Raw genomic sequence first — 71,464 nt, 5'->3', positions numbered from 1 at the left:
AGAGAATTTTACTGTAACTTATCTTCATGCATTATCTTCCACTCCTCCTAAACTAATCTTCCTACTATTCTTCATTTTTTGCCTCTGTACCTTTGCTCACTCCATTCCTCCTTTCTTGCTTTTTGCTATTTCATTTTTCTCAGCCTAAAACTCTATGCCGCCTCACAGTCTGTCTCTTACATGAAAGTTACACTGAGCATCGTAACTGGAAATAATCTCTTTCTTGACCAAACTCTTTTAGGCTTATCCTGCTTAGGTTTTGCTAACCTTCTTGGATCTGTAGGTTGATATTATTTATCAAATCTGGAACATTCTCTCTCATCTCTTTCCCTGATCAGGAGGTAGCCAGGCAGAGGGTAGGACACAGAGGGCAGAGATCAGGGAAATTCAGAAACATCTCCTTGGCTGACTCTCCTCCCTTTACATCAGCTTAGGTAATTTTTAACTCTTCTGTAGAGGAAAAAATGGACCCTGCAAGTATCTTCCAAATCTGTTGTTTAGGGATACATTTCAGTTTTAAAATTAAAAAGAAAAGAGTTAAATTTATTGCCATTCTTCTAATGTGTAAAGCTTTATGCTTTCAGTGGTGATTCATTAAGAATCTAGTATGAAGAGAGAAACCCAACATAGTAAGAAAAGAATTTGAGGAGAGGCTTGCTAGAGAGGTGGGCACCCATCTAAGAAAGTGCCCCGGAGAAGGGTAAGGAGACAGCAGAGCATAGTTCAAGCCATCCTTCAATTCAGCTTGTCTGGCTGACGTGTCCTCATCTGGGCCATAGATAAGGCTGGGCTCCTCCTTTTTGGAGATCTGCTGCCACAGAGTAGAGGGATCATATCCTCATCCACATTTCAATATATGAATGACTTGAATGAATTGAATGAATAAGCAAAATTGCAGATGGGTATGGAGAATGAGGAGATATTTTTCTAAGGCATCAGCCATATGGAAGGAGCTCCAAGCTCCTGAGTTGTGACAATGATCAGGGAGTCAGGAGCCAGCTGGCTACATTGATCTAACTGACATGTCTCTTCACCCTCCAATCTGCTGTGCCATCTCTAGGGAAGAAGATGGCATTGGACTTTGTGCTTGGTGATGACACTGAGCCAATGGAGCTGATGAGTTACATCAGCTCTCATGGGTTATGCAGGACCCACACAGCCTTTGCTGGTGTGAAAGGCTGCCAGGCAAATGCAAGCATGACATGGTCCCAAGAGCAAGAACAATTCCGTTCTCCCTGTATCTGCTGCCACCCTCTGTCCACCCTCCTCTGTCCACATCCCCACTCAAGACTAACTCAATAAAGTTCCAGGAGCAAAGAGGAATAAGGGCAGAAAGGTAAAGAAAAACAGAAAAGAGGCTGTGTGTGTGCATGTGGGCACGTATCCCTCTTGGGCTCACTCCCTCCAATCCTGACATGCATAGATATGTATTGAGTCCTATTAGAAGATTTATAAAAACTGTGATTGAATAACTGTAAAACATCATTGGCTTCTTTAGTTGGCTATTGCTATTTTTCATCATATGTTCTAAATGTTCATGGAATGCACACTATGCTTACCACTTGATTTATCATCATTTAAGTAAATATTATAGGAGGATTGATTAAAGTTGGAAAGGATAAAAAAACAAAACACTCTCCCACAAATATAGTGCATTCAAATGCAAACAAAAAAAAAATATGCTGCAGCTGAAACTCTGTTAGAAGCAAGAACCCCAAAGTTAACTTTGAATTATGTTACTGCAGAATCAACAACAATAACAAATATATTACATCACTAGGCCCTGATGAAATGGGAACGTGTCACAAATGCCTGATTTACTTCAGGCTCATTTTCCCTGTTAGGCCATGTCTACTGCCTTTCCCAGGTACTCATCTTAAACCTCTACCACATCCAACTGCAACTGAATAATAGTTTTGAAAATGAATCCTTCAGAGGACAGAGCATGGCAAAGGCAGAGAGAAGGGAAGGTTCCAAGCGACACGTTGGCTGTCCTCCAGGCATCTGGGGGTCCTGTGTCTCATTTCAACAGAATGAGGTTATACCAGCTGTTTAGCAGATTCCCATCCTTAGCTATTATGAATCAACAGCTTGGGAATGCTTCTTGTGTCTCTGTCGTCTCCTCAGCCCTCACCCTACACCCCATCCCATTGTAAATCTTCCACGCTTTGCTGCAGGCACAGGCTTTCCCTGGAGTCCAAAAAACAGCCAACACTCAGTGCACAAAGCAAAAGGCATCTTTCAAAGGCATCTACAAACCTCATTTGTTGGTATTACAATCCGTATTTTAATTTTACAGATGAGAAAATTGAGGATCAGAGTTTGTCAAGGGTTCCTAAACCAGCAAGAAGCAGAGCTGTGATTAGAACCCAGATCTATTTGATTCCAAGGCCCCATGATGTTTCCTCTACCTCCTGTTGCATTTAGAGGATAAATTAGATCCAGTGAAGCCATTAGAGGCACATGGAACACAGAGTCCAACTTTGATGAGTTCGGGAGTTGAGTCTGCCTGTCCAGGTCTCAGATCCTATCTGCCAGGATGAAGAGCATGCAGATCCCTTGGTTGGCTGTCAAAGCAGCTTCCTTCCCTCAGAGCTGAGCTTTTTTGCTTTGAATACCCTGAAGACCTAAATCTCTTGAGCCTTGATCTGCTTTCATTGCCTTTCTGGCTACCCAGGTGACATGTCCCATAGCTAGTTTCCAGCTTCAGATAGACTAAAATCTCTTTTCATCATTCTGCCAGTATCACAGTTTCTCTGATGGTGACAGAGACTCTTGATGGTCTCCTGGTGGAGCCAGAGAGTCATCTCTTGTTTATAGATGAATAATGAGTCATTAAATATATTTACATACCAGGACTTCAGCAGGATTTCAATAAAGATAACTAGTGCCTAGTGCCAGGTAAAGCTGGTTCCCAGGGAGGATGGGTTGATTCATCACACACTTAAGAAAAGACCAGCCTCATTTCCTTCCCAGCTTAAGGGGAAATGATTGTTCCACTTCTTGGCAGCAGGTTTCCAAGAGGGAGGGGCCTGGCCACCTCTCTGGCCCAGATGAAGTGTCAGCCACACTAACTAAACTGAAGGCTGGCTTGAACTATGCTCTGCTGTCTCCTTGCCCTTCTCCTGGGCACTTTCTTGGGTAGGTCCTCCCCTGAAGTCCTCATCCTCACCCCAACCCTATGAATCTAGAGCCTCAGCTGTTGGTTTGGCTTTCTTTAGTGCCTTCCTCCAATAGTCTGGAATGGATATGGGACTTCTATCTTAGTGGCCAGTATACTGAGTCTTGGTTTTCTCTGTCCCCAGGGAAGGAGTTTGCTCTCTTGGTCCCCTCTTGTCCAGTGACCCTCTGTACCTTTGGCCCTCCACATTTACTCCTTGTGATTGATCCCATATGCCTGAGCCATGGAAGGGCTTGGTCCACCCCTCTGACAGGATGGAAGGCAAGCTGGGCTAGGGTTCTTCCTCTCTAAATGGCCTTTTACGCTTCCCACAGGTGTCAGAACTCAGACCATCCATCAATGGCCACCTACCAAGATGCAGCTTGTGGACAGCCCACTTTCCCTGGAGTGCACCGTGAAGGGGACATCTAACCCCACCCTATACTGGTACCGGCAAGCTGCAGGGGGTGCCCTCCAGCTACTCTTCTACTCCTTTGGCATTAACCAGATAGAGCCAAAGGCACTCCAGAACTTCGCAGCCTCCAGGACCCAGGACGACCAGTTTGTCCTGACTTCTAAGAAGCTCCTCCTTAATGACTCTGGCTTCTACCTCTGTGCCTGGAGTCTCACACTGGTCTGGGTGGGGCAGACATCTGTGCAAAAACCCCACCCTCTCCTGAGTCCTCACCACCTTCTCTGGGAGCCCTCACTCAGGGACTGGGTGGAGGATATTTGTCACTGGGTTTCTGACTGTCAGCCAATGTGAGAGCAACTGAATGAAGCTAGATTCTCCAAAAGAACTTTACTAAGTTGTTAGGGAGAACAAAATGATTTATGTGTACAGAACCTGTGAATTGTGTACCTCTCGTCAAGTTCCCAACATATGGATGTCTAGTCCTTGGCTATCACACCCCAGCCCTCAAGGTGTGCTATACCTTACCTAACACTCTATTCTCCAAATTCCTGTTTGTCTATGCTGGAGAGTAGGTTTGTGCATATGCGGGTGAGCAAGGTAGGATACACCTGTAGTGGAGGTGGTATGGTGGTGGACTGGTGGACAAATGTGAGGATGCCAACTCAGGTGGCTTAACTGGTTGATTCTCATCACCTGGAGAGTCTCCTTTCCTTGATATTTCTGTGGAGACTAGACATCTTGTGGAGGCTTGGATGAGGCTTTGAGTCAGGGAAGGGCATGGTGTTCAGTAGACTGTTCTCGTGTGGGCTAGAAGTGTGCACTTAGGGATTTTGATTATTGTTTTGGGTTTTAGGTTTTTTTTATTCCTGTTCCACTGTCTCTCATCCCTTTCCTTGCAGCAAAAGAGAGAGCAGAGAAACACATGGTGATCAAAGAGATACAAAAGACCGGGTGAAGAAGAAGGCACGCATGTGTAATGGTAAAACCCTAAAACAGAGAAATTATTTGAATGGGAAAGAAAGAGAGGAAAAGTCTATGGGGATGGCTGGGAAGAGATGCCATGGTTACCTTGGCAACCAAGCTCCCTTCCTCATCCCTCCTGCATTCCCCCCTCCCTCCTCCTCCTTACTCTAAAAGGGTTTTCTTTTCTAAAGGCCCTTCTGCTCCACGAGGGGGCACAAGAAGTCTTAAAATACTCTGTTCCTGGCATCACTTCATCTAGGACAATTCAGACATATTTGTTTTCAGTATCATTTAATCTAGAGAGGAAAATCTGAGACAGAGACACAAAGTGATCAAGACAGTATTTAATAATGCCCACGGATCCTTATCGTACCTTAAGGATCAACTATGTATTAAACAGCTCTTACATGCTGGGCACTCTGAGCCATCACAGAGATTAAAAGGAAAAATGAAATACATTCAAAATGGTGCTGGGCATGGTCACAGCATGGTTTAACGAAGGCACTTGGTTCACTATTTTTTCCATTTGTGAAAATTTTAGTTTACTAAGTCAATCGGCGGTGCTACTACCATAGAAGTAAAAATGCATTTACAACTCAAGTTTGGTTCACATTTAATAGCAAACAATATCTCAAGCTAATGTTTGGATATTAGCTGATTATTGAACATTAGTGGAAATAGATCCCTCCCTGAAACAGTGCTGTCAGATTATTTTTCGTTAATAGACTTTGGTATTTAGAACAGTTTGAGATTAACATAAAAATTGAGTGGATAATAGAGAAAGTTCTCATAAATGTCCCTTTCCTCTCCCCATCTCCCCTATTATTAACATCTTACATTGGTGTGGTACGTTTGTTACTATTAATGAACCAGTATTGGTATATTATTATTAACTAAAGTCTGTGGCTTACATTAAGATGTACTCTGTTGTACATTTCTATGATTTTGGAAAAATATGCCACATATTCAACATATTTGAGTCATGCATAGTGTCATGCAGAGTAGTTTCACTGCCTATAATTCCCCTGTGCTTCACTTCTTCATCCCTCTCCTCTTTGCCTGGAAATGCTGCAAGACCACTGTTCTTTTTACTGTCTCTGTATTTTTAAGGCACTTGGTTTTTGAGTCTAAATTTGCTGATTGTTATGACCTTGGGCTAATTGTCTAATCTCTCTAGGTCTCATTTTCCTCACTTGTCAAACTTCTCTTATTAGATTGTTAAGTGTATTACATGAAATGGTGTTTATGTTATAAACATATAAACCTATTACGGGATCTAATTTTCAACAGATGGATATTATTTTCCTCTCTTTAAGTTTATAAGATATTTTGATTACAACTTACCCAAAAGAAAGACTTATTTTTTAAAAAATTAGATTTTAAACTATGTAGTAAATATTTTAAAATGCTAAATATGCTTGGATGGCAAACCCATGAAATGAGCATCCTATGTTTTGCCCATTCAATTATTGATCATTGGTCTTTTCCTTTGGGGTTTTATGCAGCCTCAGAATCCTTCTTAACAGAGAGGTGTTCCAGTAATCACTATTGTTCAAGTGGAGATGGTAGGAGAGTTAAAACAGACTTTTCATTCTTGTAGAGAATTCAGAAAAGTTCTGGAAAACTTCACGAAGGAGATAGAATTTTAGCAAGATTTAGTTTTTTGGGAGGCTAGTATTTAGGTAAGCAAAATGATATTCTCAGCAGGGCAGTCAGTTTCAGTAGAAATGTGGAGGTCTCAGTGAACGTTGCAAGTTCCAGAAAAGCAGTAAGTAAACAGTCCTGATCGTTGCACAGGGCGATAGAGACAGGAGACATTGATAGGTAAGGAGTGGCTTGAAAGCCATCTAAATTCATCAAAACAAGTTAATATCCTCCATGTTATCTGCCCTATTCGTGAATAAGAATCCTAGTCTCATAACTGTTTCCATAGTGTCTAGGACTCAAAAATCTACAATCATCATAATTTCAGGAGACAAAGGAAACCAGCTCAGAATGGCAGATGCTGCTCAGATATGCTATCTCTTGCCAGGAATTCACCAATCTCACCTGCCCCTTCGGGTAGATGAGGCTGTCTCTTTTCTAGAGAGCTTCCAGGACCCCGTTCTTGGTTCTGACTTTGTAGGTATGCCTACTATTCTCATACATGTCATTCCCCGGCTACTGGAAAGTGCAAGGTCCAGGGCCATGTGCTGGTGGCTAGAGGAACTCCCCTGAGTGTCTCGCCTGGATCTCAGACACTCATGGGATTTATAGGGAGAGACCTTGGGGCCTGTAGATAGCTTGAAGAAGATGGGGGAATGCCCAGGGTTGGGAAGCTGATGACACAAAAATTGGGCTGCTTCATAGCTTGACTGGGATTACGTACTCTGGTTGAGTGTGCTGCAGCCCTTTGAGCTCCTGTAAAGCAGGCGTGACCTGATCTCTATTTTCTTATTTCCTGCTCCCTCCTTTGGGGTGTTCTGTCTCCTTGCTTTTCCATTCTCTCCTGCATTATGTTCCCCGCACCCCCCTTACCCAGATGGGACAGAAAATGTCCATCCCACAGACCTCACTGGCCTTAGCAGCAGGCGATGACACTTAGCGAAACCCCGTCAGTATGGCACACACACGCCAGCTCCCATATCCAGGGACTGTCCGTTTTTCAGTCTGTTGATTATCTGGGGCTCCCTTTCCTGTGACTCATTAGTGCCTCTCATTAGATGAGTGGAGGGAAGTGGGAGGGGGTGGAAGGAGGTGGGAGGAGGGAGTTGCCTGAGTGTTGTGGTGCCAGAAGGGACCCCAATTGAGTCAGAGCAGTTATTGCCGCTGTTTTTCGTTCTTCACTGTCTCCAAGGAGCCCGTGCAGCCTCTGATCTTGGGCATAACCTCCAGCAGGTGTAGAGTTATGTTGGGCGGGTGAGGTGGTCTGCACGTGGAGTTGCAGTGCCCAGATCCCCTCTAGAGAACCCCTTCTCCCCTCTGTAGTGCTATTTCTACCTCCAGGGTGCTCACTGGAGGCCCAGGTAGAAAAAACAGCATGCAAAGGGGTGGGAGCAGGATGTGGTGAGCGTGGTTCTTGAGGTGCTCAGAAGATGGGCATGGGAGGGACTTTCACAGGCACCCCAGATGCAGGACCTGGTAAATGTCAAACCACATCCTGTTGTGAGTCCCTGAGCTGGTGCTAGGGACAGGTGGGTGGCTGTTGTTACTTGTGCTGATGTTACTCAGAGATAAACAGCCCAGCAGCCAGCACTGGGTTCAGACACCCTCATCCCTTCCCCAGCTGTCTCCTAAAAGACCCCAACCTGCATCTCTTCACTTCCTGGCCTTTAATTCAAGGCCACTCTCCTTTAAACACTATTTTCTTCTCCTCATTCATGGCTCTGGACATCTTTCCTGGAGGAGGACCAGGGAACAGGTGTCAGGGCTCCAGGTGCCTCTTGTTAACTGTGAGATTCCAGGGTCACCATCGTCCCCGGTACACCATCACCACCCTCTGAGGCTATGTCACAGATGTGAATGATTTGCTTCTGGGAAGAGCTTAGATTCCCCAAGTTACCTTCCTCCTGGTGATTTGGGGCCTGCAGACTTTGAATCACTGAATCTAAAGAGCAGAGCTTGAAGATTCCTTAGACATCACTTTACCCAACCTCTTTACTTCACAGAGGAGGATATAGAAGCCCAGAGAAGAAGAACGAGTTGTCCAGGGCAGTGCAGCTGCAGACAGAGGAGGACCAGAAGCTAATTCTCTGTGTTTTAGCAGCTCCTGGATCTCAGACCAAGCTTAGGGGAACGTGGGCTTTAGGTTGAGCTGTGATCTTGCTCTGAATTTTACGAACCACTTGTATGAGAATAAACAAGGCAAAAGATCATATCTGAGGTGGTGTGAGGATGGAGGGGTAAATATGATGAGCCACAGAATTAGAATCCTGCAGAAACTAGATAAGTTTGAGACATGAGCTGAAGAAATATGATAAAATTAAACAAGCACTCCCTGCCCCCTTCACCAAAAAAAAGAGAGAAAACCAACTGTCTGAACCCAGGCAGGGGATGGTGGCTCACAGGCTGTGTGTGTGAAAAAGAGCCAGGATCTGAGTCAAAAGTGAGCTCTGTGAGTCAGTGGGGTGATGTGGGGACAGACGGTGAGAAGTTGCCCCAATGGAATCAACACAGAAAATATTGAGAATGAGGAGCTAAAGCTCCCTCCTTCCCCTGTGTAGGCCAAAACCCACCGGTGCTGTGTCCCTTTCTGAACCCCACACTCTGGAAAGGTCGAAGAGTAAAAACAAATGTAAAAGTTTTAGAAGCCAGTGGCTTGGCTGTGGAGAGTAGGAAGTGCACAGCACTGTGCCATATGAGACAAAAATTGAGAGAACTGGAGATGTCTAGCCTGAAAAAAAAATCTTTAGGCTAGTGTTGTGTGAATTAAATAAGATGAAACCGCCTTATGAAGTCGGGGTTGTGATTGAGCCCATTTATAGGAAGGAAAGCTGAGCCTCAGAGGTGGTTGCTTGCCCAAGGTCACAGCTGATAAGTGGAAGATCTAAGGCTTGAACCTAGGTCTCTTTGGCTTTAAAGCCCCTACTCTTTGTTATCATATGTTCTCCTCTATCTACCACATGCTTTTTCCATTCTGCAAACTCAACCTTTTAAAGGTTCTGCTTATTCTGTTTCTCATAGATTTGTGGACTCTTGGCTGGAGGTGGGCATGCTAGCTATTTTAGGAGTGCCATAGGAGTATAATTATGACCAATAAGGGCACTACAATGAGATTTATGGGTACCTATATAGGACAAAATTCTTTATAGAGCTGTCCAGTGACGAATTGGCCTATCCAGACAAGTCGACCATTCTCTGTCCGAGGACAGGTCAAACATAGCTGAGGGGAATTCAAGACTCTGCATATTACGCTTCTTTATCACCCAGAGTGTCTATGATTCCAAGATCCAGTCAAGACCAAGTCCCACCGTGGGAGCGAGGGTGCAGAGGGCTGAATTGTAATTGCCAGAGTGGCCTAGAACTTGGGCAGGAGGGGTCACGCCCAGGATCACCATCAAGTCACTATTTTAAAACCCACTTCCTTATGTCAGCAAGTCTGGTCAGGATGTGGTAGGGGGCTGGGTCCACAGGAAGCCCTGGAATGCGGTCTTCTTGTCAAGACCATCTCTCATACTCACAGAAGACAGCTGAGATAAGTTATACAGGCCGATGAAACTTCTGTGGAAATAGTCACAGTTGTGGGCTCATTTTCAGGGTCTTTTTGCTGACATATAGATCCATTCACTCATCTCTGGGACCGGACCCCATTTTGTCCAACGAGTCCTTCTAGGAGTCCAAGTGCAATAGACATAAAGACAATGGATGAAGATGGAGGAGAAAGACATGTAGTTAGGACTGTAGGAGAGGGGTGTGGTGAGCAGAGAATATGTTGTCTCTTGGAGAGAGGTGATTCAGGGCATGACCACGTACTGTCACAACAAATCCTAAGGACGGCAGAGTGGTAGGGTGTTTTAAGAACCCGGGGACTCCAGATTTACAAATATAGTTCAAGAAAAGAAAGTGACCAAGATGTCAGGGGAGGACATCCAAACCTAGACTGAGGCAGGGAATGCTTTGAGTTCAGGGCCCAGATGGAGTGGGTAACGTCTCACTCCATGGGGTCTCAAGGCCCAGAAATCACCTTTCTGGAAACTGTGGGGGTCTGCTACAAGTAACAAGAATGAACTGTGATTAAAATTGTTGCCCAGGCTTGGTGGCCTTCTCTACTGTGGGTCTTCTTATGTGGGCAAAGGGTCATTTCCGTGGACATGGTAAAAGGGAAATTGGTGATGAAAGTTTAGGAAGAGGTCAGTGGGGTTGCAGGTGACAGATACATCCATAGGTCAGTGGCGATGCTAAGAACTGACCTGGGGTTTTGAATCGTTCCTGTGATTTCCATAAGCATCCCCTAACACCCCTAAATGGAATACATCTAGATATGAGTGTGTTTTTGTTGGACACATATAGCTTCAAGAGAGGTCTCAAGTACCAACCCTCCATTTCCACATCTTTCCCTGAGCAGATCGACCTCATGGAGCTCCTCCCTATGGGACATTTGGGGCTGTGTGTCACATAGACTGTTAGGGGCTGATGTCAGTCAGGCTCTCCCTCTCTGGGTCACTATGGAAGAAGAAAAATCGAGATATGGCTCAGGGCAGAAAATGAAGATGTTAGTATCCATCAGGATCCATTCCTCTTATCCCAACCTCTCTTGTTGAAAAATCCTTTTTTCTTTTTTCTCTCCACTACTCTTCCCTAATCACTTACTTAAGAGAGAAAAAGTCTTTGTCTCTTGGATGGTCCCAACCTCCTCTACCCCACAAGCCCCACTGCCCAACCTTATGTAGCCTGACCATGAGCTGTGCAGTAGGAAGGGTTTAAGGTCTCTAGTGGATATTGGGCTAATAGGAGAATTCTTCTTCTGGGCAAGTGGCAGTGACTTGAACAGTCCTTCCCCACAGGAATCCTGTTCTTCCACCAGTCATGTTCCCATGACTGGTTGGATGCGTCCTTTCCCCTCCTAGTTTCAGAATAAATGTCTAAAGGGCACAGGGTTGAGTCTCCTCTCCTGGAGTGCTACCCATGGGGAGTCCAGCCTTGCCCCGTGGAATGGTGAGAACTCAAGGGCCTATGGACATTCTTCTAGAGAGATTGGCTTCTAAGTTCTCTTCAATCAGCAAGCATGCTTTGCCCCTTGACTGGGTGTCACTAGTGGAGTTTGCCCCCCGGACTACATTCTGCCCACAGATTTCCTTACTGGGATGAAGCTTAGATAAGCCTTGAGATTGGATTAGGTCGATAGGCCCAGGTCAATGGGAATTGCTTCGGTGATTCCCATTCCAAGAATAACTCTGGACCCAGAAACTCCCTCAGGGCCCCTTTAACTGGAGTGACCGTGTGTCCTGGTGTGCCGGGACCATCCTGGTTTACTCCTCTCATCCCAGCATCCCATCTTTCACTCTCAATGGTATCCCCATATGTATAGTAAATGATATGATTGCCCTCCATCTAACCCGCTTTTGCTCAGTTTCACCTGAAGAAGAATGGATGGGATGCCCAGAACTGGTCCAGAAGAATCTACTTAGATTCTAGAGGAAAAGGGAAGGGCAGAAGTGCCTGTGAGTTGAATGTTGGAGGTGGTGGTGTCTGAGAGAGACAAGGAAACGGCTATAAAGATTTGGGAAGAAGGGCCCTCCCTGGGTCAAGCGGGGTGTTGGGTGTGGACCAAATGGAGTTTGTAAGCTTCTCCATCTCTATTATATCTCCTGGAGTGAGAGGGTGAAGTGCACCAAATCGTTTATCCTCCAGAGGATGTTCCTTTGTTCCTCACCTTGACAAACCCCAGGTGCCGACTAGCAGTCTTCCCACATCCTCCCACCTGCTAATGCCTTTGCTTTCAGCATCCCCATGGTTGCAGTCACCAAACCCGCAGACCCCATTTCTCTTCCATGAGGGTAACCCTCCTCTCACCACCTCCACCTTGATCTTTGTCCTACAGCTGCTCAGCTCTCTCCTCACAGCTCTGCTTGCACAGACCCCTGTCCTCCAACATCCTGTTCCAGTCTACACCCTCTAGCCTGCCTAAGCCCTGTTCTCTCTGAGACATTTACTTTTCCCTTCAGCTGCCCATCTCCCCATCCCAGCCTTGTGATGAGATACCATGTCTAAAAAACGAGAGGCACTGCTTCTGTGGGTGCTGGTCTAGGGCCTAAACTCTGTCTCCTTTGTTTTGGGTTTTTTAGCCATTATAAAAACAAATAAACAAAAATACTTTAAAAACTCTACTGCAGTTTGATAAGTCTAGACATAACTACAGCTGATGGGAAGTTACAGACAAGTGATGAGTTTCCTGGGCCACGCCTGCCCTGGGCCATGTCCTTTCCTGGCTGTGTGAGCTGGTCTAGAAAGCTCCCTCATCTCCGGTTCCTGGACACTCTGTGTCCCACTGGATGAATAATGTCTCCTCAAAATTCATGCCCATATAGAATATCAGAATGTGACCGAATTCGTAAATAAGTTCTTTGTAGATGTAAATGTTAAGGATCTCGGGATGAAATCTTTCTGAATTCAGGGTGTGTCCTAACTCCAATGACTCATGTCTTGATAAGAAAAAGGAGAGGAAAATCCTCAGAGACGCAGAGACAGGAGCAGAAGGCTATGTGAAGACAGGCATAAGGTTGGAGCGATGCTGCTCCAAGCCAAGGAATGCCAGGAGCACCAGAAATGGGAAGAAACAAGAAAAGATTCTCCCCTAGAGCTTTTGAAGGGAGGGTGGCCCTACCCACACCTTGATCTTGGACTTCTGGCCTCGAACTGTGAGAGAATACATTTGTATCGTCTAAGCCATCAAGTTTGTGGTTCTTTGTTATGGCAGTGTTAGGAGACAAATACACACAGGAATCAAGGTCTCTTCAGTCTGCTACTGTGGGTCCTCCACTGGAGTTTGGAAGCAGCTGTTCCAGGTTCATTTCGTGACAATCACACCATTCTGGCCACTACTTGGGAAAAGCTTCTTGAATTGCCATCTTCAGGATAACGTGCCACAGTTTCACAGCTTACCAGTCATTTGATCTATGAACTGTGGCTTCTTCAACTATAAAGTAAGGAGAATAATACCTGCTTCTAGGGTCATTGTGGGGACTAAGTGGGACAACATGTGTGCCAGTGCGCAGCCCAAAGTCTGGAACAGAGCAGGCTATCAATAAGGGGCTCCAGCTTCCCCCTGCCTGCTTGGCTTTCAGACTTCCTTCTCACCCCTGACATTAGGTCTCAAGTACCTTGCACATGGTTTCTCTCACTGGTCTATGCCTTCTGTCCTCTAATTGCATCCCTCCCCTCCCCTAGTGCAGTGTTCTACCGCAGTGAATGCAACCTGCGTGTAGAGTTTACCCTAGTGAGATAACTGTCTCCGCCCAAGTGGATGCACTTAACATGCTGCATTTGGGATGGCCTCCTCTCCATCCCTAGTGAAGGTGCCTGTTGGAAGGGCTACTCGGTGTAGCACCTCAGCCCCTACTGGACCCTGCTTCCTTCCCATTTTTCCCCTGGACCTCTGTGGAATCTCTAGGCTTCACATATCAATAGTTTCAACTCGGTGCCTTCTTTAGGATTCTAACCTAGATATGCAGAGCAGAACTAAATCTTATGTCGAAATCCCAAATCAAGATAAGATGGAGATGTTAAGAACAGATACAGATAACATCTAAATGCATAATAAATTAAACTTGAATCTCGAATTGAGAAATGACCAGGCATTCTAACCCACAGGTCTGCCCTGTCCTCTGTCCCGAGCTGAGGTGGGGGCTATGGTTCGCCTGTGCTCATCCTTATGCAGCTTTCCAGAACCCAGCTCCTTGCCCTTTAGACTAACCCTAGACACTGGGGACCCCAAATTCTTGGGTATGGATCACGGGGTCTATCCTCCATCAGGATGAACAGGAGGAAGCAACATTGGTCAGAGAGGAGGGTCAGTCACTCCATATGCTTGAGGGGTGGTGCTTTCTCCAAATCAGAAGGTAGGTCTTTGAAGGGCAGAGCTCCATAGACACTCCTGAGACACAACTAGATCCAGCATGACATTTTTATTAATTTAGTCTATTTCAGATTCAGCATTAAGGAGCTCAATCTGCAGGGAAGCAGAGAGAAGGGACAGACATGTAGGAAGGAGATGAAAGGTAGAGAGAGAATAGCTCCTTAGGAACAGGGATTGGAAGCATGTAAAGGAGACTCTAGGGTGAAGATTAAAAATGATCCAGAATGCACTTTTAGAGCTGGTCTCAGGAATCCTTTTTCTTGACCTGAGGAAGAGAGGACACTGTCAGAGTCCTGGCAGCCGTGGAACAGTAGGAGTGGGTCAGAGGAGCCTGACTCTCGGGATTGATTTGGGTAGGGCTGGTTGATTCTCCCCACCCTCCGAGGCTGCATTCTGTAATGATCCCTGTACTTTCTCCCCAGTCTGGCAGTCCCATTGTACTTTCTTTGACAGAGTAGGCCATATCAGGGCTGAGGTCAGGCTCTGAGATCCCCAGATATCCCTTGTATGATGTTCCACCCTCTCCCTCCAATAACCTGCCCACCCTGACCTTCTCCTTACCCTGGCCATCAGCACGAGGGCACTGACCAGCACAGCATACAGGGTGGCCTTCCCCAGCAGGATCTCATAGAGGATGGTGGCAGACAGGACCCCTTGCTGATAGGACACTGTTGGTGGGAAGGGAGACCAGGTAGGTACCTGTGAGCAGATATCTCTGGCCTTACCATTCCCTTCCCCCAGGGTCCATGGGTTCCCCATTCTCTGGTTCCAGAGCACAGACCACAGGAAATGGAGATAAAAAAGAAGAGGGTCTCTTACCTGAGCTGACGCCACATTCTGAAAGAAAGAAAGGGGAGAAAATGGATGAGTAGGGAATGCCACTACTTAAAGAGACTGAGCCTTAAGTCATAGCCTTTGAAGTCATAGACTCATAGGTCACAAACACATAGAAGTCAGACGATGCAGTCAGCCTCCTCGGACAGCCCTGGAGCTGTCTTCCTCATGTTGCTCCAATGTCAGGGGCCTCTTCTTAGGCAACTAGGACCAGTGAAGGGATGGGAGGACGGTAGTGAGGGGCCCCATGAGCACAGCCATGTTGGGCTGAGGATCTAGGGGAGGAACTAGCCCGAGGTGCCCTGTTCTCCTTCATGTTGGGCTTTAGTCTTCCCACCCCCACCCCTTTTTTGTGTATCTAGTCCTTCTGGTCTTTGACCTGGATCTCTCCCATTCTCTCTGGTCTGACTCACTCCTTGCCTAACCCTCCCAGGCCCCACTTGCCTGCTCTGCCCGAGGCCTCAGCACTGATGTTCTGGGTGATGGGTTTGGCCCTAGTCAGTGTCCAGTTGTCCCCGTCCGTGAGCCCGAAGAACTGGACTTGGCAGCGGAAGTGGTTGCGGGGGTTGTGCCAGAAGGCAGCAGAGACCCTCAGCCGGCTGCTCAGAGAGTAGTTGGAGTTTTTCTGGGTGGGCTGCTCCTTGTAGGGCTGAGGGTCTGTGCTGACCCCAGTCTGGACCTCCTTCCCGTTCACCCACCAGCTCAGCTCCACGTGGTCAGGGTAGAAGTCTGTGGCCAGGCACACGAGCGTGGCCTTCTCGGTCCGGCTGATCTCTGCTTCCGATGGTTCAAACACAGTCACCTTGGGTGGGAACACCTCCTTCAGGTCCTCTGGAAGGGAAGAGAGATTGGGAGCAGGGCTGGTCTGAGAGCTGTCTGGGTTTGGTAGGGGCTCTGCATGTGTGTGTGAGAGAAGGAAGGGCGGGAAAGGGGTCATGACGAAGCAAAATTATGTAGTAGTAGGTCCTGTTCATTTCAGGGTCACCGTCCCATCCTCTGTGATTGTTCTCCCTCTGCCTGCCTGTCCTCTGTATTCACCCTATGGACAGCACTGTCTACTGTCTCTCCATCCCACAGTGGCATTAGGAATGACACTGCCTAACATTCTGAGTAATGTCCCTTCGTTGACATTATTTGATTTCTTCTCCATCAATGAAAACTTATCTGTCTACTTCTCACCATATTATGTACTAGTTATTGAAATGGAGCACTGGATTGAAATCAGAGGAACAAGATCCAAATCTGAGAATGACTTTGGCCACCAAGGTGACTTTAGGACCATCTCTTAATATATCTCCATCATTTTTCCTGTTTGTGAAGGGAGAATCACACTGACTTTCCAGAGTAGGTCTGGAGATTAAATGACATAGGACTCAGAAAACCTACGTCCTCAGCTAAGTTATTTGTGTCTGAATCTGAGGGGCTGGAGGGTAAAGGGAAATTGGGGAAAAAGGGGTCATTTTCCGGCTGGGGCTTCAGTTGACAATATACAGATCACATCTTTTTGCACACCTATGTGAGGGCATCCTATTATATTATGGTGTGCTCGTGAGAATGTGAGGTTTCTGAATTTTTTTGGTTCATGAGTCATCCTAGCCATTCCCCTGCCTCCAGGTACCCCCTGAGTTTCCTCAGCTCAAACAGATTGCAATCTCCCCTTATTTCAAATTCAGGGATTCTTCAACCTTCTTTGCTCTTCTGCTTCCAAATGGTATCATTTTCCCTACAAGCAAGCTTCCTAAACAAGTATCTCTGATCATCAGAGCAACTTCTTGCTGCTAGTTGTCTTGATACTATTTTGTCTAAGCCTCTCCTCTGTGCAGTCTTAGGAGCCTCAGGGAAGGCATTGCCATTAAAGCCCATGCAGCCTTCTCATCCAACTGCTTCATTTCTTCTGGGCCTGCTCTCCATTCACTTTACCCTGTTCTTTGCTTTCCATTGATTTTTGTTGTTGTTGTTTCCGAGCAATTCTGTTAAAATTAAGAAATCGCACTCTTATGAGAATCTGGTTTAGTTTGCAAGATGGAGAAAATGCTCTTCTAACTGATGCTTCACATTCCCGTGGATGTGACCTAACTTCCAGGGCTGGCTTCATGAGTATGTGACCTGTGCAGTCACACGGGACCCCACACTTAGAAGGGCCTGTGCTTGGTTTAATGGCTGCTGTCACCTTTTTGAAATTCTAAGTAACTTTTTAACAAGAGCCCCTGCATTTTCATTTTGAGCTGGTCCTGCCTCCCATCACGTCAGCTTCCCTACCCGAAACTCCTGCCTTGCTAATTTCTACCACATCCTTAGGTCTTTACTGGCTGACCCGACCCCAGATGGTAATATCCTAACTCATATCTGCAGTGCTGGCTCCATCAGTCTTTCTGCTCTCAGCCTGGTTATTACACTCGCTGCCTCCAAGACCCTGCCTCTGGGATCCTACCAGCCCTCCAGGGGGACCACAGAATGCACTCCTCTGACCCCCTCACAGCAAACCCTCAGTCCTTATTGTAAAAATTAAAGATGTCCTTTGAGCCATGTGTGAGGCTCCCCACGATGTTTATTGATGCAATGGGCAGGACAAACAGAAGCCAAACCTTCATTACACCCTGAACCACTGTCTATACGGCCTCACAATGAGGACAGGGTCAGTTCCCCCTCCGTGTTTGCGAGTCCCTTTGGGGTATGGGGGGGCTTGCCTATGTGAGTGTAAGTGTGTGTGCTAGTGAGCTTCTGTTTGCTTAGGCTTTGCTTGTGGGTTGGACTCACCTCAGGCAGAATTGTGAAGCTCATCTTTCCTGTTCCCAGCCTACCTCTCACACATACCCAGCCCTCCATTGTCCACAAGCCAAACCCTGCCCCTCTCTTGGCACTGGGCTTCCCCCTTCGCCTCCCTCCCCAGTGCCCACCTGGGGGATGGGTGGGGAAGGGAAGTATTGAATTACAACAATCCACCATTTGCTAGATACTCTACATGTTGCTTCTCTTGTAACCCTCACAGCAATATTAAGTGGAAGGTACTGTTAATGGTAGGGAGGTCCACACAGAGTCACCTATTCAAGGTCACCCATCATTAGAGAGCCAGGTATTGGGATCCAGGTTTATCTGGTCCTGAAGCCTCAGCCTTTCCCCCGCCCCAAGATGATCACAGGAACCCAGCGTTTCCTGGGGGCACACGTTAGCTGAGCCCGGTTGGCTCCAGTTTAATGAGTCTAACTACAAACAGTGCTTGTTGTTATCAAATAATCCAAGTTAAGACACTGGTATTGTGAGTTACTTCCCTTCCCTGGCCTCCATGTTCTCATCACCAGGTGACATTTAAGGTCCCTTTTCAGCTCTAAGAGCCTCCTGGGAATTTTCCTCACCTCACAGCAAAATATCTGCATTTTAATATGTGTTTGTGACACAGGAACTTCCTGCACCATCTAGGCTGTTTAACCTAGAATACTGAGTGTGAGGGCAGATTTCAGGCTGGGTGGAGGGGGTACATTGGGGGTGAGTGCACCCCAGTGGCTGAGGTCCCCATCCAGCCCACTGCAGGAACGAATGCTGTACACACAGCCCTGGCCCTCAGGGGTCTGAGGTTTAGGAAGAGTGAGGCAGGAGTTTTAAATCCAATTTTAAATCCACACATTGTAAACAGTAAATCAACAAACCCAGGCGTGTTTTGATTCCTTTTCTCACTGACACGTTTATCTGTCCGTCTTTCTGGCGTCTCTAGTCCACTCTAGTTTGTAATCTTTTGTCTCCTCTGCTGAACGCTCCCTCCGTCTACACCTTCCAGGAGCCCGCTGGCTCAGCTGGGCGCCCGCCGCCCGTGCTCCTCGCCGCTTTTTCCTGCTGCTCTCCTTTTCCCCCCATGTAGCAGCTACACCCTCGCCTACACTTCTCCCGGCCCAGGTTTTTCCTCCTCAGGCTTTTTGTCCAATCTGGCAGCTCTCAGTGTCCTACTAAATCCTCTCCTTCTCCATCGCTCACCCAGTCCCCAAATACTTCAGGAAAAAAAGGGACCAAAACCTCCCTCGCCCTCAGCAGGTGTTCCCCGACTGTGAGTACCTCATCCCCTCCGCCCCCACTTGCAGAGCTGGCCCCACAGATGGACACCTCGCGCCGCCCGGCTCCAGCCCACCCCACCCTTCTCCGGGGACCCAGGGGCTGGGGCTGGAAGGCGGAAAGCCGTCCAAATCTTACCTATGACCGTGAGCTTGGTGCCGGGGCCGAAGTACTGCTCGTAGGAGCACAGAGACCCAGCCCCACACGCAAACCCCGTTGCGCCCCAGCCGCCTCCAGCCCCCGGGTCCCAGCCCGGTCCCAGCGCACGGGAGGCGACCAAATGCCGAGACTGGGAACCGCCCTGGGTCCCGCCGCCTTCCCTGCTGACCCCGCCGCCGGGACTGCTGGTCCCGCGGCTGCTCACCCAAAACGGTCAGCCGGCGGCCGGCCCCAAAAGTCAGGACAGCGCTGGAAAACACAGCCCTGGGGCTCCTCCCAAAAACCTGGCCCGCCACCCGCCCGCTCCAGCCCCGCCGCGCCGCCGCGCTCACCCAGCACCAGCAGCCGCGTCCCGGGTCCAAAGTACTGCGTCTGTGAGTTCACAGCCCCCGAGCCCCGCACAAAAACCTGTCGCGCGTCCCTTCTTGGCGTCCTCGCTTACCTAGCACCGACAGCCGGGTACCTGGGCCGAAGTACTGAGGGTTTTGGCTCACAGCCCCCGAGCGCAGCACAAAAAGGGGCCCCGCTACCCCCCTGGCGTCCCGGAGCGCCCCCACTGCTGCTCCCCGCTCCGCGGGCGCCGAGCTTACCTAGCACGGTCAGCCTGGTGCCCCCGCCGAAATACTGAGTATCTGTGCTCACAGCCCCGAGCCCCAGGACAAAAACCCGGAGCTGCCCTCTCCTCCTGCCCTGGACTCAGCCCAGGTCCCCGCCAACCCGGAGCGCTCCATCGCGCACCCAGCACCCAGAACCCGGAGTCCCTGGCCCAGGCGCCGAGCCCCGCCTCTGAGTACTGCCCCAAATGGAGCTGGGCGGCTGCCCACCCCTCTCCATCCCGCCCCACGGACGCCCTCGGACTCCCTGCTGCCCTCCTTACCTAGCACGGTCAGCTTGGAACCGTCCCCAAAGAACAGCTGCCCGGTGTTTGCACAGCCCTGGGGACCCAGGAGCAAACCGCGCCTTCTCCGACTTAGGGGCCCGGGAGGGTCCAGCGCCCGCTTCCCGAGGACCAGGGTTCAGGGGGTCGTCCAGGCTGAGCAGCCCACCCTCCCTCCCACCTGGAGGAGCCAGTCTTACCTAGCACCGTGAGCCGGGTCCCTGGCCCGAAGTGCTGCTCATTGTAGGCACAGTGGGAAGGGGCTGCCAAGAATTCCTCCCACTTCCCCAACTCTCTTGGCATAGACTGAGGACGCACACTCCTTCTCCTTTGTGGCTTCTCTCTTCCCACTTCCAGAATTAGCTGGACATGGTAATCTGGGCATTGTATAATACCACCCCCAATTTGCAGAGAAGAATCAACTTGGCTTGGGGACAATCCAGTGGACTTGAAATCTGTAGGGGTATTGGTGGTGGTGGTTGGACTGGACTTGGGAAGTGTTCCAGGCTAGACCCTGCCTCATACTACTTATAACCTCTCATCTCTCTGGCTTTAGTTTTGTCACCTGAAAAATGGGGTATTATCTTTCCCACAGGGTTGTTGTGAGTGCTTAATGAATAACACATGTGCAAGTACTTTGTCAAAGGGCAGATTTTATGAGAAGCACTGAATGATGATCCCACTTTGATGCCTTGGTCCTTCATATTCCTGGGAAGCTGAGACTGGAGCAGGGAGGTGCAAAGGTGTTCACTGAGTCCAAGTCCTTGCAAGACCACGTCAGGGACCAGCTCCACAGACCTCTCCAGCTACTTTCCCCATCCAGGAGCTGTGTTCCCTGGGCTGGGAGTAGACATTTTCTGAGGCAGGGCTTTTTGTAAAAGCACCTCCTTTACCTGAATCATCGTGCTCCCCCCCCAGTCCCCACAATGTTACATCATGATTCAAAAATGTTTCCTCCTCTTTGGTCCCCCTCCCACAACCACTGGGCCGAGGCAGGAAGCGCAGGTGGCAGAGGTTGGTCTGGTTGAGTGGGGCTGGGAAAAGACAAACTCAGAGTGCCTTTGAAGTGGAGAGGGGCTTGGGGAAGGTCATGGTGCTAGTGGTGGTGGGGGGGTGGGCAGAGAGGCTCCACCCTGGAACATACACCGCTCTGAGGAGATCTCCTATGTCATCAGGTCTCCCCTCTGGGACTCTCTGTACCCACCTGCACAGACTGGCATTTATAGTGAGGTGGGGTGGGAGGAGCGAGGGGTGGAATCCAGAGAGCAGGTGATGGCAACTTACAGCATGAGGACAAACAGCCCAGAAACCTCTATAATTCCGCAGTGCTTCCTGAACCAAGTCTAAGCTCCCTATCCTTCATTTATCCCACAAATGTTTAATGAACATCTGCTATGTGCCAGGCCTCTGCTGGTTTCAAGGATCCCAGTCCATCCTCAGAGTGGCGTGCACCAACCTGCCTTTCAGCCTTGTATTTTATTACTTGCATCTCTGACCATTGCACTCCACTAAACGAAAATACCCAGAAGTCCCTGACTCTGTTGTTTCAGCTTTTGTTCACGCCTCTGACTGTCATGACCACTCTCCCACGTGGCTAATTGAGACCAATTCTTCCTTTGAAGAGATTGCCACCTTCTCAGACTCTTTCCTGATGATCCCAGTCAGAAATTGAGGGCTAGGCTCTGACTGCATTTTAGCAGACAGCTCATGTTGTTTCAGAGCATCACCTTGTATTTCAGCTGTTTCTATTCATGAATTATCCCCCTTATGAAGAGATAAGCTTCTTGGGAACTGTGATGTGGATATCTTTACTTTCTTGAAGGTTAGTTAGTGGCAAAACATTGCAATGATATGTGCTTAATGAGTGAGTACACACATTCGTGTATGTGAATATATATATGCATTCATATATGCTGCAACAGAGAGGGAAGGCTGTGTGCTGCAGTCTTATAAGTGGAAGGGTAGATGGCTATTTCAGGCAGGCCTTATCTGCTCCTGAATTGGGTCACTTGGGTTCACTCATTTATTGATTCATTTATTCAAAGACAATTTATTGCGTTCCTACACCGAACCAAGGTACTATGCCATATCTCAGGGATACTATAATAACGCATCCTTGTCATCAAGGAGCTGACAGTCAAATGGGGGTGTCAGATAAGTAAAGAGGTAGCTTCCATCAAGTGTGATAAATGTCATGAAGGAGGTGTGCCCAGGGCACCATGATAACAAAATATACGGTGCATTTACTCCAACCTCGGAGGAGTAAGGGACAAGGAAGCTCCAGAGAAAGCTTCTTGCAGGGGAAGGTATCAGCACTAAATCTTTAAGGATAAGTACAAGTTAGAGTACAGTGTCGTTCTGGGTAGAGGAGTGCAAAATGGCCTGAAAGCAAGTGGCTCAGGGGGTTCAGGGGTGAGAGAAGCAAGATGCATGTGGAATAAAGAGGCGGAGGACAATCATGGGTCTTATACGCCACCCTAAGGACTTGGGACTACATCACCATGGTGGCAATGAGACAACAAAGGACTTTTGAAGGATTTCTAGAAATAGGATAGGGCTGATGCTTGGTTTTAGGGAAACTTTATTTTCTATCCTTCCACGAGTGATCAGGGGACATTTTCATACTCATTTAATTCATTAGAGAGAAATTTATAAACAGATTTGTAACTTAAACTGGAAGACACATCTGCTACTGAGAACCAATTGCCAAGTCAGTACATTCTCTTCTCAGCTGGGAAACCTCCTTGGTGACAAATGAAGACGAGAGTGTACTCAGTGAGACAGCTGAAAGGAGTGTGGGTGATAGATATGATACCGAGCTTTGTTAGCCAGGGGGACATGACCAGTTAGCAGATGGACACACCTGGTTGGTCTGCTCTTCTCAGAGCACCTCTGTCCAGGTAGGACAGAAAATTCCTGTGGTCAACATCACCATTTTTCTAGGCTGTTCCAGAGTACACCTCTTCACATCCCATCACCAACTTTCATATTTTCTTAAGTTCCCCTGACAAGGAGGAGCAGTGTCAGCCATAGGCTGAGTCTCTCACCCCTCATACCTGAGGGGACTGGACCTTCCTTGAATATCTCTTGTTTCTATTCTGACTGGAGTCACACAGGTAGTTCAGAGATGGGCAGAAGAGATATCTAGACATTCACAAGGCAGAATCAAGCCAGAAGAAGCCATTTTTATTGGTTCAGTCAATATACGCAAACTAGGGTCCCCCTTGGGTCGGGGAGGTTTCGGTCATGAGTGTCCAGGTGTGCAAGCACATAAGGGGGTAGCTATTGGGATGAGTAGAGAGACTAGAATAGCTCTTCAGAGGCACTGGCTAGGAATGGAAAAAGGAGAATCCATGTTGGAGCAATAATAGGCTGAAGCTTCTGGCTCCACCTTTGAGCTGGCTTCAGGAATCCTTTCTCTTGACCTGAAGAAGAGAAGGTTTTGGGAGTTACCAGGAGCCAGGAGTGGTGGCGATTGAAAGAAAGCAGGATGGCCCACTGACAAGATGAATAGGGCTCCTCACAACCTCCATTGGGTTTTCAGGTAACCCTAGCTTCTCCTTCCCAGCATGGCTCTTCCCCTGCAATCCCAGAGGGACAAAGTGTCTTCTGAGGCACGTGGGTAAACCCTCTACTTCTTCTCTGCCCCACTCTGGTCCTGGCAGGGTCTCTATACTCCTGGTCTGAGTTGCTGTGTCACCTCCGCTCTGTATGTCCCATCCTGCCCTCCTGCTTACCCTGGCCATCAGCACGAGGGCACTGACCAGCACAGCATACAGGGTGGCCTTCCCCAGCAGGATCTCATAGAGGATGGTGGCAGACAGGACCCCTTGCTGATAGGACACTGTTGGTGGGAAAGGAGAGCAGGTGGGTACCTGTGAGCAGGTGTCTCTGGCCCTCTACCACCCCTCTTCCCCCAGGGTCCATGGGTTCCCCATTCTTTGGTTCCAGAGCAAAGAACATAGGAATTGGAAAGAAAAAAGAGGGTCTCTTACCTGAGCTGACGCCACATTCTGAAAGAAAGAAAGGGGAAAAAATAGATGAATAGGGAAGGCCACTACTTAAAGAGACTGAGCCTTAAGTCATAGCCTTTGAAGTCATAGACTCATAGGTCATAAACACATAGAAGTCAGATGATGCAGTCAGCCTCCTCGGACAGCCCTGGAGCTGTCTTCCTCATGCTGCTCCATTGTCAGGGGCCTCCTCTTAGGCAACTAGGACCAGTGAGGGGATGGGAGTCTGGTAGCAAGGGGCCCCCTGGGCACAGCCATGTTGGGCTGAGGATCTAGGGGAGGAAGTAACCCGAGGTGCCCTGTTCTCCTTCATGTTGGGCTTTAGTCTTCCCACCCCCACCCCTTTTTTGTGTATCTAGTCCTTCTGGTCTTTGACCTGGATCTCTCCCTTTCTCTCTGGTCTGACTCACTCCTTGCCTAACCCTCCCAGGCCCCACTTACCTGCTCTGCCCGAGGCCTCAGCACTGATGTTCTGGGTGATGGGTTTGGCCCTAGTCAGTGTCCAGTTGTCCCCGTCCGTGAGCCCGAAGAACTGGACTTGGCAGCGGAAGTGGTTGCGGGGGTTGTGCCAGAAGGCAGCAGAGACCCTCAGCCGGCTGCTCAGAGAGTAGTTGGAGTTTTTCTGGGTGGGCTGCTCCTTGTAGGGCTGAGGGTCTGTGCTGACCCCAGTCTGGACCTCCTTCCCGTTCACCCACCAGCTCAGCTCCACGTGGTCAGGGTAGAAGTCTGTGGCCAGGCACACGAGCGTGGCCTTCTCGGTCCGGCTGATCTCTGCTTCCGATGGTTCAAACACAGTCACCTTGGGTGGGAACACCTCCTTCAGGTCCTCTGGAAGGGAAGAGAGATTGGGAGCAGGGCTGGTCTGAGAGCTGTCTGGGTTTGGTAGGGGCTCTGCATGTGTGTGTGAGAGAAAGGAAGGGCGAGAAGGGGGTCATGATGAAGCAAAATTATGTAGTAGTAGGTCCTATTTGCTTGGGAGTCACTGTTCCATTCTCTGTTGTTTTCTCCCTCCACTTTGCCACTTCTTTCTCAGTTACTCTACGGATACACACTGCCTACTATCTCCTCCACCTCCCTAAGGTGGCATTTTGTCCTGATGTTTTTGGCTTTCTTTGCGAAGTCTCAAATTCAGGGCCTTGTTCAATTATCTATCAGAAGAAGATGACTGCCTATATTTCTTTCTTGTTCAAAGCCCTCTTTGGTGCATGATGTAATCTTTTAGACTTAGAAGCGGTTATAGTAGAGTTGAATGAACCTGAACTTTGAGGCAGAAGATTCTCACTAGCAACATGATCTTAGGAAGTAAATTGACTTTTTCTAATTATCATTTCCCTTGTTTTTTGCAAGGTGTATATGTTTGTCTGTTTGGGTGATAGCACATATTAGAATTAGCCTTTCTTGCCTAGAAGAGACACTTTTCCCATTGCATCTGACTATATTTTTTTCTATCTACAATACCCAGCTAAACATTTTTTTTTTTTTACATGTAACCTGCTTTGAGGAGGCAAGGAGCCCCTGCTATTATCTTATCTGATGTTCCATATTCACTCCTACTCTGAGGCACACGGGGTATGTGGTAGCTTGCCCAGAATGGCTGTAATCCCATGAAAAATACTGCTCATGGGCTGAGCCCTTTCTTCTTTTCAGTGCCCGGCAAGCCTCCTGTCAGCTTTGGAGTCCTGGTTCACAGTCATGCTTTGCATTTCTAAAAGCAGTAAAACTTGGTTGCTGGGTATGAAAAATCCCAAGTCTGAGGGCCATTTTATCTGGGGGTTCATCTTGTAAAGTCCTGGGCCATTTTACAAGCCTGATAGATGGGAGAGAATTTTTGGAATTGTTGGAAGGCATGACCTCATCTGAAGACATGGAGGGATGGAAGAAACCACATCCATCTCTGAAGTACCCTCCTGCTTGCCCGAATGTACTTGCCCTCTATTTGGTTCTGTTTTGACCAGGGGAGTGAGTTTTTGGAGGAGAAACATGGCAAACTCTGATGTCTCCACTTTATCCAAATTTGGGGGAATATCTCTGATGGGAAAATTGAGACACAGGTTTGGAAAAAGGCAAACTCTGTGACACAGTGATGATAAACAATAGGAATGAAAAGGATGGTCACTAAAGGTGACTCCTTTCCAAAGGATTCTCACATAAGTTGGTCCCTTACAATTTAAGGACCCGACGAGGCTGGCATTATCATCTGCATTTTCTGCATCTCAGAGACCCTGAGACAGTTTAAGCCACATTCCAATTGCACGAGTCCCTCTTCCCATGAACCCAGGCATTGTGAATCCCAGTGATTCCTACTTTCCAATTTCCATTACATTCCCTGGCATGTGCCCCCATCTGCAGGACAGAGCCTGCTCAACCAATCTGGTAGGACCTATGTGTCCCGTTCCTCCAGCCTCGTCTATATCTCCAGCCCAGACCCTCCCATGGCTCCCACCTGTCTGCATCCCCCCAAGCACAGTAATGGTGTTTCATGATGGCCCTGTACCCTACTATCCCAGCATAGATCCTGAGGTTTGAGAAAATGGGGCCTTCTATCTATTTCTCTTCTTTATACCTCGTCTGTTGCTAAGACGGTGTGTTTCCAGTTGTAATGGTTTATTCAGACTTATCTCCTCTGACTCCCACCAAGCACAGTGCCCCCCAGAGACCTCCCTGCAGCACCCGCGATGCCATGACATGGACTTCTGTCCTCAGGGCTCCAGAGCACCCCTCAAATCACCCCAGTCTCACCAACCTGGTCCCCTGCTGCCTCCCGAGCCCTTAAACCACCTCAGGAGGACACACGTGGGTCTTGGAGACTAGTCGAGACAGAGAGAGGGAGGACGCTGAAGGCAGGGGCAGAGTTCCGAGCTGGAGGTAGACGTCGGGAAGGATGCTAACAGAGAAGACAGAGGTCTTCACCAAAACAGGGTCAACAACGCAGGAATGGAGTCAGGATGGGAAGGGAAAAAGGGAGAAGATCAGATAAGAAAGGGAAGTGAAATGACACACCTGCTGAAAAAAGTAGAGCTGAGAGAAGGGGTCCTGGAGAACAATGAAGAGAAGATCAAGCAAACACAAAGCCTGAGGACCAACCGTGGAGCCTGGCAGCTGAGGAGCTGCCACAAAGGGAGCAGAGCGAGCTGGAGAAGCTCCGGGAGGGTGAGAGAGGCCGCCGGAGCTCCAGGAGGGAAGGGTGGCTCTGCCCCCGGCCTTACACCCCACTCCCCTCCCCAGGACTGATCCTTGTGGTCATCACAGGCACCCCCCGTCAGGAGTGGGGCCCCGATACCTGTCACGGTGAGCCTGGTGCCAGGCCCAAAGATGAGCGGCGAATTATAGGAACACAGCTGAAGACGGCTGTGGTAAAACCCGCAGGAGGCCTCCAGCCAGAGTGCAAGTCTTAGCTCCCTGGGAGCAGGGGTGGCCGCCCCTCGCTACCGGGAGTCAGGGCTCTAGACCAAAGGGATCCTTAAGGAGAAAAGCTTAAGCGTTCTACCGGGAAAAAGGGAGTGCACGAGGCTTAGGAGGGCAGATCACACATGTAAGAAGGAAGTGTGGACTGAGGAAAGAGTGAGGAGGTAGATTATGGCCTGAAGACTTAGAGAAATCAACCCAAAGTGATGGCAGACACAGCTCCTTAGAAGCCCCACAGGAATGAGAGAGTTAACTCAACCCCCTTCCACCAGGGCTAGGAAGGGAGAAAAGACTCTGCATCCAAGGGACAATGGCCCTACCACCCCGGTCCTGCACCTTACCTAGGACAGAGAGTCGAGTCCCCTCTCCAAAGTGCAGTGGCTCGTTGCTCCACAGTACAACATGAGTGTGGCAAACCCCAGAATCACTGGTGTGGGGCCCTTCCTTCCAGGAGCTTCCACCCAGAACTCTTGGGAGCTCCAGCACCCACTCCGCTCACGCACACTGTCTGAGCCTTTTTCCTGCTGTGTTCTCCAGCCCTGCCCTCTCTAAGGAGTCCTTCTGGAACTCCAGCCTTACAAGACACTATCCCTGGGGAAGGCTTTTACTTACCCAAGACAGAGAGCTTGGTTCCATTGCCGAAAAACAGTTTTTCATTAGTTACACAACACTAAAACCCAATAGGAAAACTGCCCTGGTTCCTCCCATTCCTTCCTTCTGAGTCCACCTGCCAGCTCTCCTCTCCTGTTCCTTAGTAGAATTTTAACCCAGAGAGGCAGAGGAGGGACAACCTTGCAACAGTGCTGCGGTCAGAGGGCCGATTTGGCCCCGTGGGACACTCTCTCCCTTCTCCTGTGTCCGTCTCTTTTCTGCGTAAGGAAGGAAGTGGCAGGACTACGACAGCTCCAAGGCCCCAGGCTCTCCCGTCTGTCATGACCATGATGAGGCATCCTCCAAGGAGACAGGAGACAGACAAGGTGACCCATTCCTAGCTGAGACTACTTGCCTTCTGGTAGGGGAACCCAGGCGCAGCACAGCTAGTCCGTGAAATATTGGAGATGGAAGCTGTCCCCTCCTGTCTGCATCAAGACAGGAAATCAGGTCTTTCTGATAAAAACATGCTTCAAGCTAAACACCCAAGACGGAGGTTCCATCTGAATCCCTGCCTCTCCTCGTTGGTTCCCAGCCCTCCAGCCCCAACTGGCTTACCTACAACAGTGAGTCGGCTCCCCTCCCCAAAATCGAGGATATTTCAAAAGCACAGCCTCCCAGATCCACTTCAGAACCTCCCCTTGCTTGCTGAGCACAGCTGGGATTCAGGGAGAGGATGGGCGTTCATGGATCTCTTCCCTCACAAGGCTGCCAGCCCTGCTTCAGAAACTCCCCTCACCCTTCCAGAACTTGCTCGGGGCCCCCGACACAGTGTGGCCTCCTATAAAATCCAGAGCAAGGAAAAATATGAAGCCCTTGCAGAAAGCTTCTGTCAGCGAGGGGAGATGGGCCAATGTCAGGGCTCATTAATGACCTTCCGGGCATTCTCTCGGCTCCCTGTCTCAGGTAACTACTCAGAGGGGCAGCACCACCTCCTGTCCCTTCTCTGCCCCAACCACTCAGCTCAGCTCTGATTTTACAGAGGACCTCGGGTGGCTGAATGAATCTGCCCTGACAGGGACCCTCCTCTGAACTGGTTCCTAGAGGTGGAGACGACGGCTCCTCAACCAGGACCCAGGAGCTGGGTCATCCCTCCCCACCCACGTTTCCCGGGATAGAGTCCTCCCTCATCAAACCACCCCCTGGAGACCCCAGCCTTACCGACGACCGTCAGCTTGGTCCCTGGGCCGAAGTGATAGTCATAGTTAGCACATCAGAACATGCCCCTCCAAAATGGACACTTCGGACCTGCTTTCCCCTACGAGGGGCCTGGAAAGACCTGGAATATGTCTTACCTACAACCGTGAGCCTGGTGCCTTCTCCGAAGAAGACTTCAGTGTTCACACAGTGACATGGGGCAAGGAGGAAAACAAATTTGAGGCGTGGAGAGAGGAGGGGCCCTGGCTGGTGTCTGGAGGACTCTGGAGTAAGAAATCCCCTCCTCTGCTTTATAGAAATTGTGCAGAAAAACATTTTTGACCTTTGACTCTTAGGGGCATAGAGTGTGACCAGAGTCCATCCAGAGGGCTCTATGCCCGCTTCTCAATTCTCTCTGAGGGTCCATCAAAGGGATGTGGGCCTGGAGAGGAGGGCAGGGTACCGGAACCCGTGACTGTGTCCATAGAGAGATGAGATATCTCTGGCTTCTCCTTTATAGAATGGGTCATCTCCATGCACCTTCCCACTGACCTTGTCCCAGGTTCCGTGGGGGTTGGGATGAAGGGGTGTCCCTGAGTCCTTCACCCATGAGGCCACTGAGGCACTCTTCTTACTTCTGGGCTCTCTGCCAGGAAGCTTCAGTTCTGAGCCGGGCCTGTCTTGTCTTGACAGGTGGACCGGGGTGAGGTGGAGGCATTTTGACTCAAACCACGATTGGGCCTGTGACCTGGGAGAAAAGCGGAGGCACTGCGGGCATTGGGACAGGCAGAAAGGTTTTTGTAAAGGTTGCCCGTAAAGTTGAATCACCGTGGCCCTGCTGTCCCCACAATGTTACAGCTTTGTACAAAAACGGCCACTCCCACGGGCCCACCCCTCGGAGCCTGGAAGAAATCACCAGAGCAGCTGCTCCTTTGAGGGCACTGGAGGTCAGAGGCGGTGCCATCACCCGCCATGGTGTGAGGTAGTGGGGTATGTACAGATCAGGCAAGGGGGCTACCTCCTCACCCCCATGCCCTTTCTGCAGGATGTTCTTAGCTCCACGGAGCTGCATCTTTGCAAAGCTATCTGCTGCAGGGGCTGGTTCCCACCCCCCAACTCCCCGTGTCTGCCCCTCTCCAAGCTGTCATCAGACGGAAGACCCACCCTGCCAAGAAGCAGAAGCCCCCTTTCCACCCTGGGCCTGCCCCTGAGTTTGCGTCACTCAAAGGTCACACCTTCATCCGAGAATGAGATCCCCTAATACCCAGACTCTGTCCATTTGGCCCAACTCTGAACCTCGAGGGTGGTCTGGAGGAGAACACCATGAGCTACACAGAGGAAGGGCTTTTCTAGATATAAACAAAGTGACAGCTGAGAGCGCGGCCGGATTTCTGATGGGCATGGGTGAGGGAAGATCACCTGTGTCCTCATCTCGCTTCACTCCCCATTGTGGACTTCAGACGTGGAATTAGGTAAAGGGTGTCGGGGGAAGTCACGTGGAGAGCTGCATAAATGAAGTCTTAGGAACATTTGAATACAATCGCACAGTCACATAATCACTCTCAAAGTCTTCCTCTCTTTGCCCTGAAGGGTAGACACATTTTAGGTCATTGGCAAGTATTTTAATTTCCCTGCCTGAGATGAACGTGACATTTAACCTCCAGGTGAGTGGCCTAGGTCTCATTTCACTGGCTGGTGCTTCCTTTTATTGCCTTTCAAACTGTGGCTTAAAATCTGGAAGAAAAAGAAAGACAAACTTGACTACATAATGATGATGTACTTACACAGAAAAATATACACAGAATCAAAAGATAAATGACAATATGGGCAAAACATTTGCAATTCTCGCAGTAAGGGCTAATCTCCTGAATATATGATGAACTCCTAGAAATCAGTAAGAAAATAATCCAGCAGCCCAATAAAAACTGCAAAGAACAGATGCTTCAGAGAAAAAGAAATCCAAATGTTGCTTAACCATAGGAAAAAAATCTCTCAGCGATAAATGCAAAGTAAAACTACACTGAAATGCCACTTTTCACCAATTTGATTGACAAAAGCTTGAAAGATGGAAAACCATTCTATTGGCCAGTGTGTGGTGAAATATGCACTTTTATACACTTATTGCTGTTAGGAGTGCAAAATGATACAAGCCTTATCGGGAGCAATTTGGAAACATCTATAAAGATTACAAAAGCATTTACTTTTCACCCAGAAATCCCATCTATGGGAATGTATCTTGTAAATATTCTTAGATACAAATAAAAAATGTGTGTAAAATATTTGCATTATTTGAAATAGCAAAAAGATTGGGAAAAACTCAAGTGCCCATCAGTAAGGCACTGGATAAATAAACTGTGATACATTCACAAAATGGAATATTATTCAACGCTAAAAAATGGAAATGTTTCACGTTGCTATGAAAGCTCTTTAAGATACATTGTTAACTGGAAAAAAGCAGGCTGCAGAATAGTGTTCCTGCAGGCTACCTTTTGTGTAACAAAGGGGAAAATAATTATACTTTTGTTTGCTTGATTCTTCATAAAGAAACACTGGAAAGATACAAAAGAAACTGATCAGAGTGATTACCTATTGAGAAGGAGTGGAGTAGACAGAAACGAAATGGAAGTAAAAGTAACACTTCTCAGTGTCAAGTTTACTGTATTCTTTCGATTTTTGAGCCATACAGCCATATTATTTATCTAGAATAAAACTTAAATTAACAAAATTTTAAAAGAAAAGAAAAAGAACAAAATCTTGCATTAAATAATGTTTTTAAATTTGCTACTCAAAAAAACTACTTTATTTACAAAGTCATTTTTTTCAAAGAAGTTCAGTTTATGTAGGACGCTGTTTTATGGTCCTGAATTTGCTTAATGAGTCTCCAATCACTTAGGAAGTTTGTGAAAAATGCATATTTCTGAGTAATTCCCAGGATCTTTTGAGTTAACACTCTCTAGGATTGGATTTATTAATTTGTATTTAAATAAACAGTCGAGCACAGAATTACCCTGGGTATTTCCATTTCTGTGCCAGGCTTGGGACCCACTGCTTGTGCTCTGACTAGGAAAAGGGCAAGAGTCGGCCGTGGAGAACATCAGAGTGCTATCTGGTGGTGCCACAAGCTGGGTGCAATGGTGTGGCGCTTAGAATTTAGGGGGAAAAAAGGGGAAGACAGTCTGTTTAACTCAGGAATAGTGACGGATCCACAACACTCCCCCGTAAGCCTGAATACAATGTCATCGATTGCTTTTAATCAGTTGGAACGTGGAAAGGCCTCTATCTTCCCTTTCCACATCGAGGAACATTTTCATCCACGTAATGACTTATTTTGATCTGCTGCCGTATATTATTCTGTCTTATTTACCCCTTTGGCCTGTCAATAACTTACCCTCTAAGTAGGTTTCCTTTTGACCATCTCGCTGGGGACCTCATCCCGAATGGCCTTACAAAGAACACCACCACCTCGGTCTTGGCGTCGCCGCTGCCTTTAACCCTGATGGAGTCTGTCCAGCTTTGCCGCTCTGCCAGGCTGTCAGTATGCCCACGCGCACGCGCAGCTTTTTTTTTTTCGGTAAGAGTTTAGACCTGTTAGGCAGGTGTTGAGTGGGGTCATTCATCAGTTTGGACAGCAGGGGGCAGCGTTTCCTTATTTTTTTCTTTTTAGACCTAAGTAACTGCAGTCTCAGTGTGGCCACTTGAGGGCGCGAGAAGCACGTGGATAGTGCTCCTGGAGACCGGAGCGAAGCAGTTCTCAACGTGTGCGTTGGGATGTGGGGAGGAGATGTGCAAATAACATGTTACATATGTGTGTCGTTCTTGAAAACTTTCAAGCACGTCAATAGACTCATTTTAACTTCGAATTCGTCTCCTAATTTCGTCAGATGAAACTGAACCCTGAAGAGGCTAAGTGGGTTGCCCAAGTCACGCATGATGAAGAGACAGAGCTGGAACGAGCTCCCAGGCCTCCTTACTTAAGTTCTGGGCCTCCAGGTGGCGCCGCTGCCCCCGAGGCCGCTGAGGCCCCCACCCCTCAGAAAAGCCCACCTCCTAGATCCAGACTGCCTGGGCTCCCACCCAGGCCCCCTCCTTATGTCTGTGAAACCCTGGGCGAGTGCTAAACCTCTTTAAACTCCGGTCTCCTTATCTGTAAAATGAGAATAATAATAATAATAACACCTCCCTTATGGAATTCTTGTGAGAACTAAATAAGATAATACACATAAAGGTCTGTCCTGGTGCCTGAATACAGTTAGCAAAAAAGTGAGTTACTGTTGTTTTCACCGAGAGTGCGGGCCTGAGGATCTCTCTCCCACCTTGGTCCTCAAGCCTTAGCATGCGTCAGAATGACCTGGACATCTTGTTAAAATGCAAATTTCTGGGCTCCATCTCAGAATTTCTGACTCAGGAGGTGTGGGGTAGGGCCCAAGAATTTGCATTTCTCCTAAATTCCCAGGTGATTCTGGTGCTGCTGGTCCAGGGACCACACTTTGAGAACCATTCTTCTGAAAGTCTCTTTCTCTCTTCAGTAATTTGCTCCGCCTCCTAGCTCATACTTTATTCCTTCAATCACTGGGTGCCTATTATATTCCAGACATTGTCTAACCACTAGATCTACCAGGATGAGTAGGAGATTTCTTCCCTAAGGAGCTTGTGGTGGAATGCCAAGGTGGATGCATCCATATTCACTGAGCAGCATGAGAAGGACTGTGTAGGAGTCAACACGGAACAGAAGGACTCCTCACTCAGACCAGAGGGTCCAAGGGGCCAATGCAGGGGTCGGGGAAGAGAATCGGAGAATCGGGCGTGGGAAGAGTCAGAAAAGACCTTTCTGAAGAGGGTGAAGGGGCAGGTGGGAAGGGGGTCAAACCAGATGGACCAGTAGTGTCCAGAGCTAGAGGCCAGAGGAGCATGGCTTCTTGGAGGAGCACCAGGGCTTCTGAGCACTGGAGCATGGCAGGGAAGGGGAGGAGTAGAGAGACAGCCTGGAAACACAGGCAGGCCAGTGCAGGAAGAACCCTACATCCCTAGGATGAGGGGCTGGGGTTCTATTTTGGAAGCTGTGGGAGGTCAGGAAAGGTATTAATCGAGAATCAAGGAGGCGTGCAGGGCCTCTCTGAGCACATGTTAGAAGACGGACAGGAGACCAGAGCCCTCAGAAAGTGCAGTGAGGTGAGGATGGGCGGGAAAGACCTTGCAGAGCAGAGCTGAGGGGCCAGGAGAGACTGCAGGGTGGGGTGGAGCCAGACAAATGAGGAGTCAAACCCCAGATCTACCATTTGCTGGATGAGGGATGTGAGTAAACTAATAACCTTCTCTGACCCTCTGTTTTCTTGTCTGTACCACTGGAACAATACCCACTCCAGAGGGTAGGGGAACTACCTGTGACAATGCCTGTAAAGCCCTCAGTATGGTGTAAACATATTGGAATCGTTATGTGGGATGAACAAAGCACAGATTTCCCAGGAACATGAGAGATGGAGACCCAGGGAGCTCTCTTATCCCCCTCAGACACATGAGCTGGTTGTTGGGAGATAGGGGCCAGTGGGGCCTTCTGCTGCCAGGACGGGGTACAAGCTGGTTAGTACGAGCACATGACAGAGGGGACTAGAAGAGGCCAAGGTGATTGGCACAGGTGTCTTCCTAGAGGCGTTCGCTCTGGGTCCAGGGGACTGGAGGTGGGGGGCCCTGCACACCATGCCCTGTGTGTGCACACATTAGCACCGCACTCACGACCCCGGAAGTGCCAAGGTCAAGGCACCTCTTTAATGCAGCCTCTCTGAAATGTACTTTCCTCTAGAAAATAGCCCCCCTTGCCCCCTGCTTATTATTTTTTGAGTTCCATCTCTTCACATGCTGCTAAATTACTATTCCATGAGACACATTGTGGGAAGTGGGGCGCTCTGCTCATCTGTGAGGGGTAGAGCCCTGTGTGACCCCAGATGGGACAGTGTTTCCCAGAGCCGGGGGCCGGAGGGAGCGGGCACAGACACAGGTGCTTGTACATGGCCAGTTTATTAGCATAGTGATGGCGGAGGGACTGGGGGCTTTAGCTGTTGGCAGCGATGGTCTGCTGAATCCAGTTCACATAGTTGAACACCTTGGTGTAGACGCCAGGCCTGTTCTTCTGGGCGCAGCCATCGCCCCAGGAGACAATTCCCTGGAGCTGTCCATTGCAGACCACGGGGCCCCCAGAGTCACCCTGGGGAGGAAGAAGGCAGGGCAAGTTTTATAAAGAGGGAGAAAGGGCAAATAGAGCCACATGCAATCTGAACCTTAAAAGACCCTGCTCCGGTCAGCTCTGTGGCTCCACATCCTTCTCATGGTGGCCCGTTCTTACTAAGGAGACAACATGCCACACAAACCAGCCTTCCTCACTTCTCCATGGGACCACTGCACGGAGCTCCCCTCTGTCAGCCCCACAGCCTTGGTGTTCAAATCCCACTCCCGGGTAGGCCGGTGGATGGGCAGGGTCTCAGCAGGCGAAGGGTCCAGTCACCTGGCAGGAATCCTTGCCTCCCTCGAGGAAGCCGGCGCAGATCATGTTGTTGGTGATCTCCCCGGGGTAGGAGGCCTCACACTTGGCCTGACTCAGCAGCGGAGCTTCCAGGCACTGCAGCAGGTCCGGGTAGTTGGCTGTGGGGAGCAGGAAGAGATCAAGGAAAGGAGAAATGGGGGTCAGACCAGGATGGGCACAGTAATCCAGTGCCAAACACTGAGGGCAGCCAGGAGAGGACCCCAGGAGTATAAGCCCCAGAAAGGAACAGTGGATTTTAGTTTCTGGAATGATCAGTGCTGAACCCCTCCCTAGAAGTGATCATAGCAAGTGTGTATTTGTCCCGTCTTTAGATTCTAGGGGTCCACTCCTGGAGACTTTGCCTCTCTCCAGTACCCAGCACAGAGTCCTGCGTGTAGGGGGCACTTGACATTTGCAGACTGGAAGCAAACGAGTCCAAGCACAGGGGCTTGCTGGGGTCTGGGCCATGTGGGAAGTCAGAGGGGGAAGTAGTGAGGGTCCCACTCACAGCCAGAGCTCAGGGTGTTGCCCCAGCCGGAGATGAGGCACACGGTGCCAGCAGCTGCACTGGCGCTGGGCAGGGAGATGGTGGACACCTGGGCATTGATGACCGCACGCGAGGCGAGCTTGATCAGCAAGATGTCATTGTCCATGGTCCTGCTGTTGTATTTGGGGTGGCGGATGATCTTCGCCGCGTTGATGAACTGCTCGTTCCCCTCCACGACTTTGATGTCGTGCTCTCCCAGTCTCACCTGTGTGCGGCTATTTGGAAGGGAAGCACAGTGAAGGCCTTTGCTCCCCTCCCCGCTTTTCTCCAGGGCTCTGGAGCTCCCTGCTCACGGGCGGGGGTGTGGCAATATCACAGGGCGGGAGGGGTGGGCCAGTGCAGGTGTGAGACCAGGAACCTTTCTGCTTCAGTGGCAGGTGGTGGCGGGGCAGGGATGAGGTGAAGGCGTGCAGTTAGGGATCGCTCCTCGATCTGCTTTCCCAGCACCTGTCCCACACTACCCTCTTGCATCCAGTGACATGGGCACAAACGAGCTGCTTGAGGTTCCCCGGGCATTCTTCATCCTCTGTAACTTGCTAATCACACGCAGTGACTTTGAGTCCCTCCATTCCTGGTCTGGTAAGCATCGTCATTCTGTCTGATCTAATCCAGTGGGTCTCAAAGTGTGACCCCAGGACCTGCGGCCTCAGCATCATCTGGGAACTTGTTAGAAATGCAGATGCTAGGTTCCCACTGCAGACCTGCTGAATCAGGGACTCTGGGGGTGGGTACCAGAGATCTGGGACTTAGTAGGTCCTCCAGGGGAACCTGTTCACACTTGGGTGTGAGAAGCCTTGGTCCAGGTGGTGATTCTCAGCTCTGCCTGGAGAGTAGACTCACCAGAGGTAGAGAGCATTCGAAACTCACTGATCTTCAGACCCTCTTCCTGAAAATTCTGAGCTAATGGCCCTGGAATAGGACCCAGGCATCGGTATTTTTTGAATACTTCTTAGGTGGTTTTAACGTGTAGCCAACTGGCACAGGTTACTTGTGTAAAGTCCTTGCCTATTTTCCCACTGGGCCTTACTACCCCAAAATAGACCCTCTCTGCTTTTATGACCCACAGCCTTTGCTGTTTTATCTGTTTTGGGCGTGAGATGCTTCCTGTCCTATGTCCCTTTTCACCCCCAGCTCCTGCGAGTCAGCTGCCTGTTGACAACTTCTCCATCACATCTCCCATCTGTCTTACCAGACCTCAGCACTCCCCTAGACTGACCCCAGCTCTCTGGGAGGACCCCGAGTGGTGGGCTTTGCGGTCAGGGCCCCAGCACTCACGCCTTGTAGCAGTGAGCCGCAGACACCACCCACTGGTCACTGATGAGGGAGCCACCGCAGAAGTGGTAGCCAGCATTCAGGGACACCTGGTAGGGGATGGAATTCTTCTTACAGGTGTAGCCCCCGACGATCTTGTCATCGTCGTCAGCAGTGGCGAAAACAACTTGAATGGAGATAGGAAAAGAGAAGACAATTCAGCAGGAAGCTGGCTGGTGGGTCCTGGAGCGCTGTGGCTGCAACATGCTAGTCAGGATCCTTCACAACCACAGTGATGAAAGATGGGCAGCGAGGGGGCGCTACCATCTCCAGTCGCGATTGCAGGATGTGGTTCTCCCGAGTCTCTCTGAGTCTGGCAGGGCACGAAGCTAGGTGCCCTGACCAGCTCAGACCCAGACCTCTACTGGAGCCACCAGGGCAAGGACACAAAAAACGCCCTCACAGTGCGCTCCGTGTGATCCCGGTAGGAATGTGGTTCTCTCATCCACTGTATGCTCCTCTCTCTTAGTCATCACTAATCTACTCCCCACAGCTATTCGAGCCCCAGATTGTCAGGATAAGTTGGCCTTGCTAGGAAAATGTCCTGGCTAAGTAACCCTGGCTGTACCCAGCTTCTCCCACAGCTCAAATCTGTGCACTGAGGTGAAGGAGAGCAGCCCCCAGGCCCATGAGGCAGGACAAAGGTGGGCACTGTTATTGGCCAATACGACAGGGATTCTCAACCTTGGCTGCACACCTGGGAATCTTAAAGTCACCTGGGGAGCTTAAAAATTCAGTGCAAAGGCCACACCCCAGGCCAGTTAAGTCAGAATTTCTAGGGATAGGGTTCTGGTGTGATTAGTTTTTCAACTTCTTCAGGTGTATCCAAGGTTAAGAACAGCTATGGTGGAGCTTACCAAGAGCTGTCACAACCAAGCCTCCAAGACCACTGCTTCATTTCATGGACCATCTCCACCTGGTCTCCCTTTCCAGCCCCTCCACCCAAGGCCCCGATATGGATGAACAATGGGGCTGGGAGTGGAGTCAGGTAGAAGGTGAGAGGCGAGGCTTAAAGAGAGCCTAAGAATGGAAGGAGGAGTTCTAGACAGGGGAAATGGACTATCACAGCCCAGGGCAAACAGCAGAGGCAGCGAAAATGGTAGAGCATGCATCTCTGCCAGCAGAGGGGGCCAGCGGGGCCTGAAGCAATGCAAGCAACTCACCAGTAGCTCCCAAGAAGGCGAGAACCAGGAGGGGATTCATGGTGGTGGACGTATGACTGGGTGGGTGGTGGAGAGCCTTTATAGCTCCCACAGTGAGGGAGAGGGGTGCACGTGAGGGCAGAAGGTCGCCGCTCCGCCCAGGACAAACACACCTGCAGCTTTCCCCTTCCCAGGGTCTTGCATCAGCTCTCCTATGTTTGGCTGCTCTGTGGATTTGTGACCTACAGGTGATAAGGAAACTTACCTTCTGAGGGCAGACAGGAAGGTCAGCTGATTCTTGGAAGGATTCTGGGGTGGGGAACACAAGGGAAGCCAAGCCCCCACATATCACAGCTGGGCCTTCTGAAGCTGAGGAGATGAGGATTAGAGGAGGAAGAATGACCTGGGCCCCTGGAAATCCTCTGACCTCATGGAGGTTTATTTCACTTACTTTAAGGAAGGGCTGATATCGGTAGCAAACTTGGCTACACAGTATCCTGGAGCCTCTGTGAGAGGAAATAAGTCTTGTCTAAGTCTTATATCTGTAAGCATGAGGACCCTTCTCTCAAGTCTAAACCACTGGGCAGAAAGGTCAAATCCAAAGTTTTGGGGAACCAGAATCCCAACATCAAGAGGTCATGAGAAGGAAGAGGCAGTGTTCCTCAGGAGTCTGGGCTTTCAGCTGGCTCTTCTTCCTACCAAGGCTTGTGGAGGGGAGCATTTGGAAGGAGGCAGGGGCAAGGGTTAAGCAGGAGCTTACCTGATAACATTTGAGGGACAGAAGACCAATGGCACATTCCTCCTCTTCCTCACTCTCAGGACATTGGTCTTTCTCATCACTCATGCTGTCGTGGGTTCTCTTCAAGCAGCCTCGTGTCTGCACTAACCATCATGACGAATGACCCCACCTGCTGGGAGCTGACAGCCTGAGCTGGCATTAAGTGCTCCAGATCAGATATTAGAAAGGGTTTGGACACAGTAAATTTGGATTGCAATCAGAAAATCAGCAGTAGGTAGAGAGTTTCGTACATGGAAAAGGTGTTGAGTGTTGGGTGATGAATAACAAAGTTGGAGGTGGGGGAATTCTGGAATTTTCTGTCTTTGATGCACTGGGACAATTGTGCTAGGCTCAGTACAGAGTGAATCTTTCCAGAAATGATCTCGATTTGGGACCTGCCATGGCCACCAAGACACAGCCCTGTAATTTATTGAGGCACAACCTGGCAAGAGGGGTATAGAGCTGGAGCTAGTGTCTGCGCTTGAGTCTAATTATGTGAGCCAGGTGGAGGAGCTCTCTTATGAAGGGACTTAGCTCCTCTGAGCTCAGGGTTGGTGAGGGGCAGGAGTGGGCAGAGTTCACGTTTGAGTTCTCTGAAAGGTAAAAATGAATGAAAGTTCTGGAAATGGTGAACAAAGTGAGAAAAATGCAGAAATCTGGTGGTGAGACAGGAAGTAAGCTGGAGGGATGGAGTAAATGGAAACTAGAGTGAACTGGGGGAAATTTAGTATGGGCTCATGGGGTTGGGAGGGACCCATAGGGTGTCTTCTGGTCTAGTGCCTGACATGGCTGGAAGCCAGCTTCTCCACAACAGGAGACCCACTGCTCGGAGGGCTCCCTTCTCCTCACTGCACACCCTCTGTCCCTGATCGGCTCACATCCGGGTGGGAATACTGCTATATCTGTACAGTGCATGACAGCTTTGAAAGAGCTTTCAGACACACAAATGACAGTGGCATGCTGATTTTCATGTGTGTTGAGTTTCATGTTTAACTTTTCACAAAAGATTTAATTGTGAGGTGTGCAGAACAAATTATTTCCATTTATAGAGGATGAGACTGAGAATTAGAAAGGCTCTGTTTTGCCCAAGAATACAGATCTATGAATGGCTGAGCTGGCCTCCAAGTCTTGAGGCCTTGATCCTCTTGGGGAGGCGTGGAAAGTGTTGTGAAATGTGGGAATTGCTGCAGATGGCAAGTAAGTTTATTGGAGGTCAAGCCAGGACTAGCTACATTCTGATCCCTCCTGATATTTGTCTCCCCTGCAGAAATAGAAGATTGAATTAATCTCCCACCTGGCACCTGGTCTCAGATCCTCACCTTGCTGGTGAGGCCTTAACATTATCTAAAAATAGACTGGTTCCTGTTTGGACAATGGTAAGGCTCTAGGCCATGTCTAAGGCATAAATGACACACCTCTTTCTGCTCACAGGTAGCTGACCCAGGTTGTGGAGCCTTGATAATAGGGGTTTTTTCTGTAATGTCACCAAAAATGCTATTTTGGTTTTGTCCCCTTGTCATGGAGTCTTCATAGGAAGTCCTGTTTTAAAGGCTAAGGAGATTATTGTTGTAGATACCAACAAGCCCTGGACAGGTATGGGGAGGTGATCCTAGGTAGAAGATAGGAAATTATTTTAGGAAAAGGGAGAATATTTTTGGATTGGTGCTTGTGACTCTGACTCTGTCTAGAAAGGAACACCCAAGAGCTTGGGGATTTTCTGTGTCTAAAGCCTTCAGACTAGTCTTCTCCTGATATTTTGTGCTCTTCCTTAGAATAAACTATCACACCCACAACATGGAATGAGGTCAGTCTTCTTCAAAGTAGCAGGAATCACCTCCCAGGCAGAGAAGGTTGCTATAGGTGGAGACCGTTCCCTCATACTCTAGGCTCAGACGTGTAGGATGGATTCAGGTCCATCTTTGCCCAAATTCAATTTTGATAAATCTGTGCAGCTCTTGATATTCTTTATTCTGAACTACGGATTCCTCTGCTTGTCTCTCTAAGACATTCTCTTATTTCATATTTGGTGCTTAGCATATCCAACCACTGTCTTTTAATTATGATGATAGTGAATAGTTTCTGTGTAAGTCTTCCATGGAACATTTTTCGTTTTGTCAGCACAACCATCTATGGGGTCACCCATTTTATAGATGACAAGATGAACTTTATAGAGGTGAAGTCGCTTGCTCAAGGTCATACAGCCGGTAGGTTGTAGAGATGGGATGTAAGCATGATAGTCTGACTCTTCAGCCTGCACGCTCTACCACAGAACATTCAGCTTCCCTTCCTCCATTTGATCTTCAGTGAAGCCTTACAAGATAGGCAGCAGATACCGTTTTCTCCCTGTTGCCAATGAAGAATATAAGGCTTTGGGCCGGCCCCGTGGCTTAACGGTTAAGTGTGCGCGCTCCACTGCTGGCGGCCCGGGTTCGGATCCCGGGCGCGCACTGATGCACCGCTTCTCCGGCCATGCTGAGGCGGCGTCCCACATACAGCAACTAGAAGGATGTGTAGCTATGACATACAACTATCTACTGGGGCTTTGGGGGAAAAATAAATAGATAAAATTGTAAAAAAAAAAAAAAAAGAATATAAAGCTTAGTGGTTAAGTGACTTCTCCAAGGTCACCTAGCTAAGGAATGCAGTGATGACACCAGAGCCTTTTGCTATTCAAGCTAAGTTCATTTCCCATCATGTTGCTATGTAGTGAGGTCTTTTGGACCTCCTGGTGGTCTGAAAATAGATTTTTATCAGATTCCTCCAAACTCCCAGCTCCTTTCTTCCTCCATTATTTTTTTCTAAACTACATATTTTCCCCATGACACAATTTCTCTTTATCCAATGAGAACTATTTTCTTGAGCATCTCAGCCTGGGAATCACTGAATCTGGATAGTGAAGGGGTGCTCTGTGTGATCCAGAAGAATTGAAGGGTAAGACAGAGACGTGGTCACTGGTCAAGGCTGATTGGCTAAATGGAGTAGCCTGCTGCTCCTTCCCTCAACCTTCCTGCTGCCCACCTTAAAGCCAAGGAAGACAGGTAGTTTTATGTTCAGAGGGAAGTCCATTCACATATTTTATCTGGTCTTCCAGCTTCTGTAGAGGGATGAATGGGACATCTCTAGCAATTGAGGCTTTAACATTATCTAAAGACAGATTGGTTCCTGCAATGTAACGGTCTTTCTGTTCACATTTCCATCACCCCTTGTGCTATCACTGGCCTATGAGAGTTGTTTAAGTGACTCCAGAGTCTACTGGAGAGTAAGCAGAAGAAAGCCAGGAGCAAGTCCAGGAGGAACACCCATGTGGCCTGTTATTATTGTAGTAGCCATGACTTGTTCCATGTTACTCAGCGTTTAATAAATGACATTTTTTAAAATTTATTTTCCTAGGTTGTATTAAGTCCAGACTGAGCCCCACAACCCCGGTTTAATGATAACCCCAATTGGTCAATTGAGCTCCCTCCACTCGTTTAGCTCATAAAAGCTCTAGACTGTGTTGACCGCTTGGAAGGCAGCCAATTGGTCAGTCCACTTCCTGTAGGCCGACCTGTCCAGGAGGATCTTCAAAAGGCTCCCAAGGCTCAGAACTGAGTGTTCAGTCCAGACAGGCACAACACAGTTCCAATTTGAGGACCATCCACTTCAGGGCCACTGTGTTTGAGCAGGTTCTGGAATTACCTCTCTAGAACCCATAGCATCTGTTCCCTTTCCCAGCTTTGGGGAAGGCAGCAGAGCCAGCTGGCACATGGTGTTGGGCCACTTTTTTATTCAAATATAAAGATTGAACTGTCTGTTCCCTTCCTATTAGAGCAATCCGGTTCATTTCCTTACGGGCTTACATTGTCTAAACTCAAATGCTTTTGTAGAGTTTTTCTCTAGGAAATCCATACTGCTTGGCAGATTTTCCTCTTTTCTTCTGAATCATATTTATTTACTCAGTATTAGTGTGCTAGGGCTGCCGTAACAAAATACTGCAGACTAGGTGTCTCAAGCAACGGAAATTTATTTTCTCAAAGTTCTGGGAGCTAGAAGTCCAAGATCAAGGTGTTGGCAGGGTTGGTTTCCCCTGAGGCCTCTCTCCTTGGCTTGCAGATGGTCTTCTTCTCACTGTGTCCTGACATAGCCTTTCCTCTGTGAGCCCATCCCTGGTGTCTCTCTTGTGTGTCCTAATGTCTTCTCATAAAGACACTCACCAGATTGGATTAGGGCCCACCCTAATGGCCTAATTTTAACTTAATTAGCTCTTTGAAGACCCTATCTCCAAATACAGTCACATGCTAAAATACTGGGTGGGAGTTAGGAGAGCAACAAATGAATTTTAGAGAATCACAATTCAGTTCATAACATTCAGTAAATATTTACTGAATTCCTGTGATATTCCTGCAGTTTTTCTAATCTGTAAGGAAACAACCATGAAGAAAAGAGAAAAAGTCATTGCTTTTGTGGCATTTATTTGTATTTGTGTATGTGTGTTTCCACACACATGTGAGGAGGTATAGCGATGGGAGGCAGAAAATAAATAGGATATATGCATATTATGTAAATATGGTATATATATTTATTTCAGACAATGGTGATTAGGTGTTATTAAAATAGGATAAAGTGATAATGGATATGAGTGACTGGTGGCTGGGTTGAGAGTGCTATATTAGGCAGGATCTTTTTGGACAAGTGATATTTGAGTTGAGACCTGAGTAAGAAGGAGCCCACCATGAAAAGGTGGGGTTAGGAGGGCTTTCATTATTCCCTGCTGAGTCTATAACAGAATAAATCGACACACACAACCGTTGCTTTTTAAATTAAATAACCCTCTCATCTAGCATATGGATATTTCCCTAGCCTTTGGTTTTGCTTATAAAAACTGATATATATAGGATGGTCATCAATATATTGAACTATTCTTATAAAAGTTAAGGCAAAGTAGACTTTTTGACATGAAATGGTATTCATGAACTATTGCTGGGTTAATAGAATAAATTATAAAACTGTATGTATGGTATTAACTAACTTTGAGTAATTTAAATTTTCCTCATTTTAATAATCTGTGTATTTTACAATAACAATCATTTATTTTGTTTTTTTTTTTTTTAAAGATTTTATTTATTTATTTTTTCCCCCCAAAGCCCCAGTAGATAGTTGTATGTCATAGCTGCACATTCTTCTAGTTGCTGTATGTGGGATGCGGCCTCAGCATGGCCAGAGAAGCGGTGTGTCGGTGCGCGCCCGGGATCCGAACCCGGGCCGCCAGCAGCAGAGCGCACGCACTTAACCGCTAAGCCACGGGGCCGGCCCCACAATCATTTATTTTGAAATTAAAATAGCTAAAATAAAGAGAAACAATTGTAATAATAAATAAGATTTTCCCAGAGAGGATAATACCTAACCTTGAGGAAGGAATTGCTGATGGTAGAATTTCATGTGTTACAGTAAGAAATAAATTTAGGTAGTGGTGTGTCTTGTCTCTCCCAGGCACAGTGTTATGTGCTCTATATGGATGATCTCATCTCATTCTTATAACAAACCCTCATTCCTCATTCTTTTTGTTTTCATTATTGTCCTTATTTTACATATGAGGATATATATAAAGAACTCATGTAACTTGTCCAAGGTTACACCTAGTGATAAAGCAGTAGAACCGAGTTTTAAACTCGGATCTGCTTGATGACAGAGTTCAAGTTCCTAACCACAGTGACTTACTGCTTCTTAGGAGAAAATTTTGCTGTAATGTAGGAAGGTGCTTGCAATCCAAGGCCTATCTGTAGGTGAATTTCCTGACTTCTTAGGGAAATGGAAGCGTGAGGCAGGGAGGAAGCTAGCACTAGACCCATTCTATCAAATGAGTCCCACTGGATACATATGAATACCTGTGGCCAAGAATCAGGATGTGTAGGGCCAGCTCTGGTGGCCTAGTGGTTAAGTTTGGCATGCTCCGCTTCGGCAGCCCAGGTTTCGCTCCCAGGCGTGGACCTACACCACTCGTCTATAAGTGGCCATGCTGTGGTGGCAGCTCACAAACAAAAAGAGGAAGATTGGCAGTGGATGTTAGCTCGGAGAGAATCTTCCTCAGCAAAAAAAAAAAAAAAAGAGAGAATCAGATGTGTGGAAACTGGGCAAAACCCACTGGACCTTACATAGGACCAGGGGTGAGATGGGCAGTGCTCCTTTATAAAGCCAGGACACGTGAAGAGCTACCCACATAGTGAAAAGGCCAACTAAAAAACCTCACATGCAGCTAACAAGAAATATTGTTTTTCTTGGTCTTGGCTTTGGGTGGAAGATTAAAAAAAGTTTCCTCTGAATATTCATGGCCACTGAGTAGTCAGCCCCTGGGGTTTGGGATGGACAATGTATGGCCAAGAAGATACACGCAGAGAATTATAAAACAAAATGATATCAGGTCTGTTGCACCCCAACTGCTGACATAGGCAAAAATAAATATTTCCTGGAAAACCCACCTTTAGTCTAGGATTTAAGGAATTCCCAAAGATGAATTCATAATATCAAATTATATAGTGCACAGAAATAAGAAATAAGCCACCCTGAGTGAGAGTCAGCAGAAATTACAAACAAGAAAACCAGATGCAAGACGTCATCAGATATTGGCATTAACAGATAAAAATTCCAAATATATGTTTAATATTCTTAAAGAAATAAAATCATTTAAAAATACAGGAGAAATGAGATGCTTTCAAAAATGACCACTCATGTTTGTAAAAAGACCCAAGTAGATTTCCTAGCAATGAAAGTTAATATAAATAAAAAAGTCAATTAAAAGATTAAACAGCTTATTGGAGCTGAGGTGTGAATTAGTAAACTAGACAGTAGGTCTTAAGAAATTACCCATAATGCAGCACAGAGAAGCAAAAAGAGGGAAAATGGGAAAGAATGGTTAAAGAGTCTAGAGGGTTGTGTGAAAGAAAATTGAACACAGGCTAGATCTATACTTCGTGCCATCTCTCCTATAAGATGTGGACAACCAGGTTTAGGGACTGAAGTTCTGGCCCTTAAGAAGATTTCCCTCAACCACTACCTTTCAGAAACACGCTGTGTTAGACTGTAATGATCATTCCAGAAAAAAGTGCAAACCTATCCAGAAAAAGGCCCACGCTTTTTCAACTGGAAATAGAGAATCCCATGAAACCTTGCATGTGGGTTGAGGGTAAGGGAGTGGAATAGGAGTATGTAGCGTGAGACTTGCTCTTGGAATTGGATTGTGTCTTCTTCTAGCGATGCTTGAGTCTGGTCTTGATTATACGTTTTCCACTTAATGACAGAAAACTCTGTGCATGTCCAACTTTACAGTTTCGTGGATCAGATAACACCCAGCTCTGAATGCCATGATGAAGCGTTCAGGAAAGATCCAGAAGCAGCTTTTCAAAGGAAGAATAGTTGTTGGTAGGTAGAAGAGAGTATGTCTTTACACCAAAACTCTGTCTCTCCCTTGTGGTTCTCTTGCTGGGGCTCCACAGAGCAACTCTATCTGCCACAGGCACTTCAAGAACAACCGAGTCTACTTAGTGTATGGCCCAGGCGGCAGGGCAGCTCTCCTCACAGCCTTGTTCTGCTATAGAACTCTCTCTTGCACTGGCCCAGCCTTACAGACTGCACATGAATGGGCCAGAATCGCACACCCAACTGTAGTATAGGTTGACTCCAAAGTCCAGAGAGGCACGCTAAGCGCTGCAGTTCTTTTTCCATGTCAGGTGATATAAGATGAGCAGCTTCTCTCTCACTTTAGAGAGGATACTCCAACCAGTTGGGCAGGTCTCTGAACTTTCGCAGATTTTACATTGGTCTGGCATGCATGTGTCAAACTGTGGCATCTAGAGTGCTTTATAATTTCTATACACCAAGAACAATCAGCATAATGCCATCAATGCAACGGACCAGTATGATATCAAAATGATGAAGGGCCTTTTGAACTATAATGATGGAACTAAATATAGCCTTGATATAAAATAGTTAAAAGATATTTCTGACCCTGCCACTTGAAGGCAAACTGTAGTATCTGATTATCTTTACTGAGTATTTCTAAACAATTTTCTGGAAGAAATTTTATTCTTAGCCTCCTGGTAGTTACTCTTCCTGTCTGTGGATACAGGCCTCTAGCTAGCACTATAGATTCTCTCCCCATCCCCAGTCTACCCGTTCATACCCATACTCACTCACTAACACACAAGCAGCCGTCTGCCTGAGAGCTGTGGTTTCCTCCCTCCAGCCTGCCTTGACAGGGTCCTCAGGCTCGTCTAGGTGGGAGCTGGGTGGGAGGGAGCTGAGGTTCTTGCTCAGCTCTTTGATCTGTGCCCAGCACTGTGTCTCCAGCGCTGCAGAAGTAAAAGCTGCTATCTTCGACGCTCGTGTTGTTCACAGACAGAATTGAGAATGTTGGGTTTGGGCGGCTGATGGGAAACTTGTCCTTGACAAAGCCACTTTCATAAGTGGCCTCAGAGCCCTGATTGGCAGTTGCAATCAGTATCAAGCTCTGTCCTGGGAGCTGACGGTACCAGAACATGAGGGTGAGTTGGGTATCGGCCTGACACTGGATGCTCATGGAGGTCCCACGTTGACAGATGGCCCTGCTTGGCTTTTGAGAGAGGAGAGCACCAAACACAGAGCCTAGTTCCAGAGAGAGAGAAAAACACATGAGGGCTGACAAGCTTGTGCCCAGGCAGGAAGTTCTCTTTACTATTTGTTTCAATATCACTTTGGCTCCTGAAGAATCCCATAGCACTGCCTCCATTTTGTTCTGCTAACTGTTATGCTGTCAGAATCCTCTAATCCAACATCGCCTCCTCATCCTCTGACTGGTGGCCTCAGATCCTCTATTCCTCTACTCAGCATTAGCATTAACCCCAAACTCCCCACTGGATAAGGCTCATACCTAGTCCCAGGAGAAGTAGCAGAAAAGTCAGCATCTTTAGGTGATACCCTCTCGCCTCTCTTGAGAGAAGGCACTAAGAAGTCAAACTCAAGTTCATCTTTCCTCCCCACTGTGTAGTTCCTTCCCTATCAGCTCTGTCCCCCTCCTGTGGTAGGAAGTTGAGTTTCTGGAGAATATGGAGAAAATTAGTCTGCCCCCTAATGGAGCTGTGTGGCTCTTCATTCATGAGGTGTCCCAGCATGCAACCACCATCCATCCACCACGTGTCCACCACCTCCCCTCCTTCATTATTGAGCACTGTGTATAAAGCAAGAATGGGATGCAGTATTGAGCTCAAATAACTAAAGGTAAAATTTTAGAATATGAGAGAAGCTTATGACTCAGAATTTCAACTGTCTGCTGAGTCTCCATTGTGGTTGTCCAAAACTGAATTCATTATTCCTCCCCAACACATACTCCAGTAAGCTAGCTCTTGCTCCTGAATTCCTCCCTCCCAATAAATGGTATCCCCACTCATCTTTTTCTCTAGGCTCAGAAATTCATCTTTATTGCCTCTTTCCTCCTCACCTTCCTCATTTATCAATGCACCACTTACATTGCATTATATCTCTATTGTCTCTCATTTCAGTAATCACAGTCATAAGTACTTGGTTCCTCTTTACTTAATCCCTGGACATTTGTAGTAAGGTTTATTCTATTCTAATTCAGCTTAATATGGACTATAAAACAGATCATCCCTCTGTAAAATTTGACCACAGTTCTGTGAAGCTTTTCCAATATCCGACTGATTTCCTCTATCATGTAACTACCTGAAATAGTTTATACTTGCATAAAAGCTGAGCTAAATTTTTTTGAGCACTTACTCTCTGTGTTACATGTATTATTTCAGTCTGTCTATGAATTAGGCTACTATTGTCCCATTTTTACAGGTTAGGAAATTTTACAGATAAGACATAAATATCTATAACCTATCCAAGTTCACATAATCCAAGAGTTAGTGACGGAAGCAGGATTCAAATCCTGTCTCTGTGACCCCCAAGCCCAAAAGTCAACATCAGGACTATTAAAGCTTGCCTCACCTTGCAGTTGCCTGTGTCTTAGTGGAGGAGGATCTGGTGGATGACTGAGAATGACAGATAGGCCTGACACCCTAAAGGAAACAGGGACTCTAGAAAGAAATTCTCGTAAACTAATCTACCTGATTTCTTTGATTCTGAGATTCCATCTATTATAATAATATGCACTGTTAAAAACATAACTGTTAATTATGGTGGTTACTACCATTACATTAGAAATGAACATTGGTTATAGGATTTGCTGATATTTCAGAAAAATAAAACTGTGAAAAACAAGTTACCTTATAGTAGAAGAGATGTGGTATGTTAGGGATAACAATATTCCAGTAACCCTTTGTATACTGGTGAAAGGTATAGAATAATCCAATTTTTCTTGACATGTAGGGATACGTTAAAATTTCTTAGTCAAATATATCAAACTTTCTTCCAAAACAACCCCAAATCTTTTTCTATTTCATTAAGCCTAAATCCTTGTGAAAATTACCAAATGACCCCTATTCTTCACAAAATTCCCAATCTTTTCTCCTTATTGGTATTCTCTTTGTTCAAAACAACAGCAAAGATATTCTTCCTTTTCATGCTCTTCTAACTGCGGTAGTCTCTCTAGATTTTTCTTTCGGGGAGTGTCATGGATACCAAATTATCATATAATTTTAATGTATTTATTATTGAATTAATACATGTGCATGGTTAAAATTTCAAAAAATAAAAACAGAGCAAAAAGTAAGTTACTCTCTCCAGAAGCAACAAGTAAATACATTTATTGTGTATGTTCTTAGAAGTATTCTTTGCTTGTTTAAGTTTACATGTATCTGACTCTTTCTCTTTTACACAGGTAGTAGCTCACAGTTCAGATCTTCCTGTACCTTCATTCTTATTTTATTAACAATATATTCTTATTCGATAAATTCAAAAGTTTATTTTATATCAGTACATCCAGGTCTTCCTCATTATTACTTCTCATTTTATTTTATTTTATTTTATTTTATTTTTGGTGAGGAAGATCAGCCCTATGCTAACATCTGTCAATCCTCCTCTTTTTTTGCTAAGGAAGACTGGCTCTGGGCTAACATCTGTGCCCATCTTCCTCCACTGTATATGGGATGCTGCCACAGCATGGCTTGACAAGCGGTGCGTCCGTGCACGCCCGGGATCCGTACCAGCGAACCCCGGGCCACCTCAGCGGAGCGCGTGCACTTAGTGGCTTGTGCCACCAGGCCGGCCCCCACTTCCCATTTTATTATAAGAATTTTCAAATATCTATAGAAGTTGAAAATATCATAATGAACGTGCTGTGCTCACCACCCAGATTTCCACCTAGATAAAGCTGTTTATTGCTTATCATGTAACTATCTGTCCATCCCTCTTTTCATCCATCAATCAATCTAATTTTTTAAATACATTTAAAAGTTAGTTGAAGGCATTTTTCACCCCTAAACACTTCAGCATACATATAATTAACTAGAGTTCAATATTTGTTTATGGTTCATTTTTTTTTTTTAGGTAAAATTTTCATACAGCAAAATGCACAACTCTTGAGTATCCTTAAATGAGTTTTGATGAATGCATACACCGGTGTAATCTACCAAGATACAGAATATTACCATTATCCAAAAACGTTCCCTCATGCCCATTCTTAGTTGATCCCCACCTCTAACCTCTTGGAAGCCATCTGTCTTCTAACTTTTTGAAATTATAAATTAGATATTCTTTTCTAGAATTTCATAAAAGTGGAATAAACACAGTATATACTCTTCTAGATAAGGCTTCTCTCATTCAGAATAATGTTTTTGAGGTTTATCATTTTGTATGTACCAGTACTTCATTCCTTTTATTGCGGTGGACTATGTCATGATATGCACATACCACCGTCTCTTTAGCTATTCTCCAGCAGATGAGCACTCAAGACATCTCCGGGTTTCGGCAATTATGAATAAACTTCCTATAAACATTCTAGTTCAAGTCTCTTTTATAGATTTATGCTTTCATTTCTCCTGAGTAAATACTTAGGAGTAGAATTGCTGGATCATACAGGTAGGTATATATTTAGTTTAATAGGAAACTACCAGCACTTTTTGCAAATTGATTGTACCATTTTCCACTTTCATTCACGATATATGAGAGCTTCAGTGGCTACAAATCCTCCCCAACATCCAGTGTTGCCAAGCTGTTTAATTTGAGTGGGTGTGTGGATGCTTAGTGGTCTCATTGTGATTTTAATGTGCATTTCCCTGATGTCTAAAGATGCTGAACACCTTTTTATGGGCTTACTGTTCACTCATAGATATTCATTTTTGAAGTGTCTGCACAAATCTTCTGTCCATTTTGAAAAAACTAGATTTAAAAAAATCAATTGGTTGTTGAACTCTATATATTCTTGACATGGGTCCTTTTTCAGATACATGTTTTCTAAGTATTTTCTCCCAGTCTATGGCTTGTCTATTCATTTTCCTCTGGCATCTTTTCTTGAGCAGACATTTTTAATTTTGATAAAGACTATTAGATTATTTTCTCTTTTATAGTTATTATTTTCTATGTCCTGTCTAAAAAAATTCTTTCCATTATGTACAAGTTTTATATGCTTAGCTTTTACATTTGAGTCTCTGATGCTTCTCATAATCATTTTTGTGTGTGGTATGATTTAGACACTGGAAGTCTGCTTTTTTTCTTTTTCCTCATATGGATATCAAGTTATTCCAGTGCCATTTGTTGAAAAGTCTCTCCTTTCCCAATGTATTTCTGAGATGCTTAAGTCAAAAATAAATGATGATGTAAGTCATTCCAATATTCCATTTGTCTATCCTTATGTCAGTGCCACACTGCCTTGATTACTGTAGTTTATAGTGAGTCATGAAGTCACATAGTTCAAGTATTTCAACTGCGTTCTTTTCAATCGTTGAATATTTTACTGTCAGGAGCTCAGCTGAGATGAGAGAGAGGTGAGCTGTCAGGTGTGAAGGTAGCCGATTAAAGCAACAGTCAGAAATGAGAGTTAAGCCTAATCCCCTACTAAGAGGGCAGAAGCAAGAGTCTACAACCAGAGGAAGGTGCTGAAGCCCCTATTCCATTTCCCCCATGGATAGGTGCACTGTTCAAGGGTCAGGTGGATCAGCACAGATGGGGAGGTCTTCTCCCTGTTGAGGGACCCCCAGACAAAAGGCTCTGGCAGTGTTTGGGACCCCGGGGTCAAGGGGCAGGGCGAGGGGCAGTGCTAGGAGTACAGAAGTATTGGGTACTGAGTCAGAGTGGGGAAAGGTGTCTTCAAGGTTTCCCCTCCATCCCTCACAAAGGGATCTCAGCAGAGACGTCTGAAGAAGACCTCTGCCCAAGGCCATGGATAAAGAGACCTAGGGATGAAGTCTCAGGGATAGGAATGCAAATACGTGAAAGATCCTGACCAGTGGGGACGGGGCTTGAGTCCTTGACTGCAACTCCCTTCAGAGACTGCAGTTCCCTGGCTGTGTGCCAAGACTGGTGCCGGGAAAGCACCTTCTCCCCTACCCACTGTGAGGCCTGCCAGGTAGGTGTATGTTTAGTTTTATAGCTAAAACTAAGCAAGGTGAGAGGTGTTGGACAGAGCAGGTGCACCACGTTAGGAGAGGAACATGGTCTAGTGCTCTTTCTACCAGGGGCTCAACAGAGGTATGACAACTGTGGTGTGGATGGTTCCAGAGAGCACTGGAAATGACTCACAGTGCTCATTCCTGTTCTGTTCTCTTGCGGTTGATTTTCTGAGTCTGGGCAATGCTTGCTGTGGGAAAGAGAGAAGTTTTGGGAAATTGTGGGACTCCCAGACACCCTGAAGGTCCACTGAAGATGAATGTTTGAGAGGACGTGTTCTGTTATTTAACATTATTCTGTGAAGCTGTGTTTTCTCTGTTCTGGATGTTGACCTCAGGCAGGAGACCTGTAATTCTTGCCTTTTCTCAAAGAAAGAAGTCACCTGTTCATTCCAGTGAGACCTCCCACAAAAACATTGCAAGATATTTCTTTCAATACTCCTCTTGCCTTATTTATTTTTATCCAAAGTAAGCTAAGCTCTTGTCTCTCATGTGAACTTAATCCTGAATATTGTAATGCACATTGATTTACTTTTTTCTCTGAATTCCTCTACACAAAAATTTAGCACTGAATCAAAATATGTTTTCATATGCCTGTTTTGTCTCATTAATAGTTTTGCTAACTCCCTTCAGTATGGGATTTCTAGTACCCTTTACATTTCTTTTGTATTCTCAAAGAAGAATAGGCTCAATTAATATTTACAGACTAGACAGTAGATATGTCATTCTTAAAAATAAACAGACATTTTCTCCAGGTTACTGTGAGTACATTTATAACCAAATTCTTACCACTTTCTGTATCATAGTTTATTCCTTCCCTGATCAGTATTTTCTAATAAAAAATTCTTGACCATTTAGAGAACCTGGAAAAAGATTTATTTTTATCAGAGCTCTTCTCCTTTTTGGTTGAATGAGCAGAATTCAAATTCAACAAACTCTCTTGAAGCAGCACATGGACAATAAAATTTATCTAAGAAATAATTCAGAATGTGTGAGCGCCCTTTAGTGAAATATCAGTCAAGAGCAAAGACAGGGAGCTGAGTAGCAAATATATAGTAAGAGGGACGAGCATAGGAAAGGGAAGGAAAAATTGATAGAAAATGGTGGAGCAGGGATTCTTCAGTGTGACTATGTGAGAGGACTTCTCCTGGTTGGGGCAGAGTCTCATAAATTTAGGTTGGGGACAGCACAGAAGGTTGAGCAGGTTAACTTCAGAATCAAGGCCCTGACTTGGAAAGGGGTGGTGAGTAGGCGTGAGAAATATCCCAAGCTCTCCTGCCAAGATGAGCCTGCGGGCCTGGTTCCTGCTGAGTGGCCATCTTTCTTCTAATTGGCACAAATGTGCCACAGGAGCCACTGTGACTCAGCCCTGAGTTGGGGTCACTTCCCTCTTGCATCTGCCCTTTTTGTGCAGAGAGGATGTGGCGGTGCAGTGCTGTGGATAAACTGCTGGCACAGAGGTACACAGACGTCTGGTTGGTGCTGGCAGAATCCAGGATCAGGGTGAAACCCTGCTCCTTCTTCCTAGAGACACGGTACCCTTCAGGGACATCTCCTTTATCACTATTGTCAACACCATAAGAGAAATGGAGCAGCTGTAGCCCCAGAACTGGGTCTTGTCAATACCAGAACATTCTTTCATGGCCCATATTCTGTAGACATTCCATCACAACTTTGTCTCCTGTTCTTTTGACCAGATATATTTCAGTTTGGGTTACATCTGCATCTGTGAGTCCTGTCAGAAAAGGAAAGAGGAGGTGAAAAAAGAGACCACCAGGAAGCCTGATGAGGGAAAAATCTTACATCCACGGCCTAGACATAATAGGAGAGGACTCACCTGCTCCCAGGAAACAAAAGGCCACAGCAGAGAGAAGCCTGATTCCCATGGCTGTTTCAGGACAAGAATGGTCTTCTCCCAGGCCCAGGCTATAGGTTGATAGTCTATGATGTCATTGTCTCTGCCCATGCTCATGATCCCTCAGCCATTCTCCAGATTCTAGACAGTTTAGAGGTGCCCAGGAAAGCCATCCGTCATCCTCATGGGAGTGTCAGCGTGTGTGTGTGTGTGTGTGTAGAAAACAAACTGGCCTGAGACAACAAGGATCTGCTTGCAAGCTGGGTCCTTGCTTGAATCTGGGAACTTAGATTTTGGGAGCGTTCCACCATTTAGTACCTGGTCAGCGTGGTTCACTGTGCCTCATCTGTTTCACAAGCAATGTGGTCTATGCTGAACACCCCTCTGCTTCTTTGAGTCTGGAATGTTGGTACATGCTGGGCAGAGGGTGCCTAAGTGATCAGCTGTATTCGTTTGCTAACACTGCTGTAATAAAGTACCACAGACGGGGTGACTTCAACAATAGAAATTTATTTTCTCACTATTTCGGAAGGTAGCAGTCCAAGATCAAGGCATCGGCTGGGTTGGTTTCTTCTGAGTCTTTTCTCCTTGGCTACAAAGTGGCAGTCTTCTCCCGGTGTCTTCACATTGTCTTTTTCTGTGTGTGTTTATGTCTAATCTCCTCTTTATAGCAACCCCAGTCACAGAGGGGTAGGGCCCACCTCAGTGATTACATTTAAAATTAATTACCTCTTAGAAGACGTCATCTCCAAATACAGTCATGTTCTGAGGTACTGGGGTTAGGACTGCAACATATGAAATTTCAGGGGACACAATTCAGCCCATAACACCAGCTGCCAAAAATATCTGGGATGCTGAGTCTCTAATGGGCTTATCTGGGCAGAAACTTTGCACACAGTTGCTGCCTTTTCCTTGCTGGGGTGAGAGTGCACACTCTCACGGGAGGGAGAGAGGATAAGGACATCTCGCACGGGTTGCTCCAAACCCTTCCTGTGTCTTTCCCTTGTAACCTGGCTGTGGATCCTTACTAGGGCTGGGGAATAAATCTTAGCCACGAGTACCAGGATATGCTGAGTGCCATGCGTCCTTCTAGTGAGTTTCTGAAAGGGAATCTCCCAAAGTGGGGAACTTGACTGTTCTCTCTCTCTCAATATGTATTTCCCTCACAGCAGTTATAATTTTTCACACAATATTACTTAATAACAATAATTAGTACAAGTACTATATCGGTTAGAAGGGCTGACTTTGACACTAGACTGCCAGAGTTTGGAACCTGGTTCTTTTACTTATTGGCTGTGACTGTGGACCAATTCTGGGCCTCAGTGTCCTTATATGTAAAATGGGACTAATGCCGGTACCAGCCTCACAGGGTTATGGTAAGAAGGCACCAAGTTGACACATATACACTGGTTATAACCACCCATGGCTCAGCAACTGTGGCCATTTAAAGTACTGCCTCTTATCACTACCACCAGCATCTACTGGATGCTAATTTTATGTCAGGCAGTAGGTTAAAATTCATCTCTGATGTAAGATTTCTTTTACTCAGCATCCTTCTGTTAGACTTTGGGGTAAGTCTTTGTCTTTTCAGATTTGCCTTCCAAAATATTTCTACAGGAATTGTTTTTCAATGAATTCTAATCTACAAAACTGAAACTATACTTAATCTGCCTTCTTTAGCCACCATGGATATTAAACCATAGTTCATTATCAAGTGTCCTATGTCCTCTTTATTGATTCCTTCTCTAAGCTTCATGATACTTCTGTAATAGGCACCTCACCCAGGCAGGGTCAGGCCCTGCTGATCTACAAACTCCAGTGCCATTCTGATATTTACCACCAATTCTGTTCCCGGAATTCCTGGTGAATCTCTTAACTAGAAGTTTTCAGAAGAAACATGTCTGACTTTTTCTTCTGGTTCAAGGTCTATCTACCTGTTGTGCTGCTCTCTGCTTTTGAAACGATCGGCTCAGCATTTATGAGATGTTATGAGATTCCTCGTAGCTCCCTGCCATCCTGAGCACATCTTTGCATCCAGGTTGGCATCTTTTGTTGTGAGGTATCACCACTCGCATGGCTGGAGACATCTTCAGGTTTTTGCAATTGTGAGTAAACTTCCTATACACATGCTACTTCAAGTCTTTTTTGTAGATTTATGCTTTCGTTTCTCTTGAGTAAATACTTAGGAGTAGAATTACTGAGTCATAGCGGGAGATATATGTTTAGTTTTATAAGAAACTACCAGACCTTTTTTCAAGTTGGTTGTACCATTTTCACCAACAATATGTGAGGGTTTTGGTGGCTATAAGTCCTCCCCAACATCTGATGTCGCCAGGCTATTTAATTGTACTGGGTGTGTGGGTGTTTTTGGTATCTCACTGTGACTTTAATATACATTTCCCTGTTGTCCAAAGACCTTAAACACTTTTTATGACCTTTTTGGTCATTCATATATATTCATTTTTGAAGTGTCTGCACAAATCTTGGGCCCATTTTGAAAAAAACCAGTGAAAAATTAATTGGTTGTTGAACTTCTTTATATATTGTCCATACTGGTTCTTTTACAGATATCTGTTTTATAAGTATTTTCTCCCATTCTATGGCTTGTCTATTCATCTTCTTATGGTGTGTGTTGTTGAGCAGAGCCTATTATATTTTGATGAAGCCTATTATATTTTTTCTTTTATAGTTATTATTTTCTATCTCCTGTCTAAAAAAAAAATCTTTCCATTATGTAGAAGTTTTATGTGGTTAGCCTTTACATTTGGGTCTCTAATGCTTCTTATATTAATGTTGGTATGTGGTATGATTTAAAGGTCAGAGGTCTGCTTTTCTTCCTTTTTCTTCTCTTGGATATCCTGTTGCTCCAGCACCATTTGTTGAAAAGTCCTTCCTTTTCTCAATGTATTGCTCTGACGCCCTTGTCAGAAATAAATGATGATATAAGTGTAGGTCAATTTCTTGGATTCTTATCCAATTCCAATTTTCTTTTGTCTATCCTTGTGTCGGTACCACACTGTCTTTACTGTAGGTTTATACTGAGTCTTGAAGTCAGGTAGTGCAAGTGTTCCATCTGTGTTCTTTTTAAATATTGTGGATATTTTAGAGTGTCAGAAGCTGAGCTGAGATGGGAAAGAGAGATGAGCTGTCAGGTGAGAGAGTAGCTGATTAAAGCAACAGCCAAAAATGAGAGTTAACCCTAATCCTTTACTGAGATGGCAGAAGCAAGAGTCTAAAACCAGAGAAGGTTCCAAGCCCCTGTTATATTTTCCCCATGGATCTGTGCACTGGTCAAGGGTCAGGTGGATCAACACAGAAGTGTGGGTCATCTCCCTATCGAGGTGGCTGAAGAAGACCTCTGCCCAAGGCCTCAGATAAAGAGACCTAGGAATGAAGTCTCAGGGCTAGGAGTGCGAATAAATGAAAGAGCATGATCAGCTGCCATGACCAGCTGCCAGGGAGGCCTGAGTCCTTGACTGCAACTCCCTTCCGAGACTGCAGTGCTCTGGCTATGCACCAAGTCTGGTGTGTGGAGGGCAGCTTTCCCCACTGAGACCTGCCAGGTAGGTGTATGTTTAGTTTTATAGCTGAAATTAAGCGAGGTGAGAGGTGTTGGACGGAGCAGGTGCACCACGTTAGGAGAGGAACATGGTCTAGTGCTCTTTCTACCAGGGGCTCAACTGAGGTGATGACAGCTGTGGTGGGGATGGTTCCAGAGAGCACTGGAAATGACTCACAGTGCGCATTCCTGTTCTGTTTTCCTGTGGTTGATTTTCTGAGTCTGGGCAATGTTTGCTGTGGGAAAGAGAGAAGTTTTGGGAAATTGTAGGACTCCCAGACACCCTGAAGGTCCACTGAAGATGAATGTTTGAGGGGACGTGTTCTGTTATTTAACATTGTTCTGTGAAGGTGTGTTTTCTCTGTTCTACATGTTGAGCTCAGGCAGGAGACCTGTGATTCCTGCCTTTTCTCAAAGAAAGAATTCACCTGTTCATTCCAGTGAGATCTCTCACAAAAACATTGTGGAATCTTATTTTCAATAGTTTCTCTTGCCTTATTTATTTTTATCCAAAGTCAGCTCAATTCCTGTCTCTCATATGAATTTTATCCTGAATATTGTAATACACGTTGATTTACTATTTTCTCTGAACTCTTCTATACAAAAATTTGGCACTGAATCAAAATATGTTTTCATATGCCTGTTTTGGCTCATTAATAGTTTTGTAAATTCCTTGCAGTTTCGTATTTCTAATAACCTTTATATTTCTTTTGTATTCTCAACACAGAACAGGCTGAATTAATATTTACTGACTGGACAGTAAATGTTTCATTCTTAAAAACAGAAAGATACTTTCTCTAGATGCCTGTGAGTACAGATGTAGCCTATTTTTTACCACCTTCTGTATTGTGGTTTATTCTCTCCCTGATCAGAATTTTCCAATAAAACAGTCTTGACTATTCAGAGATCCTGAAGAAAGATTTATTTTTATCAGAGTTTTTCTCTTTTTAGATTGAATGAGCAAAATTCCAGTTCCACAAACTTTCTCTTGAATCAGCACAAGGACAATAAATTTCATCTAAAGTAAGAGTTTGGAATGTTTGAGCACCCTCTAGTGAAATATCAGTCAAGAGCCAAGACAGGGAGCTGTGTAGCAAATATATAGTAAGAGGGACGAGCATAGGAAAGGGAAGAAAAATTGATAGAAAATGGTAGAGCAGGGATTCTTCAGTGTGACTGTGCGAGAGGTCTTCTCCTGGTTGGGGCAGAGTCTCATGAATTGAGGTGGACAGCACAGAAGGTTGAGCAGGTTAACTTCAGAATCAGGTCCCTGACTTGGAAAGGAGTGATGAGTGGGGCCTTGAAAATATCCCATGCTCTCCTGGACAAGGTTTGTGCCTGATGGCCTGGCTCCTCCTGAGTGGCCACCTTCTTCTAATTGGCACAAATGTGCCACAAGAGCCAGTGTGACTCAGCCCTGAGTTGGGGACACTTCCCTCTTATATCTGCCCTTTTTGTGCAGAGAGGATGTGGCGGTGCAGTGCTGTGGATAAACTGCTGGCACAGAGGTACACAGATGTCTGGTTGGTGCTGGCAGAATCCAGGATCAGGGTGAAACCCTCCTTCTTCTTCCTAGAGACATGGTACCCTTCAGGGACATCTCCTTTCTCATTAGTGTCAACCCCATATGACATATGGAGCAACCGTAGCCCCAGAACTGGGTCTTGTCGATACCAGAACATTCTATCATGGCTCATATTCTGTAGACATTCCATCACAACTTTGTCTCCTGTTCTTTTGACCAGATATCTTTCCGTTTGGGTTACCGTTGCATCCATGAAGCCTGTCAGAGTAGGATAGTGAAAAAGGGTATGAAAAAGAGATCATCAGGAAGCTTGATGAGGGAAAAAGCTTATATCCAGGGCCTAGAAATGAGAGGACAGGAGTTTGCCACCAACTCCCTGGACTCACCTAGTCCCAGGAAACAAAAGGCCACAGCACAGAGGAGCCTGAATCTCATGGCAGGTTCGAGGCAAGAATGGTCTTCTCCTGTGCCCAGGCTATAGGTTGATTATCTGTGATGTCATTGTCCCTGCTCATGCTCATGGTCCCTCAGCCATCCTGTAGAGTCTAGAGAGTTTAGAAGTGATAGAGTGAAAGCCATCCCTCTTCCTCATGGGAGTGTCATGTGTATGTGTTGTGTAGAAAAATGTTAACAAAGCAGGCCTGTGCAGGCTATCTTAGGAGGACCTGCTTGTAAGGTAGGCCCTTGGTTTGCACCTGGGAATTTAGATTTCGGGAGTATTCTTACCATTTAGTAAGTGGTAAATATCGTTCACTGTGCCTAGACTGCCTGCAGATTTATGCTGAACTCCCGCTCTACTTCTTTGAGTCTGGAATGTTGGTATATGTTGGGCAGAGGACGCCTATGTGATCAGCTGTGTTAGTTTCCTAGGGCTGCCATAATAAAGTACCACAGACAGAGGGACTTCAACAATAGAAATGTATTTTTTCACCATTCTGAAAGTTTGAAATCCAAGATAAAGGTGTCAGTAGGGTTGGTTTCTTCAAGGCCTCTCTCATTGGCTTGTAGATGGCCATCTTCTCCCTGTGTCTTCACATTGTCAACCCTCTGTGTCTGTCTGTGTCATAATCACCTCTTCTTGTAAGTACACTCGTTATATTGGGAAAGTGCCCACCTCAATCATGTCACTTGACATTAATTGCCTCTTTAAAGCCCTTTTCTCCAAATACAGTCACGTTCTGAGGTACTGGGGTTAGGACTGCAACATATGAAATTTCAGGGGTCACAATTCAGCCCACAACACCAGCTGCCAAAAATATCTGGGATGCTGAGTCTCTAATGGGCTTCTCTGGGCAGAAACTTGGCACAGTTTGCTGCCTTTTCATCCCTGGGGTGAGAGTGCAAACTCTCACAGGAGGGAGAGAGGATACGGACATCTCGCATGGGTTCCTCCAAACCCTGCCTGTGTCTTTCCCTCGTGACCTGGCTGTGGATCCTTACTAGGTCTGGGGAATAAATCTTGGCCACGAGTACTAGGATATGCTGAGTGCCATGGGTCCTTCTATTGAGTCTCTGAAAGGGAATCTCCCAAAGTGGGGAACTTAACTGTTCTCTCTCTCTCAATATGTATTTCCCTCACAGCAGTTTTAATTTTTCACACAATATTATCTAATAACAATAATTAGTACAAGTACTATATCGGTTAGAAGGGCTGACTTTGACACTAGACTGCCAGAGTTTGGAACCTGGTTCTTTTACTTATTGGCTGTGACTGTGGGCCAGTTCTGGGCCTCAGTGTCCTTATATGTAAAATGGGACTAATGACGGTACCAGCCTCACAGGGTTATGGTAAGAAGGCACCAAGTTGACACATATACACTGGTTATAACCATGCATGGCTCAGTGAATGTGGCCATTTAAAGTACTGCCTCTTATCACTACCGCCAGCATCTACTGGATGCTAATTTTATGTCAGGCAGTGGGTTAAAATTCATCTCTGATGTAAGATTTCTTTTACTCAGCATCCTTCTGTTAGACTTTGGGGTAAATCTTTGTCTTTTTAGATTTGCCTTCCAAAATATTTCTACAGGAATTGTTTTTCAATGAATTCTAATCTACAAAACTGAAACTATGCTTAATCCGCCTTCTTTAGCCACCATGGATATTAAACCATCGTTCATTATCAAGTGTCCTATGCCCTCTCTATTGATTCCTTCTCTAAGCTTCATGATACTTTTGTAATAGGTACCTCACTCAGGCAGGGTCAGGCCCTGCTGCTCTACAAACTCCAATGCCGTTCTGACATTTACCACCAATTCTGTTCCCGGAATTCCTGGTGAATCTCTTAACTAGAAGTTTTCAGAAGAAATATGTCTGACTTTTTCTTCTGGTTCAAGGTCTATCTACCTGTTGTGCCATTCTCTGCTTTTGAAATGATTGGCTCAGCATTTATGAGATTTTATGAGATTCCTAGTAGCTCCCTACCATCCTGAACACATCTTCGCATCCAAGTTGGCATCTTCTATTGCAAAGCATCACGAATCCCTCAGCCCTCATATCCTACATTTCTGTCCTTAAGTACACATTTAGTGTGCTGAAAACATTTAGTTGTAGATATTTCTGTTCTAATTGTTACTGTTTGCTTCTATAGGTTTAGGTATATAGAGAGATGTGATTCTTCTCATGGGCAATAGGCTAATTCCTTTGTAAAACACCTTCCTTTTCTATCTACTGTGTTGGTGGTGGAGACACAATGGTACAAGTGCCCTCATGTGCAGGTCCACCTGGCAACGTGGTGGAGAGAGTGGTGCACCAACAATAGGATTATGGATGAGGCTGGCTCCAGGTGCAAGAAATGAGGGTTCATTGTCTGCAGAAAGTACGAAGAAGAAGAAGAGGAGGAGGCGGAGGAGGAGGAAGAAATTAAGAGACATAATCAAATGCAAAACCAAATTTAAAAGGGCGTTTTCAAGGTAATAGGAGAAATTTGAATATAATTTTGGTAGTATATAATATTAAGGAATTACAAATAATTTTGTTAGGTAAAGTTATATTATGGTTATATAATAAAATGTTATTTTTTAGAGGTTACTAAAATCTGCAGTAAATTATGATGTCTGGAAATTGCTTCAAAGTACATCAACTAAAAATGCCAAAAGTAGAAGAACGAAGGAAAGCAAAACATCAGTTATTGAATCTGGCTAATAGGGCTCATTTTATTAATCTCTCTGCTTTTGTGGTTGAAATTTTTCACAATAAAAAGCTTGAAAATGTTATACCAAAGGAAACATGGAAAGTAGAAGTTAATTTCATCTAATGCTTCACCTTCAACGTGCTTCGCCACAACATTAAAATAAGTGCCCTGTTCTATAAAGTAATTGGCTTATACTCTTCAAAATTGTTAAAATTGCAAAAGACAAAGACAGACTGAGGAACATTCCAGATTAAAGAGTAAAGGAACACAACAACTATATGCAAGATGCAATTCTGGATTGGACCATGGACCAGAATCTTTTTTCTTTTTTGCTATAAAAGACATTATTTGCCAAAAACTAATAAAGTAATACATATTGATGTAAAAAAAAATAACCCGCAATTAAAAGTTGCTCTGATTTTATTATCACCATGTGCTAGAAATTCTAACCAGTTTTGGTGACAAAAGACTCCTTCCAGGCAATATTTGTCCTTCTGTGACTGGCTTATTTCACTTAGCACAATATCCAGCACCTAGAGGCAGAGAGGAGAACAGCGATTGCCAGGGGTCAGGGGGAGGGGAAATGAGGAGTTGCTGTTTAACCGGTATAAAGTTTCAGTTATGCAAGATGATTAAGTTCTAGAGATGTTAACAATACTGGATTGTACACTTAAAAATGTGTGAAAAGGGATCTTACATTAAGCGTCCTTATCAACAAAAACAAAACAATAAAAACAACTCCCCAGGTGATTTTGGTGCACCCTGAGAACCACTGATCAAAGCAAAAGGATTGGATACGATGCCACTATGAGACTTAGGTATTCCAGGAGAGTTTTACTTATAGTTATTCCACTTACATCATCTATTAAAATTTCCTAATGGTGTATATATTTTTGAAAAATTGCCTATATACAATACAAATCAATCATAATTATACAACAGTCTGTATTTTTCACAATTATATAAAAGTCAATTATAAACATTCAGACTAAATTCCTTAGTGTTGACATAACTGTAAACATCTAATATGTAATTCAACAGACTTAATCTTATTGCAAATCAATCCTATTGACAAAGTCACTCAATATAGAAACCCTTTGATCCTCAGTTTCACTGGACCGTTTCCTTATACAAAGGGTTTCAAATCAATAAATCATTCTTATCTCTATTAGAGTGGGTTTTCCTTTTTAGATTTTTTACAAGATATGTAAATTCTGAAAGCTTCTACTGTTGGTGGAATCTGCAAGTACACAATGTAATCTGATATGCTTAAAGGAAAGGTATTAGACTAAGATTAAAATTGTTCCCTGGTACATAGAGATAAATAAAAGGATTTTTCCCCATTCAAAAAAAAAAAAAATAAGACTCCTCCAGAAAACATCTTTTGTTGGTCTAAGTTGTAAACAATTTCCATGTTTATATATATATATAAACATTCATATATACACACACATACACACATATATGTATGTGTTTGTATGTGTGTGTATACATATATATGCATACATATGTATGTGTTTGTGTGTGTAACATATCACTTAGTAAGTGTTGCTTCTACAGGGAAGCTGATTGGGGAGAACTCTCAGTTACACAGCTTCCCCTGTCATGCCCCGGCTCAGCTATAGGTGTGTTTAAAGGGTGAGTTCTTTGAAGCTTGGAATCATTCATGCTCCCTTCATGCACAGATTTTGTCCCCAGTCCCTGCGGCACAGTATGTTTCTCTCTTTAAACATTAGAATAAAATAAGCCTACTGTTGGTCAAAATGAGGAAACAGAACTTGAGTCACTTCAATTCTGTCATCCTATGTGACCAATTGGAGATTATGTATGTTTAAAATTTAAAACAGTGAAACAGAGTATTTCCTTGGAAGTGTAAGATTTTTGTTTGGTAAATACGAATTATAGTTCATACATGAGATATTTGAATTGAATATTGATTGATTGAATTTGATATTGAATTGATATTTGAATTTGAATAAGATCTTTAACATTGAAATGTATTAATGTATTCTTATTTTGTAATTGTTGATTGTTTTCCAAATCTAAAGAACAAATCAAGGATATGCTGATTATTAGTGATTATTATATGACTGTTGATGAAAATAATATTGTTGTATAGGGGAGGGGGATGCTAAAATGTTATTTGCTCTGGTAGTCAAATAGGCTAGATATGCCATGGGTCAGAGGCAAAGGATTCTGGACCTTTCTGTTATTTATTATGTAGAAGAGAAATTCCAAACCAAGAGCTACTCAGGGAAAGGTTAATTCCACAGTGTCCCTTTGTGACAATCTCCTTCCTTTCCTCATAACAGCAATTTGGTGGCAGAGGGTCAACATGCCCGCTCTGAGCTCAGCGACCCCAGCAGTTTGTGTGAAGGGCATCTTCCCAGGAGAACTCCCCTCCAACCCCAGGCACCACAACTCACCTGGTATCACTCTGGTCCTGGAGATGACCATGGAGTCCATGGCTAGAAAATTCTGTCCCTGAACCTGTGAAGGTGAGGAACATTTTATAGAACTGTGGCATGTCTAGACTGGAAATTGGCAGCATCTAGGTTTAATAATAGCACCATCCAAGTAAAAAACTTGTCTCTTAGAGACTTTATTCATCAGCATTGTTATCTAAGCTGCTTACAAAAAGGGCTCTTAGCCAGGAAAGAGAGATAAGGAGGACAAATCCTGATTAATGTTCTTGAAAGCATCTTGGAATCCTTGCGTTGATATTTATTGAACTCTTGCTGTATGCCAAGCATTGGGAAGACAGTCATGGACCACAGAGCATGCTCCATTCCATTCATCATACAGTATATCAGGCACAATGGGGAGATTTCTAGCAAACAAAAACTTAATACAGTAAGATTATTGCAAAACTGAGATGTGTAAAAGATGTGTTGTGTGCTCAAGAAATGACTGGAGACCTCCTGGGGAGCCCGGGAAGCAATCATGAGCTCTGAAGGGTAAGAATGACTTTACCAGGTGGACCTGCAGAGGTAATAGTGTGTGCAATTGCATGTTATCTTGGTAGATAGGTAGCCGTCGTCACTGGAATGTAGTTATAAAATAACACTGAATAAGGTGCTGAGACCTGAAGAAGTGAAGTCCAGGGGCCGAGACCTGAAAGTAGAAAGACAGGTGGTATGGAGAACGAGTAGAACTGGGCAATCCCATGCAGTTGTAGGTGAGGGTCAGTGGGGAACAGGGAAATGCAATGGGCTGGACAGGCCTGTGGGGCCCTGGAGAGAGTCTGAAGACCATGGTGTGTCTGAGGTAGAAAGAGGCTCCCTTTAGCAGGCAGTGCGAGGGAAGCTGGATTGATACCAGGTGAATTCTGGTAAAGCCTGGGCTGAGGAAGCCCTGCTGAAACAGCAGAAGAGAAGGAAGGAAAAGAGGACCATGACAGCTCATTCACAGGAGTTGTCCTCTACTGTGACCTGGGGTGGACTCCTACTGACTGGGGCCCTGGGGCTCCAATGTCTCCAGTGTGGGGAGATGAGGAAGGCTTCTGAGTGCTTCTGTGGGGGCAGAAGCTTCCTCTGGTAGGGGTAGGGTTCAAGAAGGCAGAGCCCCCCTCCCCTTGTGACAACCCCCACTGTGCAGAAGAAGTGGCTGTGTAGTGTTGGGGGTTAACTGCTGACAGAAGGATCTGAGAGGGCTGGATGTCTGAAGGTTGGAAGAAATGCCCAGTCTTATTTTAAAAGGCACCATGCCTCTTAGAGACTTCCCATTTGTTGGTGTTCCTGGCACCAACAGAGTAATAGATTAGCTTTTGCCTTATTCCTGGCTCTTGTCTGGATCATCACATGTAGATCATAATACATATTTTGGTCACATCACAGAATCACCTTCTTTTCTGATCCTGAAACTTGATAAACTGGGATTTCAGTGACACCAGCATCCATGGACATTGTGGATAAAAAGAGATGGTACCTTGAGAAAACGCTTAGGAGGGACACCAATGTGTAACCACCAGAGGAAGGCTTAATGTAGGGGTCTGGCAAACTAAGTTCAAGGACATCCAACCTGTGCCCATGAACCACCTATTCCAGGGAGACAATGGGCTACACACGAGAGAAGCCCCAGTGCTCACGGCAGGTGAGTTCCTGGTAGGGTGTCTGTGTTAGCTCTGGTGGTAGTGAAATAAGACCTGGGCTCTAGTGAGTCAGCCTGTGATATTATCATGTCTGCCTGTGCTCAGAGCCACCTTCTGAAGACCAGAAGCCATGAGCATTTTCTCGATAGCATCTGATGGGATTTTTATGTATAGCTGGTCAACTCGGACTGAAAAGCAGCTGGTGGCATCTGTTTGCACAAGGCCTATAATGGTATATTCTTTTTTTAAAATGAATTAATTAATTCATTTATTTATTTTTCCCCCCAAAGCCCCAGTAGGTAGTTGTATGTCATAGCTGCACATCCTTCTAGTTGCTGTATGTGGGACGCGGCCTGGGCATGGCCGGAGAAGCAGTGCATCTGTGCGCGCCTGAGATCTGAACCCGAGGCGCAAGCAGCAGAGTGCGCGCACTTAACTGCTGCGCCACGGCGCCGGCCCTATAATGGTATATTCTTATCTTTGTCCTCTTCTTGAACTTCTTATGTCTCTATGCACATTATTGTTTCAGCATCACACAAATTTTTGTTAATGTAAAGTGATTGAATTTTCTAATTCAAAAATCAGCCTGGATCCTTAGAGTGACTCTTTATCATTTCTAGTGTCTCCCTAAACTCCTCCTCAAACCTCCTCAAAATTGCTTTTACCAAATTAACAAATATGTATTCATTCCACTGACTCTCCTGCTACAAAGAGTTCCATTCCAATGATTCTCCTTAGCAAGGGGCATGCCAAAGTTTCCCTCCTCTTGAGGCTGCGTTTACTCTGCTCTGTTCCACTGCATTTTGATGACTGAAGTCAGTCTGTTACTGAGGACTACGATGTAGAAGAGAGATGACTATAATACCCCTACTCCTTCTCTCTTTAATTCTTCCTCCAGATACACACTACCATTCAGCCCACCCATTCTGCTGTGCGACCATTGTGTTCAGTTTTTACCTTCCTTAATTTAGCCCAAACATTGAGATACCTTTGTTCTCCTAGCTTAACCCAGGTCTATAGTATGTTTTCTGTTTCATGCTTTCATCTTTTATTCTTAGAAATTCCCTTACACTTCTTTCTATATTTGTTCAACGAAGAACATATCTCATGTCTAATTCTTACATTCAAGGAAATTATAGGCAATCCCAAACAAAGAAGCTGGGAGAAAAGTGTGGCTTCTCCTAAAAGGACAGGGACCTGGATTCCTGGAGGGCCAAGGAAAATCTAATACTTCATGTATATGTGTGTGTGTGTGTCCATGGGGTTGTGTGTCACTCTATTTATGTGACCTGCCTCTCTTTATTTTTGCATGTAATCTGTGCTCTAAAATTCCTTGGTTAATGACATGGAAAACTGGATGAGTTGGTTTTCATCAAGACTGGCAGGGTGATTAAGTTTGTAGAATTTGATGAGTTGAGTTTGAAGTACTGATGGAGATTCCAAGTGACATTATCATGGAAGAAGTTGCATAAATTGTGCTGGAGTTCAGATTAGATATCTGGTTAGAATACTTAATTTGAGAGTTATTAGAATAGACATTTTTATTAAAGTGATGAAGTTGGATGATTTTTTTTAGGGAAAGTATATAAAGTAATAAGATGGAAAAGGAGGAAATACTGAATAAAACCATTTTTAAGGGAAGAATATAGAAATAGTCGTCTATTAAGGAGATTGACAGTGAGTGAATCAAAAATTAAAACAAATTGTGAATAGTGTTCTATCTTAGTCTGTTTGGGCTGCTATAACAAAATACTACACACTAGGTACCTCATACACAACAGAAATTTGTTGCTCACAGTTCTGGAGGCTGGAAGTCTGAAATCAGAGTGCCAGCATTATCCAGTGGAGGCTGTTTTCCGATTATAGACTTCTTGTTGTACCCTCACTAGGTGGAAGGGGCTAGGGATCTCTGTGGGGGTCTCTTTTATAAAGACACTAATCCCATTCATGAGGGTTCCACCCTCATGACCTAATCACCTCCCAAACCCCCACCTCCTAATACTGTCACATTGGGCATTAGGATTTCAACATGAGCTTTGGGGGAACATAAACATTCAGACCATAGCATGTCTCAAATCTGAAAATTCACTAAATCTTGTAGATATTTCTTTAGCATGTATGAGATTAGTTGAGGTGGAAATTAGGCATTGGAAACAGATTCCATAAGAAAGACTGAGACTGGATTCCTCTAAGAAACAGTTTATGACCAGAATTCTCCTGGTTCCAGGAAACAGAAGGCTGAGTAACTGGTGCCTAAGGCAAGTCTAAGTCAGGAATAAGGGTATCCCAGCTCTAGGCCCTAATTTAAGAAAGAGTAGTAGGTTTGTGGATTCTATATAAGTATGAAGGGGTCTGTCTATATCATCATTGTCTCATAGGCCTGCATGGGATGGGGGTCACTTGTGATGACTTCCAGGAATTAAGAATAAGTTATTGGATGAAGGATCTATTTCATAGGGAGCAGTCTTTGGTCTTATAACCTCCACTTACATCTCTGATTTAATTAATAGAATTCTATTTATATTGAGAATGTGATAAAAGGTGTAATGGACACCCAGCTTGGATCTAAATAGCAGCAATTTTTGGAGCTCAGAAATGTCAGGGAAGGTCTTTCAAAAAGGAGGGAATGGTTTCCTGGAAGCCTGTGTGTATGAAAGCATGAGATGCTCTGGGAGAGAGCTCATCTTGAAGTAAGGGCAAGGGTGGAGGACTGGCAGGGTGGATTGACCCAGTAATACAGCCGTAGTTCTTGGGAGGATGAGTGGATTCTGAACTCAGCTGGGTTTTTGTTGCCAGAATTTGTAGCCTGCGTGGAGTTCTCTGCATTCCCTTATTCCAGGTTATAATTGCTATTTTAGTGGTTGCTGAGGAATGTGTGAAATTGAATGAGCCTTTGTGCTAAAGTCTCTGTAAGGCACTGGGGATCAAGATACAGAACTGCAATCTTACTGCTCCAACACAGAGAAGGAAAGGGAAAGCTTTAGCCCAAGGCTTCCTCTTGTACTTCATTAATAGAGGTACCACTTGCAAGAAACTGTACCTGGGAGTTATGATGGAACCCGCTGGAAGCAACAATAGGGTCTGCTGTATTGTACTGCTTGGTGAATGAAATGGTACAGAGCAGAAGCATAAGCAGTAGATGGCAGGTATTTTAGGGCCAAGCAAAAAAAGAAAAGGATCTCACGGATACAGTGGCACTCAAGATGGGCAATATCCTTGTCAGGGTGAACATAGCAGAGTGAACACAAGGCTGGAGTAGAAGGCGAGTAAAACTCTACTGGAGTACAAGATGCATCTTGTTTATATACACACGTGAAAACCCCTGGAATCTCCCCAAACCGTGTGCAGGAGTGGATTTTGCAGGAGTCTTAGATCCTGGACTGGTCGGAGGGTTGTTGAGGGGATGATCTAAGAGAGCACTGATTCATTCATTCATTTAACACTACTCGCTTCAGGAACTCAGGTAAGTGTAGAGATTAAAAAGTAAATGATATAGGCCTCTGCTCTCATTAACCTCACATTTATTAGTGTAAATTTTAAACAGCAAACAATCGAATGTGTTAATTGCCATGAGGATGGAAGTTCAGGCTGTCATAAGAGCATGTAGCAGAGGAACCAACTCAGTCAGAGATTCAAGGAAGTCACCCTGGAGGAAATGACTTCTGAATTGGTGTGTGGAGGAATCATTAGGTGTCCAGTAGATAGACAGAGGAAGGGTGCTCTAGATAGAGTGAACATTATAGGTGAAGACCCCAGAGTGGGTTGCATAGGACATGTTTGGGGACCTGAGAGAGGTGGAATCTGTCTGGTAGAATGGGGGCAGTTGTAGTAACTGAAGGAAAGAGGAAGTTCACATCAGAGGGTAGAGAGGTATTCAGAGACCACATCATGGAGGGTGTTGAGAGGCTTGTAAAATAACATAAGCTTGAAACTTTAGCTAGGTTAATAGTGAAAGATATCAGTGGGTTTTAAGCTCGAGAGAGTGGTTTGTGTGTGGGGCAGGTAGCAAGCTGGAAGGCAAGGGGACTACTTGGAAGGTGGTTAAGGAATCCAGGTGACAGACAATGTTTGCTGGGCTATAGTGTTATCAGTGAGCTTAAAAAATTATTGAAAATTGTGAGGAATTTAATACCTAGAAACACGTAAGGGGTGGTGATGGATTAGCTGTGGGAGGAGAGTGTATGAGAGGTGGCGAGGGTGACTCCTCCATCTCTGGCTTGGTCATTTGTGTGGATGGCAGGACCATTAGCTGAGATAAAGACAATGGGAGATGTCAGATTTAGTA

At 45.8% G+C, this 71,464-nt stretch overlaps 1 protein-coding gene, 1 long non-coding RNA gene and 1 gene segment (V, D, J or C); all 3 read right to left on the bottom strand.

The window, feature by feature from the left end:
* Positions 1-14,125: 14,125 nt before the first annotated feature.
* Positions 14,126-48,497, bottom strand: LOC106801821 (T-cell receptor beta chain C region-like). The segment is given in 8 exon segments: positions 14,126-14,356; positions 23,740-23,846; positions 23,998-24,015; positions 24,457-24,843; positions 29,233-29,275; positions 42,670-42,681; positions 47,812-48,116; positions 48,382-48,497. Coding segments are annotated over 8 exon segments (927 nt in total).
* LOC147918299 (uncharacterized) lies at positions 30,037-32,737 on the bottom strand. Its single transcript, XR_015552442.1, has 3 exons — positions 32,597-32,737; positions 30,628-30,942; positions 30,037-30,110 (listed from the first exon to the last, which is right to left on the bottom strand). It is a non-coding gene; the product is annotated as an uncharacterized LOC147918299 (long non-coding RNA).
* PRSS1 (serine protease 1) lies at positions 35,219-38,783 on the bottom strand. The gene is made up of 5 exons (XM_004430679.3): positions 38,744-38,783; positions 37,545-37,707; positions 36,231-36,484; positions 35,705-35,841; positions 35,219-35,407 (listed from the first exon to the last, which is right to left on the bottom strand). Exons 1-5 carry the CDS (start codon positions 38,781-38,783, stop codon positions 35,255-35,257), a joined length of 747 nt encoding a protein of 248 aa, XP_004430736.3. The 3' UTR covers positions 35,219-35,254.
* Positions 48,498-71,464: the final 22,967 nt, after the last annotated feature.

The sequence above is a fragment of the Ceratotherium simum genome, chromosome 1 (genome assembly GCF_057802395.1).
Source record: "Ceratotherium simum simum isolate JZ-2026a chromosome 1, ASM5780239v1, whole genome shotgun sequence".
Taxonomy (NCBI): Eukaryota; Metazoa; Chordata; class Mammalia; order Perissodactyla; family Rhinocerotidae; genus Ceratotherium; species Ceratotherium simum.
The sequence above is the reverse complement of the archived record's forward strand: the minus strand, read 5'-3'. Positions and strand labels throughout refer to the sequence as shown.

Bases quoted from the DNA above. Each gene is read 5' to 3' on its own strand.
- PRSS1 (XM_004430679.3), bottom strand. From the start codon at position 38,783: ATGAATCCCCTCCTGGTTCTCGCCTTCTTGGGAGCTACTG. The intron at 36,485-37,544 runs GTGAGTGCTGGG...CCTTCCAAATAG, and splicing joins GCGGCTCACTGCTACAAGGC to CCGCACACAGGTGAGACTGG. The intron at 35,842-36,230 runs GTGAGTGGGACC...TGCTCCCCACAG, and splicing joins CAACACCCTGAGCTCTGGCT to CCAACTACCCGGACCTGCTG.